Source organism: Pristiophorus japonicus, chromosome 11, assembly GCF_044704955.1.
Source record: "Pristiophorus japonicus isolate sPriJap1 chromosome 11, sPriJap1.hap1, whole genome shotgun sequence".
Taxonomy (NCBI): Eukaryota; Metazoa; Chordata; class Chondrichthyes; family Pristiophoridae; genus Pristiophorus; species Pristiophorus japonicus.
In genome coordinates, this window is record NC_091987.1 from 198633447 (window position 1) to 198705535 (window position 72089).

General features: G+C 44.7%; 2 long non-coding RNA genes across 3 annotated transcripts; one reads left to right on the forward strand and one right to left on the reverse strand.

The window, feature by feature from the left end:
* Window positions 1-15794: 15794 nt before the first annotated feature.
* On the reverse strand, window positions 15795-24625 carry LOC139276428 (uncharacterized). 2 transcript variants are annotated; one of them, XR_011595933.1, is made up of 3 exons: window positions 24553-24625; window positions 18817-19101; window positions 15795-15882 (listed from the first exon to the last, which is right to left on the reverse strand). It is a non-coding gene; the product is annotated as an uncharacterized lncRNA (long non-coding RNA). The 2 variants fall into 2 exon arrangements; XR_011595932.1 differs by lacking the exon at window positions 24553-24625 and having other exon boundaries at window positions 18817-22310.
* A 58-nt stretch (window positions 24626-24683) lies between these two features.
* LOC139275909 (uncharacterized) lies at window positions 24684-30004 on the forward strand. Its single transcript, XR_011595791.1, has 3 exons — window positions 24684-24734; window positions 28947-29176; window positions 29658-30004. It is a non-coding gene; the product is annotated as an uncharacterized lncRNA (long non-coding RNA).
* The last annotated feature ends 42085 nt before the right edge of the window (window positions 30005-72089 follow it).

Below are 72089 nucleotides of genomic sequence, written 5' to 3' on the forward strand. Positions count from 1 at the left end.
ATAACCAGTGTGGGGGTACCGTTATGTCTCACTGCATCTCACTAAGCCACTTCCAAAGCTGCACACAGATCTGTCCAAGATGCAAAGTGTTGAAAATCAAGATTTTAATGTTTCACACCACACTAACAGAAACTTTACATGAACATTGGATAAAACAACAAAGTGCACACCCTTGTGCATTGTTCATTGGTATAATTGGACTCGGATGAAGGTGAGTGTGAGGGGTGGCTACTGAGCTGCGCAAGTGATAATGTAAATAGAGAGGGATGGGTGGAGGTGCAAGATAAGTTGGTGTAAGGATGTGCAGGTGTAGGCAGAGTGATGGGGATCGAATGAGTGGCTTTATAGTAACGTTTCGTGATCTACTGAGATCATTGAAAGGTTTGTGCCACTGCAGCCTGGTTCTCCTGATGAAATCCCTGCTTGTATCCTCCTGTGCAATGTGCAACCAGGCTGCGTTGGTCTCTTGGGGAGGTTGCATCCGCCCATTGGAAGGGAAGAGAACCTCCCTGTGTGGTGCGACTTCCTACATAAACATATTGAGGGAGTCCTGGGAGAGCCTGTGTGCAGCCGTGCACCTCTGTGCAGCACTCGTCAGTGCTTGCAGCACCTCAATGCTGTAAAACACTGACAGCACAACTATCAAACTAAATTTGTGCATGGTCCCTTTAAGGAAACCGGCTGACGTGTCATCAAATGACATCGTCAGGCGCGCTTCTTTTAATTCGCTGACTAATACGCTGGGTGGGCTTAAAAAGCCCAATCAGGGGGAAATAATTTTGGACAGCAGGCTGGAGCCGCAGTGAGGCCTGGACCCGCCACCGACTTCGCCCGCCACGGATCCACCGAGGTAGGGGAAATCGCAGCCAAGAGATTTGAACTCACCAATTCTATTTGACAAGAGTTGATGGTATATGTTTCAGTGGCAGATTTAACCCTTTTGGCTAAGATCATGCGTAACTGACCTGACAGGGGAGTAGCCACCATGACCTCCGGGTGGTTCTCCCTGGATCAGGAAGGTATATGCTTGCTTTTTTGGAAACAGGAGGTGGGTGGGGTGGCTTGACCCATCCACCTCCACGGAGGTGTGTGGGGGACCTGACCCATCCACCTCCATGGCACGAACCTGGTATTGCAGTACTTCCAGGAACGGTGCAGTGGCTCTAGGCCTTTTGGCTAAGAGCATTGGCACAGAGTGATCCTTGGCGTGTGCAAGGTGACCTCTGGCGTTTGTGATTTGACAAAGAATTGGAACGATTGGCTACGAATTTCAAAAAAAAAAAAAAAAATTTTATCTATACCATATTGTTTCATGCCTCGTTTCATTTATATTAGGTTCTAATAATTAAAAACCAACAGCACAGCTAAAATAATAAAAGGGGTCAGCCTTGGCTCAGTGGGTAGCACTCTCGCCTCTCAGTCAGGAGGTTGAGAGTTTATGTCTCACTCCAGAGACCTGAGAACAAAATCTAGGCTGTCACTCCAGTGTAGTGCTGCACTGTCAGAGGTGCTGCCTTTCAGCTAAGACATTAAACTGAGGTCCTTTCTACCCCCTCACGTGGATGTAAAAGATCCCGTGGCACCAATGTTCCATTTAAGCTGCGCAGTCGCACATTGGAGTTCCCATGCAGCTGGCTCATTAGCTTTCGAATAGAAAAAAACGCGCATGTGCGTAATTTTGAATTAGAGGGAACATTGAATGGCACTATATCGAAGAAGAGCAGGGAAGTTATCCCTGCTGTCCTGGCCAATTTTTAGCCTGCAACCAACATCACTAAAGCAGATTATCTGTAATGTGTGCAAATTGGCTGCTGTGTTTCTTACAGTATAACAATGACTACACTTCAAAAGTACTTCATTGGCTATAAAGTGCTTTGGGATCATGAAGGCACAATATAAATGCAAGTTCTTTCTTTAAAATAGTTTAATGTATCTTGATGTAGTAATGCTGTTTTCTACATTACAACCCATTTTAAATGAAAATGAAAAAAGCAGAACTTTCCAAATACATTGTATTAGAATTATTTTATTCTCTCTCCTACTGTCACAGCTCATATATTGTCAGATGGACACTTTTTAAAAAATATTTAAAATATTTTGTTATTCTTTTTCTTTCTTTTCTAATTCTGATATTATTTGAACTTGCTGTTAAATTTCTACTCAACAAAGCTTATACTGAGGCACAAAATATAAATGAGTACTAAGTTCTTTATTTTCATTCCTAAACTGAAAGCCATCAACCTCAGGCCACTACTTAATGTACTTCAGTGTGTAGCAGATAGGCATTTTGGGAGGATTTTGTGAGCCACAGCTCTTAAGTTTTATTTCAGCATATCTAAAGTAGCAGATGAATTGTGAATGATTGTGGCTAAGGGGCTCATTTCCTTTCCCATTTATTGAAGTATGATAACAGTTGTGGTAAATAGTTATCTACATTATCTTGACACCTTGGAGAAAACTGTTTTGAATTTGAACCTCAATAGACGTAAGTGAAGTGGTACAATCAGATTCAGGAGAGCTGTTTTTGTCTTTAGAGTTTAATGTCCTTTCTGTAATGGGGCACCCAAAAACATATACAGTACTTTAACTGTGGCCTAACTGATGTTTTGTATAACTTCATCATTGGGCCATAATTTGCTGTAATTGGGCAACTAACGGCATTAATTAGACGTGTCCTTGCCCGTTTAATTGCAATGATATTTTCTGTCGAAAGTGCGAGCTGATAACGGCGCAGCAAGAGTAACCGAACATCTGGGACCTGAGTGAGCAGATAAAGCAACTGTGCATCTCCTTAACCAATCAGTTTGAAGGATTGTGAAATTAACAGCAAAGGGCTGAGAAGGAAGTGCAATTTAGAATGGGTGAATTCAATGCCAAATCTGGTACAAAAGGAAATAAAGAGAGGGAAAGAAAGATTGGATTAAGAGTGAGGGTAAACAATATACAAAAAGGAAAAGTAAAAACAAATAAAATTTTAAAAATATAAATCTCCGACAACAATTAAAACTTGAAGAAATGAGATGCCACATTTGTGTCAGCCGTGGCTCAGTTGGTAGTCACCAGAGTCAGAAGGTTTTGGGCTCAACTCCCACTCCAGAGACTTGAGCACAAAAATCTAGACTGGCACGCCCAGTGTAGTACTGAGAGAGTGCTGCACTGTTGTCTTTTGGATGTCATTAAATCGAGGCCCCATCTGCTCTCAGGTATACGTAAAAGATTCTATGGCACTATTTCAAAGAAGAGCAGGTGAGTTATCTCTGATGTCCCAGACAATATTTATACCTCAATCAATATCACTAAAACAGATGATATAATCATTATCACATTGCTGAGAAATTATGCGTAAAATGTGAAACTGTCAGCACTCGCCATCATTACTGTATAAAACTGACAGCAATTTCTGGTGTCCACACAACGCAGAAACCCCAAGTTGCTGTCAGTGATACACTCCACAGGGTGCGCTGTTGCAGTCTTCGCAGATGCAATTGACACAGAATCAATGATTTGACGTGAACTTCAACTTTTTACGTGCTATTCTGACTGCAAAAACAATTGAAAATGTTAAGTCTTGTGGAATGAGGTGTAACTGAGTTTTTAACGGTATACTAAGTCATAACTATTGCTGAAAAACCTTTCCGGCCTTGAAAAACTAATTTTAGATGTGTGCAATGTCATTCCCACCATTCCATGGTAAAAATTCCATGATTTTTAAAACAATAAAAACTTATTTTTATATTTTTTTTAAGTTTATGAAATGTCAGCTTCTACCTTAATCCCATGTGTGTGTCCAAATCTTAATTTCACTTTCTGTAAAATGATTAAAAAGTGAGTTATAATCCATGCTTTTTACTTCCCGGTATGTTGGCTGTGAGAATACTTCAATCTGATTGGCTGGCCAGCCTGCTTGATAACATCACTGTTTCGATGGCACAAGATTGAAAGTTACGTCAGAGTAGGGGAAAGTGACGCACAAGACCCTGCTAAATCTTTGTGGGCAGCTTTCTTTGAGGTCAGCAGCAAGCGGCATCCCTTTGCCGGGGTGACTGCAAAATCCGGACCAATGTTTTGCTGGGAGAATGTTAGCAGTTTCAGATACTACTGCAAAAATAATTATTCCAAATATGCTAGAGCTAATTATTTCACAGTTTTACAGGTGCCCCTGGCTTCTTCCATCTTCCCATGATCAAAACACCATGAAATTGGCCAAAATTGCGATAGCACCAATTTTTGGCGCTATTTGCGTTTAACGACTTTTTTTCCCGTTGAAATAACGTCAAAAAATAAACGTCAAAAAATTGGCCAAACATTTTGTAACGTTTGGTGAAGCGATAAAATTGTGCCATTTTTGTGTGACGAAACTGCATTTTTTGGCACTAAAAATAACACCTGTTCTGCGTATGCGCAGAAAAAAAATGTTTTTGCGGCGTTTTTTTCTTTCGATCTTCATGGTACCTTCCAGGTCATGTGGTGGGTGCACCCGTGCATGCGCTGTACAACCATGACTGAATCAGCCATTTTCAGAGTCCATTTAAACTTCAGCAGAGTTCACCATAGTTCAACATAGGTGTTCCAAAAACTAAAAATGCAGGTTGATTTAAATAGGAAGAAGACCAGGAAATTCACACAGGACGCAAATGAGGCCCTGGTCAGTGCTGTAGAGAGCAACTAGGAGGAGATTGCAAGGAAGGGTTATTGAAAATTGCACCCATCTGCTATGACAGAAGTGTGGAAACATGTGGCAGAACAGGTTTCCGCAGTAGACTCCATGAAGAGGACCTAGCTCCAGTGCAGGAAGAGGTGGCATGACAATTGCAGGCTAGTCATAAGTAATTTTTATTTATGCACTCCAAATACTTAAATTGTAAATGTGACACATGTTGGTAGTGCTAAGCTTCTGATCGTCACATATTATAAAGACTGCTTTTTGACATATTAAAAGATGTTTCTGCACATTGATGTTTTTGTGATGGATAATGTGCAAGTAAAGTACCAGGGTCATTACTAGAGCACTGTATTAAATGCACACAGCATGGTATAAGTGCTTTAATGACTATCTGTGTGTGGCACAAGAGCAGAAGGGCCCTCTTCAAAAATTTTATTGCCATCTTTGCAGGGAAAGTTGTCGCACAACCGCTGACAGCAGCGTAAAAAAGGTGGCGGTCCGGCAACACTGGTCCCACTGAGCCACCTTGAAAGTCGTGTGGCAGGTCCGATGGGTGCGTTGCAGAGATTGACTACCCGTGCGGATGCTGAGCCCATGTTGGCCACTGAGGGTAAGTCCTGCAAAATCAATGGTCTGTGTTGGCTCAATGTTAAATACTGTCTGTGAGCTAGGCTTTGGTTTATGCGATGTACTGTTCTGTGATTGGGCTACGGTTCAGTTAATGCAATGTGCTGTAGTCGTTGACATGTAATGCATTGGTGGTGATCCTTCAAATGAGCCTGCGCTATTGTGAGCCAATTCATGTCACCATGCCCCCTCCCTGCTGCTAACCAGTCATCTGTTCTTTTATATTTTGCAGATGTGGAATCAGACTCATCGGAAATGGCAGAGGACGCCTGCAGCTCGACAGATGCCGTAGTCGAAGACACCAACCTCAGCCCTGCTGAGGAACCTCGACAGGAGGAGGAGAAGAAATTCACATGGGGGAGGGGGTGGTGTTGGTGGGTGAGGGAGAGGCCACTTAGGCACAAAGGGCTTCTTCAACTGCAGCCGGCAGTCAGTCAGTCAGTCAGGAGGAAAACGGGACATTTCCTGGTTATCCAACATCCGAGGTCCCGGGTCCCAGTGGGTTGCAGCAAAGCACACCCAGGGCAGAAGCCCGTCTGCCGTCTGTGCGGAGGCTGAGTCGGCAAGGCCGCTCTGCTGAAATGCAGGCAAACAGGCAAAATTGATTTGGTGGGAATGTCTGGGGGAAGCATCCAGCTCAGCAAACAACTCCTCGAGGTCATGGGTGGGATCTCGGGAAACATTGCAGCACTATCTGCAGTCATTAGGGAGGGTTTTTCGCAGCTGGTAACTGCAACGCGCGAGAACACCGAGGCTGTCAAAGCGCAACGGCAATTGATGGTCTCGACTAATGGTACTCCAGTCCCCAGAGTCATGACACCCAGACCGACCAAACTAGTCAATGTTGAGGCTGAGCAACAGGCTCAACACTCAGAAGCCGGGCCTTCCGCAGCCTCAGCTTCTCCGGGACATTCATTGGCATCTCCTACGTCTGTCCCCCAACCAAAGCAGCGCCCTGGCCGTGCTGCTAAAAAAACATCTTGGGATCACCGGGGTTAGGAGTGGGGGTAGGGACAAGGGCAACAATGGACAGGGCAGGGGGGGGGGGGGGTGGGGGTTCAAATTAGGAGGGGAGGAAAGGTGGCTGCAACTGAAGGATGTTTGCTGCAGGAGTTGTTGTTTTATTGTTTTGTTCTTTTGTTGTTATTTAAGTAATGTTTACAATTGAAAAGTTTAATATTCAAAAATGTTATTAAAGTTACAAAATGAACATTTAGAAAGTTGCATTAAAATACAACTGTTCAAATGTTACATAAATTTCAAGTTATTTTTTCAACTAAACCAAACTTGTGCAGTGTCTGATTTGCAAAACAGGGGGAAATAGACAACATGGTGGGCTACAGTGGGCAGTCAATGATGAAACGTGCCGTTCAGCCTTCATCAATTACCAGCTGCTGATGCAAGGCTCTTGCAATGGTGAAAACTCCACGAGGCCTCCTCCCCTGTCGTCCTGGGGGTGGTCATGATGGTGGCATGGGTTCCTCGTCCTCGTCCTCCTACCCGCCTCTCTCCTGAGGTGGTTTTGCAATCACCAGTGGTAAATCCTATCCCCACATGATGGCTAAGTTGTGTAGCATGCAGCACACCACAGTGAACTCAGCGACCTGCTCAGGGGAGTATTGCAGGCATCGGAAGCGCTGCTTCAGCACTCAAATTGTCTTCTTGACGTTGTTGTATATGGCTGTTATTGTAGCGATGCTCGGCTTCTGTCTCAGGGTTCCGGAGGAGGGTCATGAGCCAGATTGCGAGCCCGTAACCTTTGTCCCCCAGCATCCAGCTCTGGCCTTCTGGCTGACACTCAACAGCTGTGAGACAGTGCTCTCACACAAGGTGAAAGCATCATTGCTCCCTGGAAATTTTGCATTTACTGCCATGATACGCTGAGTGTGGTCGCAGACAATCTGTATGTTCAGCGAGTGGAATCCCTTTCGGTTTCGGTAAACCTCCGGATCATCAAAACGTGCTCGCAGGGTGATGTTCATACAGTCAATGGCAGCCTGTACCTGAGGTAAGCCAATAATTCATGCAAAGCCTAAAGCCCTCTCATTCTGTGCCTCCCTGGTAAGCTGATGAAGTACTTCCTGCATACAAACAGTGTTCAGTCACCTGGCGAATACAGCGATGTGTAGCGTAATGCGAGATGGAGCATATGTCCCTTGCTCATGCCTGAAAGGAGCCGGAGGCATAGAAGGCAAGTGCCACAGTCACCTTCATCTTGATGGACAGTGCAGTCCTTATCACACTTGTAGGCTGTATGTCTGCCTTTATGAGCTGCACAAGATATATCTCTGTGACCACCTCTTTTCGAAAGCGCAGCCTTTTAATGCACTGTGCCTCAGACAGGTGTAGATATGAGCGCTGCTCCCTGAAAACTCGTATAAGTTTGCGACCTCTTTGATTATGCTGATAATGCTGTCGAATAAGCCTTCTTCCAGGTCTATGCTCGATAGCAAAAGCAGCCAGCTATAATGGCAGATAGCATAGGCTCCATTCTTTTCAATATCCTTAAATACGAAGTATAAACTCACAAAAACCTCAAAGTGTAAAACGCAGCCTTCACTCCAAATGATTTCATTCACTGAACTATAGCTCCGTTTTTCAAGATGGCGGCATTAGCGTCAGTTTCGTCGTGAATCTGACATGTTAAGACTTGCACTTCTGGGTGGTATTTTTCACGGTATTTAAGAATGGTGTAATTGGCATATTTGACGCTGAGTGACATCACAAAACGGTTTCGAAAAAAGGCAGTCGTTATTTTTTTTAACGCTGGCGTTATACCACTGACCAATATCGGAAAATGTTATTTTTTTTAATGACAAAAATCACTTTTGTCGCCAAATAATGATGTTAAAACGGCTGCAATCTTGGCCAATTTCTAGCCCCATTAGTCTAAAAGCATAGTTGAATAATTTTTAAAGCAAGATCATAAATAATTGTCCAAAACAGACTATATAGAGGAAGCATGTGTGTTCAATGTCTTGCTTCAGTTTTAATTAACTTTATGATAAATAGCTGATTAATGTAACGGCAATTAATTACATCAATTATTCATGCTCCAATTATCCAACCTCCTGATTATCAGCCAAAAAGTTTGAGAGACAAAGACTTATGTAAGATGTCACCTCGTGGAGAAATCTATAAACAGAACCTCATCTTACCTGACATAAACCAACATCATATTCAAAAAGTTTGTTTCTGATAGTTGTAAAAACTTGTGTTTCACGGGTAGTGGTAGTGTGGGAGCGGGCATTACATTTGTGGCTGATCTTGCCCTTACCTGACATTCACAAGCACATTTTCCCACAGAAGTCACTGAACAGCAATAAGGGAATTGACATCAAATGCAATTGCATCACCTTCAGCTTAGTTTAGTTGGTAGCATTCTCCTCTCACAATCCCACTCCACGACATGAGCACGTAATCTAGTCTGACACTTCAGTGCAATACTGAGGACCTGCTGCTCTGGCAGGTGTCTCTTTCATATGAGATGTTAATAGGGAGCCTTGGGTGCCTGTTTTCCTAGTTCACGTGGAGCATTATTTGAAGAACAGTAATTTCTTCTGGTTTCCTGGCCAACATTCCTCTGACAACTCAAAACCACCAAAATAGACCAGGCGCCATTCAACTTATTTGCTGTTTTTGAGACCTTGCTTACCTATATAACTGACTGTAATCCAAAACGAATTAATTGATTGTGAACAAATTTGAGCTGTGATCATCTAACAATACAAACTAGACATCAGACTTGATACATTCCAGGAAGTTTTGGGCACCACACAAGTCTGTATAATGACTTGCTGAGCTATCAATAGAACTGAAAAATATATATTTTAAAAGAATTAGTTATAAGTTGTTTATGTAAAAGTATGCATATTGTAATAAACACATAAAGAGACCATAATGACTTTGGACACACAAAATACACTGGAGTCCTGAAATTGCAGTTGAAAGAATGAATACTTAACACATTTGTCTGAATTTACCCTTCTTGCTATTTTAATGGTGACATTAACCTATTTAAAATAAACAGTGATAAATAAATTCCTCTGCTAAATTTGCAGAGAGAAGAAACTGTAACAAGCACAACTGTTCATAGGATAGTTGCACATGGCATAGTTTTAGGACCATTAAATTAAAAATAATATTAATTGTATGTGTGTGTGTGTGGGGGGGGGGGGGAGAGGGGAGGGGGGTGTTTGCAGTCACTGTTATTACTGTAGGCAAATGTAGCAGCTAATTTGGACATATCAGGGTGTCACAAACAGCAATGAGGTATATGGCCAGATCAGTGCTGGGCTTTTGGTAGGAGTCTTGTCACAGTTGATGGAGCGGGGAGGGGCAGGGAAGAGGGAAGGGGGAAATAACAATTTGGATTCCAGGAACTCACCAGTCCTCCTAGCATCCAGTGCTGCTATGATGTTACTGATGATGTATTCCCATCATTATCAGTCAACAGTCAACAAGCTCCTCGCTGAAGTGGAACTAAACTACAGAACCAGTGGGAAACTGGTCAACTTTCATCATCTCCAGGACCAACCCAACCTCTGTCATCGAGCTACAGTACGCGGACGACGCCTGCGTCTGCGCACTTACAGAGGCTGAACTTCAAGTCATAGTCAATGTATTTACTGAGGTGTACGAAAGCATAGGCCTTATGCTAAACATCTGTAAGACAAAGGTCCTCCACCAGCCTGTCCTCGCTGCACAGCACTGCCCCCCCCCCCCAATCATCAAGATCCACGGCGTGGCCCTGGACAACATGGACCATTTCCCATACCACGGGAATCTCTTATCAACAAGATCAAACATCGTCGACGAGATTCAACACCGCCTCCAGTGTGCCAGTGCAGCCTTTGGCCGCCTGAGGAAAAGCATGTTTAAAGACCAGGCCCTCAAATCTGCCACCAAGCTCATGGTCTACAGGGCTGTAGTAATTCCCACCCTCCTGTACGGCTCAGAGACATGGACCATGTACAGTAGACACCTCAAGTCGCTGGAGAAATACCACCAATTATATCTCTGCAACATCCTACAAATCCCCTGGGAGGACAGACGCACCACCATAAGCATCCTCGACCAGGCCAACATTCACAGCATTGAAGCACGAATCACACTTGATCAGCTCTGCTGGGCAGGCCACATTGTCCGCATGCCAGACACTAGACTCCCAAAGTAAGCGCTCTACTCAGAACTCCTTCATGGCAAACGAGCCAAAGGTGGGCAGAGGAAACATTACAAGGACACCCTCAAAGCCTCCGTGATAAAGTGCAACATCCCCACCAACACCTGGGAGTCTCTGGCCAAAGACCGCCCTAAGTGGAGGAAGTGCATCCGGGAGGGCGCTGAGCATCTCGAGTCTCATCGCTGAGATCATGCAGAAATCAAGCGCAGGCAGCTGAAAGAGCTTGCGGCAAACCTGTCCCACCCACCCTTTTCCTCAACGACTATCTGTCTCATCTGTGACAGGGACTGTGGCTCTCGTATTAGACTGTTCAGCCACCTAAGAACTCATTTTAAGAGTGGAAACAAGTCTTCCTCGATTCCGAGGGACTCCCTATGATTCCCATTATTATTTGAATATGCTTGCCATATTTGGGTGGATGCATTCAACGTCTGCCGTCACTTCTGGTGAGAAATCCCAAAATTGTGCTGGATCATTGGGATCTGATGAAAAAGCTTCCTGCATCAGTTCCTGCCCCACCAACCTTGCAACTGCCCAAAATTAGGTGGTAGAAGTGTAGAAACTCCACTCCTTAATGTGTCTTACAGCTGCTTTGCAAATGCTGACTTTGTTATATTTTGAAAATGATTCACAGCCAAAAAGGATGAGGGCCATTTCTTCAAACGCTGACAATGATCATGACTGGCTCACTGCCTGTCCTGGTTCCCTCTTGATGACTGTGAGTGACCTTGCTCTGCAAGCACAGCACTTTTATGAAGTTGTTATAAAGTGCCTTAGTACCTCAAGCAACAACGGTGCCCTGACAGCCTCCATCCCTGTGCCAGGTCTTAGCATATTATCTAGTATGGTATTTTTTCCTGTCAGTAGTCATTTGCATCTGACTTGTGAAGTGTGTACAGTATTATTGTCTCAAACTGCAAACGTGCCATGCAGCTTGTATTGAATAAACAGGTGTTGCAAAAAATTATCTGTGCGTGCTTTGCAGGTTATCTCTGTGACAATGCACTAGATGAATAGTGGAGCATTTAATTTGGGTTCATACCATCATGATAGGCAGTCCCTCAATATCGAGGGAGACTTGCTTCCATTCTAAAAGTGAATTCTCAGGTGACTGTACAGTCCAATACAGGAATTACAGTCTCTGTCACAGGTGGGACATACAGTGGTTGAAGGAAAAGGTGGGTGGGATAGTATGGTTTTCAGCACGCTCCTTCCGCTGTCTACGTTTGGTTTCTGCATGCTCTCGGCGACGAGACTCGAGGTGTTCAGTGCCCTCCCAGATACTCTTCCTCCACTTAGGGCAGTTTTGGGCCAGGAATTCCCAGGTGCTGATGGGGATGTTGCACTTTATCAAGGAGGCTTTGAAGGTGTCCTTGAAATGTTTCCTCTGCCCACCTGGGGCTCGCTTGTCATGTAGGAGTTCCGAGTAGAGTGCTTGCTTTGGGTAACTCGTGTCGGGCATGCGATGAGGCCCACCCAATGGAGCTGGTCAAGTGTGGTCAGTGTTTCAATGCTGGGGATGTTGGCCTGAGCGAGAACACTGACGTTGGTGCCTGTATCCTCCCAGTGGATTTGCAGGATCTTGCAGAGGCAGGGATGGTGGTATTTCTCCAGCACCTTGACTGTATATGGTGCACGTCTCTGAGCCATATAGGAGGGCGGGTATCACTACTGCCCTGTAGACCATAAGCTTGGTGGCAGATTTGAAGTCCTGGTCTTCAAACACTCTCTTCGCCAGGCGACCAAAGGCTACGCTGCCACACTGGAGGCGGTGTTGGACCTCGTCGTCGATGTCTGCCCTTGCTTGATGATAGGCTCCCGAGGTATGGAAAATGGTCCACGTTATCCAAGGCTGTGCTGTGGATTTTGATGACGGGGGGGGGGGGGGGGGGGGTCAGGTTGGTGGAGGACCTTTGTCTTACAGATATTTAGTGAAAGACCCATGCTTTCGTACGCCTCACTGAAGATGTTGACGATGGCTAGAAGTTTGACCTCTGAATATGCGCAGGTGCAAGCGGCAACCGCGTACTGTAGTTCGATGACAGATGATGGGACGACCTTGGTCTAGCCTGGAGGTGTACCATGTATGAAGGAAGAGTGTGCATGTGTAAAAACAAAGTTGGAATAAAGTATTTGAGATACAGAATACAATAGTTAATAATTCTATGCCAGTAAAACATACTGTTTCCCAAATAGTGAGTTGCTAATGTGAGCTATGCTATTAGAAGTGCAAAATGTAGCCTAAAAAGCATTCACAGGAAAGAAAAACCAGAGGATGAGTTGCTATGTACCTTATGGTGACTAGTTAACAAATGGCACTGATAGAGGCTTGGTGGCTACCAGCCTGTTTCTGAGTTGGGAGATTCAAAATAAGGAAGAGAAGAGGAAGAATCTTTTGGGACTGGGTGATACAGTTGATTAGACGCTGACCTTCGAGGAGCAGAAATGTTTTCTCATCCATTGACTACATGAATCCTTTGTGAAATGAGTTTGTGCCAGTTTCTGCATTGGCCCAGAAATTCCTCTCGAGGTCTTCCCGCGGGCAAAGCACTAAAGAATGGACAGAAAATGCGCACTTACCCGAAGCTGCTAGGCCCGAGATCACAGTCCGGAGGCTTCTCGTGACTGCGTGTCACAGCGCGTTAACTTTGGGACGTATGCAGGAGCCACGTGTGCCTGGACACCCAATTACAGGTAAGTATTTTCTCATTCATAGTAATAGGAGATTCGTAAGTCTGAATCTCCTATTATTGTGAATGAGAAACACCCCAAAACACACAAACACTACATAAAAGATTTTAAAAAAACACCTCACATAAATACACTAATAGAAATTGAAGTTGTTCTAAATGTTTTTTAAAGAAAAAAAATTTGCCGATTTTAAAAAAAAGTTTTAATTCTGGTTAAAAATAAATGTAATGTATTGGGCAGGGTTTTTAAAAATGTGCTTTTAAATTTTATTTTTTATGTTTTAAGTGCATTTTAAAACTCTTATGCCTGTAAAAGTAGGCTATGCGCCTGCTTTTATCAGGCGCAAGAGTTTTGAGGACATTTGCTAGGCAAGATATGCGTAAATCCCGCAAACTTGCCCGTGCAAATGTCCTCGCTCCCGGCTTTTCCGATGCCTTCCCGGTCCGTAGAAACTTCGTACAGGTCCGGGACGTTGGAATTTCTGGGCCAATTATATAACTGATACTAATAGGCACTGAATTAGGCATCTCACTCAGAGGACATTGAACAGCTGGTATGGGAAAATGTCATACTGTTGCAGAAAGGACTGCTATGGTGAGGTTGGGCAGAGTAGTCGGAGGAATGTCTAACCATCCTATACATGACCTGGGAGTGCTTGATGCGGACAATAAAAGCCTATAAAGGAAAGGCTTCCATTCACCGGCACTTAATTTCTTCATCTTGACGAACACAAAATTCGCAAAAGAAGTTCTGAAGAAACAAAGGTTGTACAGCCTTTTTATTAATCTATTTTAAACAAATATAATCTGCAAACTTTACAAATTGTAATCTGTCATATTTTATAGGACCGATGTGAGGAGAAGCTTTTTCACTCAGAGAATTGTGAACCTGTGGAATTCCCAACCACAGAAAGTTGTTGAGGCCAGTTCGTTAGATATATTCAAAAGAGAGTTAGATGTGGCCCTTATGGCTAAAGGGGTCAAGGGGTATGAAGAGAAAGCAGGAATGGGGTACTGAAGTTGCATGATCAGCCATGATCATATTGAGTGGTGCAGGCTCGAAGGGCTGAATGGCTTACTCCTGCACCTATTTTCTATGTTTGCATTTTTACCTTTGTCAAGACCATTACATTGGAAACAATGATTAACAGTGATTAAAGGCTGTAATTTAATGATTCAAACTACATCACAGAAACCATTACAGAAAGGTCATTAGAAAAAGTTACAATGTCGATTTATTAGGAGGATTTGGTAATGAAAGGATATAGTAATGGTGAGAGAACTGAAAAATTTGGGTTGTATTCCCTGCAGCACAGAGGATAAAGGGGACCAAATAGAAGTTTAAAATCATGAACGGGTTTAAGAGGAAAAACAGTAAGCCAATTCGTGAGTTGATAACAAGGGGACTTAAAGTCACGCTTATCACTAAAAGCATGAAAGGGTTATTAAAATGTAGAATGCTTTAACACAAGTAGCTAATGAAGTTAATCAGAACATTTAACAGAGAATTAAACAATTTTGGAAGAAACATACTATGGGGTACAAGAAAACAGCAGGAATTTAGGATTGCAGTTGGTAGCTCTGGTTCAGGAGCTAGCACTGTAGAAATTATCATCTGTACCAAAATTTCCATGAAATCACGACAGTATAGCTGTTAATAACTATCATCTGAGCCCTCGGAATCAAACACTGCTTTGATATCATTTCATATCATTCAGAAATTCAAATTGATATGGGTTTTATTTGCTTTTAGTCAGCTTTTGTACCAGTCGCAGTTGTGAGTTTGGATGCCAGCTGTCCTCTGTGTGTGATGATAATTCAAGAGGCTAAATCATTGTAAAGCGATTACTGCATTTTTATGAGATAAGGTGCAGTCGATCACCTAGCAATTTTGGCATATTAATTCAATGGCACCGCGCCAGTTTAACAGATGCAAAACGGGCATCAAAAATGGCCATAAATGCGCCATAAGGTAAAAGATAAAGAGACCTCAGAGCCCACAGCTTTGCATATGCAAATATGGGCGCCGAATGCCTGGTTGAGTGCCCTTTGTAAAATTGGATCAACTGCTGGCTGCGTTCAGGAAAACGTGGTTTAAATGTGGCCTAACCAATGATCCTTAAAGGGACTGATGCAGGCCGCCACCAAAAAGGTAAGTTTTTTCACAAAAATACTTGCCTGAATATGGAGGAGGGAACTGCAGGAATACCTCTCTCTGCTCCACATTAAAACCACAGGCTTTTGCCAGCCACTGCTCGGCACCCTCCTGAATGCCGGTCTACCACTCCCGATTGCTGCCTCCCTCCTTCTCCCAAGCACTGCCTCCCCCGCTCTCCCGACTGCTGCCCCCTCTCCCAGGACCTACCTGTGGACCGCTGCTAGTGATGCAGCTGTCCAAAATTCAAACTCTGTTCGCCAGCTGAATGCCTGGGGATTCCCAGCAGGCATCTGCAGCTTACCGGCTTCATGCAAATGAGGCCCGAGGTCCAATACCGGGTGCATCTTGGGTCTACCAGGTTCCTGTGCAGGGAATGTTCCTTGCGCTCAGTTCGCATCAGCGTGAACCAATTTCTAGGCCTTTATGACCAGAATACTTGAGCAGCTATTACTACAATGATGATTGTAATTCCAGTTAATGTTGATATTAGGTTTAATAATCTGGCAATGCGAGATGAACGATTTGCACTCTCTAGGTCGTCGTTTCTAGAAGCATAGTCAACCTGAAAATATAAAGGAGCCATTCATATAACCAATACAGAACCAAGGGTATAGAAGTCAAATTTGCAAGTTATTCCCCTATTTCTTGTCCCATGTTTTTCAATTAAAGTCATTGTATTAAAAACTATTCATCTTTATTTGTTGAACTTTTGAGAAATATTCAGTTTCCAAATAACTGAGTAAGGGCCCCATGTGAAATAAGTTTAGTAAGTCTCAATCCAGTTCAGAATAGAAATAGGTCCATAGCAAAAAAGGTCCATTAATTCAGCACTAATTGGCATTAAAGTAAGGCCACAGGTTGTCAGGTGGGTCAAAATGGAAAAGTCACACTGGTAAAGGAGGAGGTGCTCTTCTGAGAGTATGGTACTTTCTTAGGTGAGAGTAGAGGGGCTTTACATTGCATCTAACTGTGCTATACCTGACTTACAAGACCACTGTGGTGGCGGTATAGCTCTCATCACTAAATCATACCTTGATCTGTCCCCTTACTCCTCCGGCACTTTCTCATATTTTGAACATCTCGCTTTATTCCACCTCCCTCATCTCTCATTCAAAATTCTCATTCTCTCCCGTCCACCCAGATATGGTAAAAACGTTATCACGGATATATCCTCACTGCTTTCCTCCCTCAGCCTATGCACTTCTCATCCTTGGTGACTTCAACCTCCATCTCAATTCATCATGCTCTCTCTCCTCTGAGTTCACTACCCTTCTGTCCTCACTTAATATCTCCCACCATATTCACCCCCTTGACCTTGCGATCTCTCATGGCCTTGCTATTCCAACTGTATCAATTAAAGATAAAGCCATCTCTTACCATTTCCTTGTATCGCTCTTGACCCACATCTCCCTTCCCCAATCCAAACCTACTTCCTTCTGCATCCGGCTCTGCAAAAGAACTCTCTTACAACTGCACTTATCAACTCAAAACTATCCAATAAAGGCCTTCTTTTAATAATGACATTTCTGCAGCCACCAATCTGCTCAGCCACCTTTGATGACCTAGTCCCTATTAAAAAGATTACCCTCTCCCACGCTGGCTGTTCCCCCGGTACAGCCCACATCTTCATTCCCTCAAGTCAAAAGGGCACAGACTTGAACGGATGTGGCGGACAATTGGTTTAGCCAGATTTGGCTCGAACACAAAAAACATTATCGGTTCCTACTCTTGTGTACAAAAACTGCTCACTATTCCAGGATCATTCTGGATTTCAAAAGTAACCTCCGGCTACTATTCTCTACTGCTAACCGTCTCCTTAAAGCCCTCTCCCCTGTCTCCACCACACTCACCTCCAACAAGTGTGAGGAGCTCATGGACTTTTTTGTCTCAAAGCTTGAGACCATCTGATCAGCTGCCTCTGCGAGTTCCCTTCCTTCACCTAGCCCATCGGGCCAAACTTCATCGGAAACTCCCACCTGCCCTAGCCCTAAACTCATATAGTTTTCTAGTTTCTCTTTGATCTCTCCAAACTCATCTTGTCCATGAGACCCACTTCCTGCTCTCTCGACCCTATTCCCACTAAACTGCTAAACTGTTTACTCCCTCCAGCAAAGACATACATTTCAGCGCTGGCGCATAACATACTAAAATGTCTTTCACCTTATAAGCTGCGGGGTGTCTTACTGCCAGTTTTTTCATCTTGTACTCCCCTAAATACCCAAGAATCATCGAACTTATAGCACAGGAGGAGGACATTCAGCGCATCATTTGTGCTAGCTTTTCAACTGGAGCTCTCTCTGCTCTAATTCTACTTCTTTGCTCTTTGACTGTAAGAAGTGATGGCAAAGCTGAATGTCTGGTGAGCACTTTATAGTACTCTGTGTCACCCACTCTTAAAATACCAAGCACCAGCACAGATATATTTACTCTGGGAGAGAAGGAACAAGTGAATGTGGCAGTGGAAAATGTAGAACCTGCTGGCCAGAGAGCCTTCTCAAGGCTTCCTTCGGCTGCTGACCAGGGCTTTGGCCCCATCAGGATCTGCCTACAAATGCAGCTTGATAGGTCGTCATCAGAATTTGATGTACTCATTTGAGTATGTCAAGCAGCCTGATAAATCTGGAAGGGTCTAGGCAATAGTCAACAATCCACATCTGTGCAGTGCTGCATATGACAGATCCAGCTGCAGATCATCACAGGGAACGTGGCCACTCAGGGTTGTCTGCAGCAGAGCCCCATTGCCTAAGGTTCTAAGCTCAGACAAAGTTTTGGATCGGCTGATCTAACTGGGACCAAATCAAAAGCAGTATATTTTCTCCGGATTCACCAAATTAGGGAAGCAAATTGTGACAGCCAGTAACCACAATGCTGTCCAACGATCTTCTCCCATACAGATTTCTGAGAAGCAGTAGGGGAATGCTAGTTTTTACAAAAACTCCCGTCCTCTTTATTTTGTTTCTTTTTCCCATGGCTGCTGGTAATTATCCTGCCATTCACATCCTATCTAGACTCATCTTTTGTTTCTTAACTTGTGCTATTACCTTCTCAATTTGGCCCATCATCCCCTTTGTCTCTCAAAACTCTTCTGCCTTCCACCCTATCACAGACCTTCCCTTTTGTTCTTTCTAGCCCCGCCACCGTCCCCCTTTCAGGGCACTTCCTTAAGAATCTGTTCCATTTCGAACTATTGCCAGTTCTGACGAAGGGTCATCGACCTGAAACGTTAACTGTTTCTCTCTCCACAGATGCTGCCTGACCCGCTTTCCAGGATTATGTTTTTATTTCAGATTCCAGCATCAGCAGTATTTTGCTTTTGTGCAGGGGAATGCCAGGGCCTGGCATGAATGATTGCGATGTCTCACAGGGTAACTCCAACTTACTATAAATTGTACGTGTACTTCAATCGCAGTACACAGGAACCTACAGATGCTCTCTATATAAATATCATAGCCTTTATAAATACTTGTTCAAAATGTAATCATGGAATTCAACTAACCTTGCAGGAGAAAATCAGTGCCACTAACCCAAGTGGAAAAAAGCAACATAGCAGATTGAAAACAGACCAGCCCATGTAAGTGTGCACCCGTTCAGTTTGGGGTAATTGTATAACTTGCATCTTCAAGTGATTTTTCCCAGTGTTATTTTGCCTTCTCTTCAGTGCTGCTCCACATAGTTTACCACACAATGTCAATTGTAAGCTAATGATTCTCCAGTCAGCTTTTGTAATGTTCTAACATTCCCTGTTTCCCGAAATGAATTGGTAAAGTATGAAAAGCAAAACCTGCACAAAAAAATATATAGTAAAATTACTGTATAAGTCATACCTTTGAGCTCCTGGTAAGTTACGCACCAATATTTTAAAGTGCTATTTTCATTGGACTGTGTGTTCTGCACTACATGCTATAATTTTATTGTGGTATTGTAAATGACAGCCAAAACGTAAATCAGGTTAATTAAATGAAACCAGTTTAGATTCTTGCTCTTTTAGATGACTTTACCCAAAGATTTATTTTGCTTTCCTGCAATACTATAAAACCAGCAATTCCAGAGACACATAAACCCCTGATAATAGCACTCCAAATTGTTATTAACCACAGTAACCCCCTGCCATGTGGCGTGTATTCGGCTCACTTCCCAGTAACAATCATGCAAAATTCCACATCAAGGCAAAATCTCCAAATCATAGAGCTGAGTCCTTCCACTTCTAAAATCATAGAATAGAATGGTTACAGCACAGAAGGACATTCAGCCCGTCGAGCCCATGCTGGCTCTCTGCAAGAGTGCTTCAGCTAGTCACAAGGAAGGAAAGGACTGAACAGCCAGGGGCATTACAGACTTTTGTGTAACCTCATCTAACTCTTTAGTTGACCTCTAACAGGCTACATGGCATTTTATCATTTCATCTTAGTAATTTGTGTCATGTGGTTAACTGTGTCAGTCATCAGCTCTGATTCAACATGAAGGTCAGAATCAACAATGTCAATCCAAATACAAGTACCATCCTTTTTTCCAAGTCAAATTCAGTGTCCTGCCAGGTTTCAGTGATTCCAGACAATTTTTGATTCTCTGTTTTTTTTTGATTGCGCTGGTGGAAAAAATGAATATTCGCAAATTCGATTACATTTTGAACACGATAACTGATTTACTTGTGAGGGTAGAGTCTGGCAGGAGATGCAGTGGTGCACAGAACTACTGGAATTTACCAGGTTAATCATCATACAGCGGCTAATGTTTCTCTCCAATGAGCCTGAGGAACATTCAGTTCCCATACACAGAGGAAGAAAGGAAACAATGGGTTGTCCTGCGATTTCTCAGAGGGGAGGTGATGCTTGCACAAGCATGAGATGCAAGCAAAGAGCATACGTAATTCATTTGGTTTTTAAATTCATTTTTCGGATGTGAGCATTGCCGGCAAGGCCTGCACTTATGGCCCATCCCTGAATGCCCTTGAGATGGTGGTTGTGACACTTCTTCTTGAACTGCTGAAGTCCATGGTGAAGATGCTCCCATAATGCTGTTAGGTGGGGGTGTTCCAAGATTTTGACCCACCGAAGTGCTCTGGCCCTACTGCCTCATTTCCCCCAAAATGAGAGAGAACGATCACATTGGAGGGGTAAGAGGAGAACCTGCCTACTCCGCTCTCTTTCTTCAGCCTCCCCAGAGACCTTTAGGCCTAGCGACCTTCTGGCTATTGTTTTTGGACAAACATTTGTAAGCAGCTATTCTTCATCATAGGGAGTCCCTTAAAATCGAGAAAGACTTGCTTCCACTCTAAAAGTTGAGTTCTTAGGTGGCTGTATGGTTCAATGTGGGAATTACAGTCTCTGTCACAGGTGGGGCAGACAGTGGTTGAAGGAAAGGGTAGGTGGGGAGCCTGGTTTGCCGCACGCTCCTTTCGCTGTCTGCGCTTGATTTCTGCATGCTCTCAGCGACATGACTCGAGGTGCTCAACGCCCTCCCTGATGCTCTTCCTCCACTTTGGGTGGACTTGGGCCAGGGATTCCCAGGTGTCAAAGGGGATGTTACACTTTATCAAGGGGGCTTTGAGGGTGTTCTTGAAGTGTTTTCTCTGCTCACCTGGGGCTCACTTGCCATGTAGGAGTTCCGAGTACAGCACTTACTTAGGGAGTCTCATGTCGGGCATGCAGACAATGTGGCCTGCCCAACGGAGCTGGTCGAGTGTGGTCAGTGCTTCGAGGCTGGGGATGTTGGCCTGAGCGAGAACACTGATGTTGGTGCGTTTATCTGCCCACTGGATTTGCAGGATCTGGTGGAGGCAGCGTTGGCGGTATTTCTCCAGTGCTTTGAGGTGTATGCTGTGTATAGTCCACATCTCTGAGTCATATAGGAGGGCAGGTATCACTACTGCCCTGTAGATCATAAGCTTGGTGCCAGATTTGAGGTCCTGTGTTCAAACACTCTTCCTCAGAGCAGAGTTTTCTACCCATATTACACTACGTTTTACTCAAGATTAATTCATTGAACCATACAATTTCAGGTTTTCTTAGAATTATCTCTCAATCCTTCTACAACAGTTCCCATATCTGGCCCTTGTTCATAAGAACTGCAAGCTGTACCTTTTCAGTATTCTGCCTTTTCAGATTTGTGCATCTAAAGGATTAGCAATTAGCTAATCGGTTTACTGCATTAAATAGTCTCACACTGTGCTACCTTCTTTTGGTAGATATTAATCATCATAGGCAGTCCTTTGGAATCGAGGGAGACTTGCTTCCACTCTTAAAATGAGTCCTTAGATGGCTGAACAGTCCAATACGAGAGTCACAGTCCCTGTCACAGCTGAGACAGATAGTCGTTGAGGGTAAGGGAGAGTAGGACCAGGTTTGCCGCACGCTCTTTCTGCTGCCTGTGCTCGGTTTCTGCATGCTCCCGGCGATGAGATTCGAGGTGCTCAGCGCCCTCCCGGATGCACTTCCTCCACTTAGGGCGGTCTTTGGCCAGGGACTCCCAGGTGTTGGTGGGGATGTTGCACTTTACCAGGGAGGCTTTGAGGGTGTCTTTGTAACGTTTCGCTGCCCACCTTTGCCTCATTTGCCATGAAGAAGTTCCAAGTAGAGCGCTTGCTTTGGGAGTCTCGTGTCTGGCATGCGGACAATGTGGCCTGCCCAGCGGAGCTGATCAAGTGTGGTCAGTGCTTCAATGCTGGGGATGTTGGCCTGGTCGAGGATGCTTATGGTGGTGCGTCTGTCCTCCCAGGGGATTTGTAGGATCTTGCGGAGACATCGTATTTCTCCAGCGACTTGTACATGGTCCATGTCTCTGAGTCATACAGGAGGGCGGGTATTACTGCAGCCCTGTAGACCATGAGCTTGGTGGCAGATTTGAGGGCCTGGTCTTCAAACACGCTTTTCCTCAGGCGGCCGAAAGCTGCACTGGCGCATGGGAGGCGGTTTTGAATCTTGTCATCAATGTCTGCACTTATTGATAAGAGGCTCCCGAGGTATGGGAAATGGTCCATGTTGTCCAGGGCACGCCATGGATCTTGATGACTGGGGGGCAGTGCTGTGCGGCGAGGTCAGGCTGGTGGAGAACCTCTGTCTTACAAATGTTTAGCATAAGGCCCATGCTTTCGTACGCCTCAGTAAATACGTCGACTATGTCCTAGAGTTCAGCCTCTGTATGTGCGCAGACGCAGGCGACAGAGATTGGGGTGGTCTTGTACCTGGCCTGGAGACGTCGAAGGTTGAACAGGTTCCCACTGGTTCTGTAGTTTAGTTCCACTCCAAGGGGAGCTTATTGACTGTGAGGTGGAGCATGGCAGCGAGGAAGATTGAGAAGAGGGTTGGGGCGATGACGCAGACCTGTTTGACCCCGGTACGGATGTAGATTGGGTCTGTAATGGATCCATTGGTAAGGATTACGACCTGCATGTCGTCATGGAGCAGGCGGAGGATGTTGACGAACTTTTGGGGACATCTGAAACGGAGGAGGATGCTCCATAGACCCTCGCGGTTGAGTGTCAAAGGCCTTTGTAAGGTCAAAGAAGGCCATGTATAACGGCTGGCGCTGTTCCTTGCATTTTTCCCACAGCTGTCGCGCTGCAAAAATCATGTCCATGTGCCCCGTAGGGGACGAAATCCGCAATGTGACTCCGGGGGGAGCTCCTCAGCCATAGGGAGAAGACGGTTGAGGAGGACTCTAGCGACAACTTTCCCAGTGGCTGATAGCAGGAAGATTCCTATGTAGTTGCCGTAGTCGGACTTGTCCCCTTTTTTAAAGATGGCCAAGATCACTGCATTTGTGAGATCTCCCGGCATGCTCTCCTCCCTCCAGATGAGAAAGAGGAGGTCATGTATTCGTGCCAACAACAGCTCTCCGCCATACTTCAGTGCCTCAGCAGGGATTCCATCCCGTGGGGTAGATATTAAAATATATATTTACAATTCGATAGAAATACAAAGCACTGGTTTGACACTATACATAAATATGAGCAAAGTCTACAATCGATCAATCATCCTTTAAAAGAACATTTCTGATACTTGTTGCAAAACCATCATCATAGGTAGCCCCTCGAGCGAGGATGACTTGCTTCCACATGAGTTCACAGATGTTTGTTGAGTCCAGTTCGTTGGATATATTCAAAAGGGAGTTAGATGTGGCCCTTATGGCAAAAAGGATCAGAGGGTGTGGAGAGAAGGCAGGAGTGGGGTACTGAAGTTGCATGATCAGCCATGATCATAGTGAATGGTGGTGCAGGCTCAAAGGGCCGAATGGCCTACTCCTGCACCTATTTTCTATGTTTCTATGTTTCAATGAAGGACCCGATGTTCCAGTCCTGAACTCCAATTGAAGGGGTGGAAGATGCCGGTGCGTGGATTTTTTTAATGTGTGGTGACCGTTGCACAGCCACCACACGGGCTTGACAGAACTAGGCCTTTATCCAGTGGCAAGGGTTAACTAGGTCTGCTGCACGGACCTAGTACGCACACAAATCGCAGTGTGGGCAGGTCCATGCTGCCCCTGGGCCCTCGGCTCTTCTGGGCCCCGTACCCTCATTCGCCGCACCTCCGCCACAAACTCTCGCCGCTCCTCTGCCACAAACTCTCGCCGCAGTTCCGCCACGATCTCTCTCCGCTCCTCCGCCACGATCTCTCGCCGCAGTTCCGCCACGATCTCTCGTCGCACCTCCGCCACGATCTATCGCCGCACCTCCGCCACAAACATTCGCCGCACCTCCGCCACAAACTTTCGCCGCACCTCCGCCACAAACTCTCGCCGCTCCTCCGCCATGATCTCTCGCCGCACCTCCGCCAAGAACTCTCGTTGCTCCTCCGCCACGATCACCCACCAAATCTCAGCCACGATCCCTCATCACGTTCGCCATGACCTTCCCACTGTTGGAAAACTATCTGCTTCTGAATGGCAAATTCCATCTTCTTTTATCCTTTTGTATTAGTTTTGGTATTAGTGAAACTGCTCATCTTGAAAACATCTATTTAACTGAGGGGTTGCACATAGCCGCGCAGTGAAGCACTTATTAAGTCTGTCAGGACGGTAGGTTAAAAGGCCTGGCGATGTGAAAGACCCTCCCCGTGCCCGTTAGCAGAGGGAAGGGGCCCGGTGTAGGAGTGTCCATGGTGGCAGAGCTCAGCCTGGGCTGAGGGGCTCCACAAAAGGGGCGCCAAGCGCGCTGGCACAACACAAAGCCCACAAACACGCTGCCCGCCATTTTGCGCAGCGTTTTACTGACGCGCCCTCGGCGGCGCGCACTCACCGCTCGGCCGTCGCTCGGCAACTCCCGCGTCCGTGCTCGCCCCACAGCGCACGCGCAGCGCGCCAGGCAGCCCTCCCGGGCCCGGCCCTCGTCCCAGGGCGCACGCGCAGCGCGCCAGACCGGCTCCAGGAGGGAACTCTGCACGTTGGAGGTTGAGCATGGAACATGCAATGATGCAAAATGTACATGTTTTCCACTGTGTCCAAAATTGTCCTATTTTTAGGTAGTTTCAATGCACAAAAATAATGCTGTGAATGTGAAATAAAAACAGAAATTGCAACAAAGGGCGCAGGTCAGTCAGAATTGAATAAATACTTGAAGGAGAAAAAAATGCAGGGATATGGGGAAAAAGCGGGGGAATGGGACTATCAGGATTGCTCTTCGAAAGACCCTGCATAGACTCGATGGGCAGAATGGCTTCCTTCTGTGCTATTCTATTTTATGATTCTATCTGTTATAAAAAAAGGTTATAATATTTCTGGTGAACACCCGTCATCAGAATAAGGGTATTATCCAAAACTATAACCCGTCCATTCTCTTCACCGATGCTGACTGACCTCCTGTGTATTTCCAGCATTTTCTGTTCTCATTTCAAGTAATTTCACCATTGGAATTTTGTGTGACGACATTGCTATCTGTTACTGGTTGTCTGTTTAGGATAAGACACTGCATTTGGATTGTTTCTGCCAAGTTAGGTCAGCACTCAACTCTTTTATAACAATTACCAATAAGGAACAGCACTAGTGACTAAACCATAACATTGTGAGATTCATAATTCAGATCCCCTTTTTTGTAAAGCAGAAAAAAAAGTGTGACCTGAAAAATAATCTTGACAACTTGTTGGCTACTGCCACAGAAGTGATTGAAGAGAAACAATAGTGAGAAAGCAGATCTGTTTTTATCATTTATCAGAATATTTATCAGTACAGGGTTTCATCTGAATAGGTTAAAGTATAAATATGTTTTCTGGAAGCTAGATTTCAGGCATTTTTTAAGGTTATCTTGTCAGTGGCGCCAGCACTCTTCATTCGGATTAAACTTTTGAAAAATAGTTATTAAGACAATAATTCTGTTTGCTGTATCAGTACAACGCCGAGAGAATAAATCACTGAAGTACCGGGGCTTAGGTCAAAATATTTAACAATGGGAATTTCCATTTACCCGAGAGGTTTCATTTTCATATATATTGAAAAGTATATTTCTAGGATTTTTAAGCCACACGGAATGCTTTCAATATGTAACAGCCACAAGATTTTTCTCCCTATCATTTCTATATTTTTATACATAACTACATTAAAACTTGGCCTTCAGTTACAAATACATGGCAAGTCATTTTGCTGCACCTTTTCTTCCAATTTTGATATTTCAAGTGAGTAATATGCCAGAGATTTATTTAAACAATGACTTGCTTTTAATGTGGTAAAACATCCCAAGGTGCTTCAAGTTTGCCGTTTTAAGGAACTTTGAAAGGAAAAGAAAATTGTGTTTTTAAAAAAAACAAAAGTGGGGCAAACACTACAGAGAGGTCACGCAGAGCTGTGTTAAGCCACCAAAGGACAAATATTAGAAAGATATTACAGGGAACCTTTTTGCCGCTAGACAGCACCTGGAGAAGTTCTGTTGTTCTCTGAAGTATAATTATTCAAGGTGCTCTGATGAAAGTGCTGTGGTATGATTGTGCAAAATGGTTCCTGTGTCTGTCCCATAAATATGCATGTAACTAACTTAGAAATCAGACAGTGTAGATTAAACAAAGTTGAGTATCATTTTAATAACATTGCTGGTAATTATGAATATATTCAATAAATTCCATTCTATCACAACAATAATTGTAGATATTATAAAAGCCAAATAGGGGTACATAGGATATACGACACAGAAACAGGCCATTCGGCCCAAAGGGTCCATAAGAACATAAGAAATAGGAGCAGGAGTAGGTTATTTAAACCCTCGAGCCTGCTCCACCATTTAATAAGATCATGGCTGATCTGATCATGGACTCAGTTGCACTTCCCTGCCCGCTCCCCATAACCCTTTATTCATTCCCTTATCACTCAAAAATCTGTCTATCTCCACCTTAACTATATTCAATGACCCAGCCTCCACGGCTCTCTAGGGCTGAGAATTCCACAGATTTACAACCGTCTGAAGAGAGAAGAAATTCCTCCTCATCTCAGTTTTAAATGGGCGGCCCCTTATTCTGATACTATGCCCCCTAGTTTTAGTTTCACCTCTGAGTGAAAATATCTTCTCTGCATCCAACTTGTCAAGATCTCTCAATATCTTATGTGCATGCCGGCATATAGGCTCCACTCGAGCCTCCTCCTGTCCTCATCTAAATGTATCCACATAACAACCTATTCCCTTCTTCCTCATATGCTTGTCTAGCCTCCCCTTAAATGCATCTATACTATTCGCTTCTACCACTCCCTGTGGTAGCGAGTTCCACATTCTCACCACTCTTTGGGTAAAGATGATTCTTCTGAATTCCCTATTGGATTTCTTGGTGACTATGTTATATTGATGGCCTTTAGTTATGCTCTTCCCCACAAGTGGAAACATTCTCTCTGACATCATCATAGGCAGTCCCTCAAAATTGAGGAAGACTTGCTTCCACTCCAAAAGTGAGTTCCCAGGTGACTGTACAGTCCAATACAGGAATTACAGTCTCTGTCACAGGTGGGACAGCCAGTGGTTGAAAGAAAGGGTGGGTGGGGTATCTGGTTTGCCGTACGCTCCTTCTGCTGTCTGCGCTTGATTCTGTATCCACTGTATCAAAACCTTTCATCATTTTAAAGACCTCTATTGGGTCACTCCTCAACCTTTTTTCAAGAGAAAAGAGACCCAGTCTGTTCATCCTTTCCTGATATGCATTGTCTCGCATTTCTGTAATTATCCTTGTAAATCTTTTGTGCACTCGCTCCAGTGCCGATATATCCTCTTTATAATATGGTGACCAGAACTGTACACAGTACTCTACGTGTGGTCTAACCAAGGTTCAATAAAGATTAAGCATAATTTCAATTCTATATCTCGAGAAGTAAACCCGAGTGCTTGTTTTTTTTATGGCCTCACTAACTTGTGTCACAATCTTTAGTGATTTGTGTGTTTGTACTTCGAGATCTCTTTGTTCCTCTACCCCACCTAGACTCGCACCCTCCAAATACAGGACTATGATTAATTTATAAGCACTTAGTAACATTCTGTAACATATAAACATGTTACAAAACATTTTTGAAAGTGTTGCTAGTATATTGCATTGTTTCCACCCTATCAGTTTTATCTCTTGAGGATTTGCGGCTGGAAACTCATACAACCTCAGCTAGTGTAGAGCACTGGTAATTTTTTCTGGTAGTGCATAGGGGATTTGATGGCAGGGAGAGAGGGAGGGTTGTGCAAAGGAACAGTGGTCTACTTACACAATGGGAGTCCTCCCTAATATAATGTAAGGTTCGTGTAGCCTTAATGAGGCTCTGCGCAGGCTCTCAGTACTCCAGTTGCTTCCTGACCACATTGGCGCACATTACGTGAATCAGACACCTGGGTAGGCCTGAGGATTCTGTGCCCAATAGTACGGGTGCCTGCCATAGTATTTTGGATCTCTCTATTTAATGATACATTGAGCGCAGAGTGCTTGTGCTGATAATTTTCCAGGTATTTCATTCAGATGGAGAAATTCACTGAAGTCACATTAGACCTTTAGAATCCCTATTAATAGCATTTTAATTTTATGGAGATTTTAACCCATACTAGGCAAGTTTTTATATATCCAATGCTTTTGTTGTGAATGCAGGCTATCAATATGCCCCAAATCCTTGATGCATGATTACAGTGTCTTACCAAAAGGATGGAGAAAGGTAATGAGAACCACTGCCAGAATCTGTAGTGTTGCTTTTTTGTTGCTGGGTGAAGATGGAAATGATGGCACCGTTTCCAATTTGGTGCTATGTGCCATGTTGGGCCAGTTACCCCTATAGTGATGCACTGAAGGCCACGGCTGTGGTTAATCGGAGGAGGCAGTGGGGAATTGTCACTCCATTTTTCCCTTCCAATGGCAGACATTTTTCTGTGTCACATTGAACATCTCTTTAAAAGTGACAGCACAAGATGTTCCCATTCCTGCTGCAAGAGTTTGAAAGAAATTATTGAAAATGCATTACAGAAATTGGATTACTAAAGAGAATGTGAAATATGTATATTTAATGATTATATAATACATTTTGTCTGCTCCATTAATAAGAGCAGCATTCCTACAAAAAGATGATGTCATATTTTTGGATTGGGAATACAGGTACTCTCTGTTGTTGTTGCAATTTATGATGATCCTTTTACCTCTTTCATAAAAATTGTTGCTCATTTTCTCTGCCAATTTTGCTCCCCTTCCTCTCCTGCAGGCATTGATTCCTTGTGCTCTATGGTTTGTTATATTCTGTCAATCCCTTCTCCAAGTGACCATTATTAATTTGTGAGCTGGAACAATGAGTGCTGACAGACTATTCAAACATGAAGGGTTCGATAGGCCTGCTGAGATCACTTATTTCAGCACAATTTAGGGATCAAACTTCGGACCTTGCTGTTTCGTGTGGCTCAAGTATTCACTGGATGAGCTTACTGAGAATCGGAGGTACGAATCAGTTCTTTTCACTATTTAAAATATCACTGGCAGCAGAATAGACTGCTATAAGCATGCTTTTTAAAAAACTATTCAGAGCATAGTACTTTTTAGGATGGGTGCCAATTATATTTATATTGCAGCCAACGTGTATCCTCACAAGTGTGAAATCACCTTTAACGGGTGCTTTTGTTACAACCGCAATGATACCTCATTCACCAATCTGCACAATATTTACCATAATGAGTCAGTGTCCCAGATAAAATTGCACTGATGCTGTACAACATAAAGGCCTATTAAACTTGAAGATTCCAGTGTAGTGTTCACAGGAGGTGGCAGCTACAGGCCTTGTAAAATGTTATATAAAAGAATGCCTATCACATTTCAGATATCAAGTTTTGTTCAGTTGTGATGTGTTGGTTTTATATACAATCTTTAAGCAGTGCAGAAAAGAGAAAGTTAATTATTTCCTGCTGCTGTTTATGACCTTCAGATAACATGGCTCTTCAGAGAAACGAAAAGCTGAGCAGCTGCCAATGTAGAGCGACACCAACAATAGCGACAATGAGCTTACAATTGACCTTCGGCCTTTTCAGACCACTTCTCCCAAGGGTTACTTAAGCAGTTGCTTTAAAGGCCCAGGCCAGGCTGAACACAGCTCTACCTCAGCACCTAAACATCACAATCGAGATGACCCATGGACAATGCCAGTGGAAATGAGCTAGTATTTAACAAAAATAAAGACATAAGTATAAAATAAGATTCAGTACTCTAAGTGCTGATCGACAAATTGTCTGCCTTCAATTCTGTCCTGGGTCTGTCGAATTCTACTTTATTCGAATTGAGCTTGACAACTCTTAAGAAATAAGAACGCATAAAGTACAGCATCGCTAAATGAATTTGTCAGATACCTTCTCTCGCTGTCTGTTCTGCAGAACCCCATTAATATGCTTGTACACTGAGGAATAGCTTTTACGTGACAAGTGCTAAAATGCTTGAATTCAAGGCTGCCACTGTATTCCAGGGTGACATCTAGTGATTGTAACCTGTATGACTGAATATGAAGAACAAACACAACTGTTTGTCACGCATTTCTGTCCTCTTATACAGCCAGCTATGGTAGATTTGATCAACTCAGGATTGTATAATGGAAGCATGACCTTTCCACTTCTCACATCTGTCAGTCAAGCGGTTGGTTTGAGTGAAAATTGTCCAATTAGAGCTGAATAATGATGTTTTATTCTGTGGCACGAATCAAGATGAGGGATGAGAGTCTTCATTTGAATGAAAAGCTAAGAAATAAGCAAACTCGGATTAATTAATACATGGCCAGATTTTGCCACAGTTTAAACCATTCACCCCTTCAAGTTTATTTTTATCCTCTCTTAAATAAAGGCGTGACTGGCACAATGTCTTTTTAACCAAAATAGCAAACATGAAAACAAGAGAGCAATTTATTACAAAGAAAGCAATAAGAAAATAGGCCTTCCCATTTGAAAGTTCTGTTTGATTTGAAAACTTTATGAATGCAATTTAAAATGATAATTGCATTTTAAAAATGGTCCTTGTTCTTCTCTGACGTCATAAAATCTAGGAGCTGAGACCAGCTGAGTAAGTTTTGTAATGATTACCACAATTTCAAAATGCTGTTCGCAAATTGTATGGCATGGTGACTAGCGGTGAGAACCAGTTGCAGAATTCTGATGTGAGATTGCCATCATGTTAGTGGCAAATTCTTGGCCAGAACAATTGAGAGCAGTTTCTGTCCAGTACTGAGACTATTTAAGCAATTAAATGTAAGTCAATTGCCAATCTGAAATACATATTGCATATTAAAGTGAACATCAATTTAAGTGGGCAACCAAGTAAAACAGGATTTATGAAAGCACAACGGGAGACTTCAACTGATGAAATGAAAGTCTCTGTTGACTGTAAAATCCCACATTAAAGCCTGGGCAGTCTTAAGCTAGTTCTCAGTAGGCATGGTCTCGCAGCTCGAAACTGCCACTAAATTTAGCACTAATTCCACTAAAATTGGGAATATCACCGGGACCCCAATGGATAGCTGGTGTGGGAAACGGGAAAATATCTTGCAGCTTTTCTGATGTTGGGAAAAGAGGCACATGTGAGACTGGAGAACAGGAAGATTTGCTCTAGCATTTTATATTTGACCTGGTGTTTAAAATAATGAAATAATTTGATAACGTAGATACAGAGAAATTATTTCTTCTGGTGGGGGATTCCAGAACAAGGGGATACAATCTTAAAATTGGAGTTAGGCCATTTAGGAGTGAAATCAGGAAGTACTTTTTCACACAAATGGTAGAAAGAAAGACATGCATTTATATAGCGCCTTTCACAACCACTGGTCATCTCAAAGTGCTTTACAGCTGTTAGATCTCTTAATTTTCAATGAGATGCAAACTCCGGTGATAGTTTAACATAACTTTATTCTGGCAGCTGCAACAAACTACTGACTTTATGCCAGGTCCTTTGTCCTTCTAAAACACATGGCAAAAATGGCTGTACTTATCCTGGATCAATTTACAATCGTGACCTCGCCCCCTTTGACCTTATTGGCTCAATTGATATGTTGTTAGCCCATAATTGGCTCGCTGCCAAAAGTCCTGAAATGTCAAGTTGATTGATGTCTTAATACAATGTGCTCGCTCTCACATAGGCAAGGGTCTGTGTTTTCTCAACTTTGCAGCCCGTTTGAATTCTCTATCAATCCCCCCTTTGATTCTTTCACAAACTGAATCATAAAACATCAGGTATCACTGGTTAAACATTCTACAAAATAATTTCATACATGTTAATAGAGTTTCCTTTGAAAATTTGTGGATGTGTTTCGCCACATGTCCGGACTAGTAGCTGCTACACAAATTTACATCAACTCGAATTCCATCGTGGCCACAATGGAAGTCTGGTTTTAGTAGGTTAATTAACCTCATTCCAATTTAATCCAAATCAATATCTTAATTCAACTAGTAAACAACCTTCCCTTAAGCATAACATACCCCTGTGCCATGTACAGATGGTCTGCTGGGACCTGCAAGGTGTCTCACCTGCGGGACAGCAGTTACAGCCGCCTGGTTGCAACAACATTTAATCAACATAAACAAACAATATAAAAGTAAAATAATTACAATGAATAGAATTAAGTCTCCCACCAATGAAGTTCCTATTGAACCTAGCCATTCAGTGGTTCCACTCCACAAAGTGAATGATGGAGGTTGCTTAAGTTTTTCTACCTCCTTCTGGATATGCTCCGCTAAGTGGGTAAATTCTTCGGAGCTATCTGGGATATATGTGCAACACTCAGGGCGCGAGTACCTCCCTTCTCAGCCAGGATGTAGCCAAGGGCTAGTCTATTCTGTAGGGCTACTGTGCGGATTGCTACCATTTCTGCATTGATTTTAACTAGGGCCTCTGAGGTATCATTGGCTACCCGTTCCACAACGGATGCCATGTTAATGGATTTCCTTGCCAGTTTGGCGGTCCCATACCCAGGAATCAGACTGGCAAAGAACCTCTCTGTTTCTGTGATAGCTCTCTTAGGACGGTGTAGATGTTCCGACAATGACTTTATATGATACATATATGGCACAATGTCGGCTAAGTAGCAGGATCCCGTCCAATTCTGGGGCAGCCAAGGGTAGGCCTTATGGCCACACACCCAATAGGTGCCATTATAGGCAATGAATGTTTGCTATTTCTTTGTCAGCAACACTCTGGGGCCTGTCCAGGCTTTTCCATCTGTTTTATTCAGGATCCCCGTTACGTTAAGAACTCCCACATCGGCCCAGTTTGGACGGTTCCGTGGCTTGATTATATTATAATTCCGGGAGCAGTTACTATACCCCATATTTTGGCATCCTTTGATGTTTCTAATCAGACCGACCGATTCCCCTGGTCTTCCTACCCACGTTGTATTAGTGATAACAAAAAATAGGGGCCGTTTGGAATTATTGTAGCACGGTTGGTATCCCCCTTCAAAGGTAGTCAGATTGTAACCTGCCGACTTCCATTTACATGCCCAGTCTTCTGTATCCTGAAACGCATTGCCTGTTTTGTTTTGATTAATTATCCACTCAGCCATTTCTGAGATATTCAAGGGAATTGGGCTCAAGGTAATCCCTCCCTTTGAGTGAATAGGAATATGCGCACACACCCAACAACTAGAAATGTTATTTTGTTTGGCATAAATGTATGACATATGTAAAAAAGTATTTACATGTAATTCCCTGGGTACTCTACTATTTCCCTTTGGTGCAGAGCTAGTAAGAAGTAGGCAAATGCCTAGAATACCTGCAGTTAATAGTACAGTAAATGTATACATTTTGGCAAAAAGTCATTGTCCTTATCAAATTTCAGCTTCAGTTACGGGTGCTCATTTAACGTGTGAGGCGTGGATCCAGGCTTTCTTTCCTTGGACTTTTAACAGCTGCCTGGGTGGTCAATAACACTTGGTAAGGTCCCTCTCACTTGGCACCCAAAGATTCTTTATGCAACTTTTTCACATACACCCAGACTCCCGGGATGATGTCGTGTCCTCCTTCGGGTGGATTACCCCAAGCTGCCGATACCTGTCGGGAAACAGAACTAATAGCATTATGATAACAAAGTGAGACTCATTAAGTGAACATCAGCTTTCCGTAAATCAATAGTTCCTGGCAGTGACATGGGTCTTCCTGTTATAATTTCAAATGGGCTTAGACCTGTAGTTCTGTTTGAGGTTGCCCTAATGCTACATAGCATTATTGGTAGTGCCTGGGGCCATGGTATTCCTTCTTGGTGATATTTGGCAAGCCGTTGTTTCAGAGTTCGATTCATTTGCTCTACTTGTCCTGATGATTGTGGGTGATAAGGACAGTGTAAATCCCACGGAATGTTCAGTAACCTACAGACTTCTTGGCAGACAGCACCTGTGAAGTGTGTTCCCTGATCTGAGTCAATGCTACTCGGGACTCCCCATCGGGGAATGTAATCCTTACACAAGACCTTTGCAGTGTGATTGGCTGTGGCTCTTTTAGTTGGGACAGCTTCTACCCATCTAGAGAATCTGTCGACCATGACAAGAATGTTAGTGTATCCTTGGCATGGAGGGAGAGATATGTAATTGACCTGCATATGCTGGAATGGTCCGACAGGGGCAGGGGGCCTCAGTTGGGGCATTACCATGATGGGTCCAGAATTATTTTTCTGGCAGACCACACAACGGTCTGCTACCAACTGGGCATGTTTTTTAAATCCTCGACCCCACCTGCTTTTCTGGAACCGTACCATTATCTGTTGTGAGGCCAAGTGTCCCCACGAGTGGATCTGTTGGGCTAAAAAAGGCATAAGCGCTTGTGGCGCGACTGGCTTGTCGGTAACTCTTTGTCTCCAGACACCATCTTCGCATAGCTTAATTCCTGCCTCAATCCATGTCCATTTTTCCTCTCGGGAGCACTCGCCTTGCATTGTTTGAAGGTCTCGTGTCAGAGTCCTGAGCGCTTTCAATCTGCACATTTGTGTTGGTTCTTCTGGGGGAGCGCCCTGTGAGGCGACATCTTTAGCTGCCTGGTCGGCTAGGGTATTTCCCTGTGCTTCCGTGGTATTTGTCTTGGTATGCCTTACACTTCAGGATGGACACTTCCTGAGGTAATTGTATGGCCTCTAGTAAGTCTCGGACTTCTTTTCCATTTTGGATAGGTGTAGCAGCAGCAGTGAGGAATCCTCTTTTCTGCCATAACAGACCAAAGTCGTGAGTGACTCCAAAAGCATAACGCGAATCTGTGTAGACATTAGCTGTCTGTCCTTCTGCTATTCGACAAGCTTCTGACAGGGCCCGTAATTCGGCCTGTTGTGCTGATGTTCCTGACAGTAAACATCCTTTTGCCACTACCTCATATAAGGTTGTAACTGCCCATCCTGCTTTTCTGATACCATTGTCCACAAAGGAGGAACCATCTGTAAACAGGATGAGGTCTGGGTTGTGCAGAGGCTCCTCTGCTGCTAAGGCTGCTTCTTCTGTTGCTTTTAAAATCTCCATGCAGTCATGCTCTTCACATTCTCCCCCCTCTTGCTCCCTCGATTCTGACATCGGGAGCATAGTTGCGGGATTAACCGGGCTGGCCCGGACGATATGGAGATTAGGAGCTTCCAAAACAGCTGTCCAGCGGGTCCATCTAGCTGCTGTCACCTGAAACTTTCTATTCATAGACAGCAAAGCGCGTATGGTGTGGGGCACTTGACAATCAGCTTTTGGTCGAGGACTTGACCCGCAGTGGTCATTACCGCTCGACATGTAGCTTCCATGGCCCTTAGGCAACTTCCCCATCCGAGAGCTACCGCATCCAGTTTTGCCAAATAATAGCCAATAGGTCTTTGTCGATCCCCATGTTCTTGTGTCAGTATAGCCATCATGTATCCTTCTTTCTCATGGACAAACAGGGTAAATGGCTTACCACTGTCGGGGAGTCCCAGAGCCGGTGCCGAACACAAAGTCTTTTTCAAACTCAGGAAGGCCTCTTGCTGTTCCTTAGTGAGGGTGATGGCTTCTTTAAAGGCACATTTTCCCTTTAAGACATCATTCAATGGCTGAGCAAGCTGTGTGAAGGAGTCAATCCAATTTCTGTTAAAGTTACACAATCCCAAAAAATACCTTAGTTCCTGAATAGTGGTGGGTTTTTTAGCAGCCCGAATGGCTGCAGTTCTATCCTGGGTAAGTTCTCTCTTTCTTTGTGAAATCTTTTGTCCCAGGTATACAACCTCTTCTTGGGATATTTGTGCTTTGTCGATGCTGGCTTTATGTCCTTTCAGCCAAAGGTGGTCCAGCAGAGCTCGTAAATCTTGTTCATGCTGTTCTTCTGTGTTTGAAGCTAGCAGGATATCGTCTACATGTTGGATGACTGTGGATGACAGGGGAGGTAATTCTCGCAAATGGCTTTGTAAAGCCATGTGGAATACCGTAGGGCTGTTGTGGAAACCCTGTGGTAACCGGGTCCAAGTATACTGTTGTCCTTGGACAGTGAAAGCAAACCACTGTCGAACCTCCAGTGCCAGAGGCACCGACCAAAATCTATAACCGAGAAATATTTATGTTCTGGTTTGAGGACATTAAAAATGGTGGAGGGATCTGCGACCAAAGGAGCTTTTTGATCAATACACTAGTTAGCTTTCCTATAATCGACGGTCAAACAGCAAGTCTCATTTGATTTCTGTACCGGCCACATGGGGCTATTGGAGGAGCTATGCGTTTTAATAAGCACCCCTTGTTTCTCCAATTGCTGAATAACCGGTAAGATTCCCGCGATGGCAGTTGGACTGATGGGATACTGTTTAGTGCATGGAGGCTTGGTCCCAGTAAATGACGTGGCTCCATCTGGAGTCGGCCACAATCATTCTTATCTTTAGCCCATATCGCGTGTTCCTTCAATTCTTCTTCAAAGTTCTAATTGACCATGTCACTCGACCATCCTCGAAATGCAACGATGAATCTACTTGGATTAGGACGTCCATTCCTAAAAGGGGTTGATCCAGACTGGCGTGGTTAGTCATGTAGACCCAGCCCTATAAGTACCGGTGTTGTCCTTTTAATTTCCAGTTTATGGCCCCCAACTCCAGAGGTTGTACGTGCCATACCATCCAACGGCAAAGAGTCTCCACATTGTAGGGGTAACCATGTAAATTCTGCCCCTGTGTCTAAAAGACAGTCCACATCCTTATCGCCCACCCTCACAGTTATATATATCCCATCTCCCCTCTGTTGTATTAGTGCGAGGAGGGGGGCCAGGGCGGGCTCTAATCGTTTTTTGCTATCCCAAGTAACTCTTTCTGTTTTTGTATTGTCAGTCGCTTAAACGGTTCTATGAGGTCATTATCTTGTGGCAAGCCTGGTTTGTTGGCTGAATCGTATCCCTGGCTGCGTCCTCTTCCCCGGCCATGACCTTGCTGTTTCGCCCTGCACATCTTGGCCCAGTGACCTTTCCCATAATAATGACATTTTCTGGGTAATTTTCCTAATGACTGTTTATCGGAATCCTGGGATTTCCATCCCATAGCCTGCACAGATCGGACTTTAGCTCCCATATCCCTGTCTAATTGGTTACATCGCTCCACCAACGCTGCAAAGGTAGTTCCTCTACCTTCCCAGTCCGGTAACACTACCTTAAGCATTTTGGACAGTTCTGGCTTTAGACCTGCTGCTTGCAATATTACTGTTGGAAGTTGTAAAATGATCCTAATAGACTTGACAGCAGAATATTCCAGATTCCTCATCCGTATTATTCATACCCGAATGTTCTAGCCACCTGCACCTAAACCGCTCGTCATACTCCAGGACCTCCTCTGTTCCTTTCTGTTGGCAGGCTGCAATTTTTCCCCAGTCTGTCTCAGCTGGACTGAAGGCTTGCAGCCAGTGTTTAATCGCATCCCACCCTGTGTCTAATTCTTGCTCATCCCGCCCCAAAGCTCCTTCTACCTTGTCGTACAATTTTCTTCCCTGTGTTTTTGGCACTATTATGGTCAAAATTTGCACTCTGTCCCAGGGATGAAGTTGATATATATTTCTTTAGCGGTCCAATTGATCCCACATTTTCACTCCCCCTTTCTTTGGATTGGGCAACTCCTTGGACCATTTATCAATTTTCTCTAGGTCTGCCGGATCATGAACTAAATATTTTTCATACAACCTTTTCTTCATTTTTTTGGTTCCGCCCTCATCCACAGTCTCTTCTGATTTGACTACAACTCGTCTTTTTTTAACACAGGGCAAAGCGCACCCCTAATTCTTCATCCTCCGACCCTGTATCATCGGAGGACTCAGAACCCGTATTTATTCCTTGGTCGTGTCTTCGGGTTTGCACTTTTAATTTATCCAAACATGGGTACCCTGGGAATTGACCGATACATTTTCCTTTTCTTATTACTGTCTCTTGACCTAATGATTTTTTCCATTCTTTAATTTCACCTTTAAGATCTTTAACTTCCGCTTCCGACTTTTCAAGTTCAAGTTTTTTCTGTCGCAGCTGTTCACAAACCGCTTGCAATTGGTCCTTTGTACTGGTCAGGTCCCTATTAAGTTGGGAACGTGTTATAATTTCATTCCGCTGTCAGACCTGTCCCATAACAGCTAAGGACCATCTGGTTCGCTCTTGATTTTTCACATGGGTCATTTTTCCCCAGACCCTTTTGATCTCGTCCAAGGACCATTGTCCTTTGGAGGTTCCATACTTTTGTTCAGTCTTAATACAGGTTTCAGAAAGTCGAATTGTTGCTCTATGTATTCTTTCAACTGTTTGAGGATTTCATCTATCGAAACCTCAGGTGGTGCCCACCCGCCTTTAACAGTTGTAGGCAATTCTTTGCTCTTATTTTCTGCTGCCATAGTACTAATTTCCTTACTGGGGTCTCGAGTCGTAGGCTTTCCAGCTGATCAGTGAGTCGGTGATGAAGTAACTAACACACCGCCGAAGTTTAGACGTCTATGGGTCCTTGAGCGATTACCAACCGGAGGGTTCACAAACCGGAGGCTTTCAGAATCACGTCGAAGGGGAGATGATTTTAGACAATTGACCGAGGACTTTTATGAAGAGGAGTCCTTACCTCAGTATGTGGGTCCGATGTCCAAAATTCAGTTTCTTCCCTCAGTGATCCTGTTCGTGATGCCAAAATTGTTAGATCTCTTCATTTTCAATGAGATGCGAACTCCGGTGATAGTTTAACATAACTTTATTCTGGCAGCTGCAACAAACTGCTGGCTTTATGCCAGGTCCTTTGTCCTTCTAAAACACATGGCAAAAAATGGCTGTACTTATCCTGGATCAATTTACAATCATGACCTCGCCTCCTTTGACCTTATTGGTTCAATTGATATGTTGTTAGCCCATAATTGGCTCGCTGCCAAAAGTCCTGAAATGTCAAGTTGATTGATGTCTTAATGCAAAGTGCTCGCTCTCACATAGGCAAGGGTTTGTGTTTTCTCAACTTTGCAGCCTGTTTGAATTCTCTATCAACAGCCAATGAAGTACTTTTGGAGTGTAGTCACTGTTGTACTGTGGGAAACGCGACAGCCAACTTGCACACATAAAACTCCCACAAACAGCAATGTGATGATGACCAGATAATCTGCTTTTGTTATGTTGATTGAAGGATAAATATTGGCCAGGACACCAGGGATAACTCCCTGCTCTTCTTTGAAATAGTGCCATGGGAACTTTTACGTCCACCTGAGAGAGCAGATGGGGCCTCGGTTTAACGTCTCATCCAAAAGACGGCAGGGAAAATAAGTACTCCTTCCACCTAAAGGCTATGGATGCTGGGTAAATTGAAATTTCCAAGACTATTAGGCAACAGTATTAAGGGACATGGATCAAAGATAGGTAAATAGAGTTGAGGTGCAGATCAGCTATGATCTAATTACATGGCAGAACAGGCTTGAGGGTCTGAATGGCCGACTCTCTGATGTTCCGAGAAAATCTAGCATCTGTTGTGGGGAAGTTACTAGAATGTGTTATTAGGGACAGGGTGACTGAATAAAAGCAAAATACTGCGGATGCTGGAACCTGAAATAAAAACAGAAAATGCTGGAATTCCCAGTGGGTCAGGCAGCATCTGTGGAGAGAAAAACAGAGTTAACGTTTCAGTTCGATTTGCACACAGCAAGCTCCCACAAACATCAATGTGAAAATGACCAGATAATCTGTTTTTGTTATGTTGATTGAGAGATAAATATTAGCCAGGAACCAGGGATAACTCCCCTGCTCTTCAAAATAGTACCATGGGATCTTTTACATCCTCCTGAGACAGCAGATGGGGCCTCGGTTTAATGTCTCATCCAGCATCTTTGACACTGCAGCACTCCCCTGGAGTGTCAGCCTAGATATTTGTGCTGGAGTGGGACTTGAACCCACAACTTTCTGAGCCAGAGGCAAGACTGCTACCCACTGAGTCACAGCTGACACTAGATAAGACTATAATTAAACAGTATAGTGCTACTTGAGCTCAAAGCACTCGCATTAAGCTGAAGCTTCATCGGTGGACCATGAATTTACTGGATGGTAGTGCGGGTGAGGAGCCGCTGCTCAGGAATCCGTACCTCCACGACCGCGGTTTTAGGTGGCAGGCAGACGAGAGGGCTGTGGCTGGCGAGGTGACCAGGATCAGGGACCTGCTCAATGGCGGAGGAGCGGGCTGGATGGCGACAAACGTGCTGGCACAGCGCCTGAACTGGGCCGATGTCCACCGCGCGGCCGATGCCATCGAGTCGCTAAAAACAGCGCTGGGCCCTGACTCCGTTAGGTGTGTCGAGAAGGCTCAAGCAAGTGGGGAGGTCCCGTCTGAACTGACCCCCGTCTGGACGGAATTCCACATCGGCACCAAGCCCAGAAACCTCCCTTGGGAGCCGGCGCCTCACAACTTGAGCCGACTCGGGGAAATCCCCTCCGTGCCTTTCAGTTATGCGCGGAGGTGTTTCCTGTATGGGCTGCTCCTGCACACTCTCAATCTTGCCATCCTCGTCTGCCACCCGGACATGTCATGGCGCAACACCTTGCCGTCCGGAGGAGGCGGGGGTCCCCGATGGAGTGCACTCTAAGTGGGAGTCCTCCCATTATTTATCGGGGACTTGGCCTGGAGGGTGGTGCACGGAGCAGTCCCATGCAATCAATTTTTAAGCCGGTTCATGGGCTCCCAGGCCGCCTGCAATTCCTGCGGTCTGGAAGAGTCCGTGTTCCATGTTTTTATAGAATGTGCGAGGTTGCAGCCCCTGTTCCATTATTTAAAGGGGCTGCTCCTCAAATTCTGGTTAAACTTCAGTCCCACACTCCTGATCTTTGGGCACCCTGTGCGGAGGGGAGCGGGTAGGGCCGAGGGCCTCCTCGTAGGACTGCTCCTGGGCATGGCCAAGGGCGCCATCAGCCGGTCCAGGCAGCGGGCAGTCGAGGGGGTCGTTCAGCCCGACTGCCTGCCTCTCTTCTGTGCTTACATCCGAGCCAGGGTATCCCTGGAGATGGAGCACGCGGTATCCACCGGTACGCTCGCGGCCTTCCGCGAGAGGTGGGTGCCGGAGGGACTGGAGTGCATCAGTAACCCCGGCAATCAAATTTTAATTTGACTTTATATGTTTTAAAGTTTAATTTGTTTTTATTGCCAGTTTTAGTGTCCCCTGAGTCAGGGGGCACTTATATAATTTGCCCCTCAATGCCCAAAAAAACCCTACAAGAAAAACACAAAAAAAACCACAAAAAAGGGCACTTGAAAAGTATTTGGAGTGTTCCCTTCCGTTAATCAGGGGGCACTTGAGTTAATGTTTATTTTTTGTTCTCAACAAAAAGAGTGGTTGTGCGGGTGACTTTATTGGATTATGTTAACAAGGTGCTAATGAACATTACTATTTTCAGCTGAAACGTGTAGGGCAATTAATCATAAAGCAAGTTAACTCTCTAAGTGCTTGAGTGGGCCCTGTGGTGTCCCTGGAGATGAAGCATGCGGTGTCCACCGGTATGCTCGCGGCCTTCCGCGAAAGGTGGGCGCCGGGGGAACTGGAGTGCATCGTCATCCCTGGCAACCAAATTTTACTTTGATCATGTAAGTTTAAAGTTTAATTTGTTTAATTTTCCGGTTTTGGTGCCCCCCCCCCTGCCTTTTAGCTAGGGGGCACTTGTATAATTTCTGTTTTGAGTGCTCTAAAACCGCACTCCCCCCAAAAAAAGGGGCACAAAAAAAAAATTTGGAGTGTGACCCCTCCTTTGCAGGGGGCATTTATTTAAAGTGCACAACTAAAATAGTTGAATTGGCAATGTGTAGTGTGATTGGTAAACCGTTGCTAATAAACCAACATACAAGCTGATGCTTCCCCCAATATCACAGCTGGAGGAGCCGCTCTGCAATTGAGCCATACAGCCCAGAAAGTCCCAGGTTTTATACTTGGCTTGTTATGAGGCAGCTGCTCTATGTCATGATATTGGTGGGAGTCCTACAAATAGTCTTGGTGTCCCTTAGCTAGAAAGGGGAACATCACCAGGGTGCTGGTCTTGACCCTACTTGAACAACAAGTAACAGAACAAATAAGGAATGAAGAAGGATTTGTTTGGCAGAGAGAATGGTGAGAATGTCGAAATCGCTGCCAAATGGACTGACTGAAGCAGTTAGCATTGATGCATTTAAGGGGAGTCATGATGCATACAGCAACAACTTGTATTTATATAACGTCTTTAAAGTAGTAAAACATCCCAAGGCGCTTCACAGGAGTATTATAAGACAAAACATTTTGTTTGACACCGAGCCACATAAGGAGAAATTAGGGTAGATGACAAAAAGCTTGGTCAAAGAGGTAGGTTTTAAGGAGCGTATTAAAGGAGAAAAGAGAGTTGGAGAGGTTTCCAGAGCTTAGAGCCTAGACAACCGAAGGCACAGCCACCAATGGTTGAGCGATTATAATCAGGGATGCTCAAGAGAGAAGATTTAGAGGAGTGCAGACATCTCGGGGGGGGGGGGGGATTGTGGGGCTGGAGGAGATTACAGAGATAGGGAGGGGCGAGGCCATTGAGCAATTTGAAAATAAGGATGAGAATTTTGAAATCAAGGTGTTGCTTAACCGGGAGCCAATATCGGTCAGCGAGCACAGGGGTGATGGGTGAATGGGACTTAGTGTGAGGTTTTTGGTGAGGGGTAAAGGAATAAAGGGATAAGAAGGTAGTGTGGCAAAAGTTAATTAGAGTGGGAGGAGGCTCATGTTTAGTATAAACACTGACATTGACCAGTTGGGCTGAATGGCCTGATTCTGTATTGTAGATTCTGTGACATTCTACACAACAATAAAAATCAGTGATATACAAACTTTTCTTTCTTGGGGCTAGAACCTCCACTTTTGTGCTTATCGCCCAAAAATGGGCATTAAAAAAGGGTTTTCTGATCGTCGGCTTCTCGCCCATTCTCAAAACACCTAGTTTCCATTTTTGAAAATGTGCGTTACCGCGAGCGATATCAAAAGTGTGGCCGTCCTTAGCAATGGCATGGCCGCGATTCAGGAGGTCAAGGGTCATCATGACATGCGCAGAAGAGGAGAAAGGGAGGGAGCTCAGATGCACTGAAAGCATATGTGGCTGTGGTGTGTGCTTGTCTGGCTGTTGTGGGAGGAACGACGGAGATTCACCAGCAGCAAAATTCCTACTGAGCACCAAGAACATAGTTGGCACCGAGTTTTTGTCCAACAAATAAGATATACCATGGAAAGGATGGAGGAGGCCCTGAGCTGGCAGCCATGAACACTGGTGGCAGAGGGCTCCCAGTGGTCCCAGAGCGCCGCCATTGCCAATGAGAGCCAGCAGCAACATCTTGCTTAAGGCTCGGAGACATTCCCAACTCGGGACTGCCCTCTCCCGTAGCTGTCCAAGCAGCGCTTCGGCCATCACCCCACCAACCGCGCCCCCCCCCCGCCCCCCCCCCAATGAAGCAATGAAGCATCACCTGAGGACCTCCTCGGCCAGGCGGCTTGAAGTCAGGAGGGGAAGGGGAAGGAGTAGAGGTGGGGAGGAGAAGTGGGGGGTGGGGGTGGGCATGGAGGGAGGGGTGGAAAGAGTTAGTTTGTACAGATGATATCAGACTAATGTTCGGTTTAAATGTTTTTTATTTAACAAAACCTTGTAGCACAAATAGCTGCACCATTACACACTGGTGATTCCTTAACATCAAAGGGTATAATCACACTTAACTTCAATCAACTTAAACTTTAACTGTCAGCAAGGTGATGCCCACCATTGATGTATGACCTGCATACCCAGCAGTGTGTCAACCTTGTAAATAACACCAATGTTCTTTCAGGCAAAGCGATCATTGATGAACTCCTGATGTAAGGCTCTTGCAGCTATCATGCCACCATGGGCCCTTTCATGCAGTCTACAGGGGGCGGGGGCATGGCCTCAGTATCAGCCTGATTGTCTGGGCCGATGTTAGCATCTGCCTCCTCGTCATCCTCTTCCTCTCTCTGGTGAGGTGGACTGTCAGACTCATCAGGCAATTCTTGTCCCCTCCTGGAGCACACCACCACGAATTGAGCTACCTGCTCAGGGTGGTATTGGTGCTCGCCTCCTGAGTGGTCCACGCATCTAAAGCGCTGCTTCAGTGCTCCAATGGTTTTCTCCATGAGATTGCGAGTTGCTCTGTGGCTCTCGTTGTATCGCCTTTTGGCCTCGGCGTGGTGTCTTGCAGGGGGGGTCATCAGCCAGGTGGCGAGGCCATATCCTTTGTTCCCAAGCATCCAGCATTGACCTTGTGGCTCATTGTTAAACAAGTCAGATACAGTGCTCTCACGCAGGATGTGAGCGTCCATAATGCTGTGATTCATTCCGGTTAGTTCCACTTTTTGTGGGCGATTTTTTTGGTTGAGCGATATTGTGGGCGATATGTGTGCAAGGTGGTGAAATTGACGATGGGCAATCTCCATGGCCGCTAGTTTGGGTAAATATGCTCTTTATGACAAAAAACAGTGGGCGGGCATTAATATTGAATCTCGGCGTTAATTCCATGCGTAAAGTAAGTAAAGTAACGCTGGGTGATATTATGGATGTTGAATTCGCCCATTCTGCTGATTCTGCCAAAAAAAAGTGGCCGGGCAGTAATATTTTTTCTCGCCATTAAGCACATGGGGAAAGTAATGCTCAACGATAAATTTCCTAAAAATGCCTGCCAGTTTCCATTTTGTGCCCGGAAATTCAGCATTCACTGCCAGTATAATTTGCTGGTGGTCAACAACCAGTTGGACATTCAGGGAGTGGAATCCCTTGTAGTTCCTGAAAACCTCTGCATCCTGAAAAGTTGCCTGCATCGCAATGTGTGTACAGTCTATTGCTCCCTGCACCTTGGGGATGTTTGCGATTCTGGAGACTCCTAGAACCCTCTCACTCAGCGCCTCCCTGGTCATAGGGAAGCTGATCAAGTCCCTCCTGCGTGCGTACAGGGTTTCAGTGACCTGTCTAATGCAGCGATGTGTGGCATGCTGAGAAAGTCCGCAATGTCGCCAGTTGTGGCCTGAAAAGAACCCGAGGCGTAGAACGACAGTGCAGCAGTGACTTTGACCTCGACGGAAAGTGCAGTACTGATGGTGCTGGCAGGCTGCAGATCTGTCCTTATCAGCTGGCATACCTCAGTGATAACCTCTTTGTGGAAGCGCAATCTCCAAAGGCAGGTGGTGTCGGTCAAGTCGAGGTAAGAATGCTTCTCCTTGTACTTGCTTGGGGTATAATATCTATCGCTTGTTACATTGGGCACATAATGCAGTGCAGCGTTCCTTTGGCGATGTCGAGTCTGCTGCATGTATTTGGTCACCAAGAGAGGGTGAGAAAGGACTGGCCTCATTGCAGTAGCTCTCTGTTTTCCACCGATTGCTCACAAACAAGGAATGTCCTGACGAACACACCTCTTCAATTCCGATCGGTCACAGTATGGTCAAGATGTTTTTAGAGATGTTCACATCAACTCCAACGACCTGCAGAGTACATCCGAACTCCGCCGAGGTTGAAGCACAGCAGCCTTTAAAAGGATGAGACATGTGATCGAGAACGTGGCGTCCATAACGCTGTGATTCATTCCGGTTAGTTCCACTTTTTGTGAGCGGTTTTTTGGTCGAGCGATATTGTGGGCGATATGTGTGCGAGGTGGTGAAATTGACGATGGGCGATCTCCATGGCCACTAGTTTGGGTAAATATGCTCTTTATGACAAAAAACAGTGGGCGGGCATTAATATTGAATCTTGGCGTTAATTCCATGCGTAAAGTAACGCTGGGTGATATTATGGATGTTAAATTCGCCCATTCTGCTGATTCCGGCAAAAAAAAGTGGGCAGGCGGTAATATTTTTTCTCGGCGTTTAGCACATGGGGAACGTAATGCTCAACGATAAGATTCCTAAAAATGCCCGCCAGTTTCCATTTTGTGCCAAAATGGGTGATATATGGGTGTGCAATGTAATTTCAGCGGTAAAATGGGCATTAAGTGGGCGTTAAGCATGCAAAAAATGTGGAGATTCTAGCCCTTAGTGTGGGTTTCCTATCCAGTTTGACTCCTAACAGAAATGGTGTTAAAGTAGAATACAATGGATAAGATTAGCGAAGTATTCAAGTTTAGAAAAGGGAATTTTTTCAGGAGATTCTCCCAATGGGCTGTCATATATTCGGTGGAAGATAGGCCGAAACTCCATTTATGCCAAATAAAAGAGGTTTCTGCCGATCTTGCGCTGAAATTATCCCGGCTGATTGGGAGAACGCCCAAGGAAATTCCCAGCATTGATATTGATGAGGTTGAAGCCAAATAACTCTGCATGTTACTAGATACTGGCAATGTCATCTTTTTTGGATCTCCCTTTGTTTTCTTAGCTCTATCCAAAGACTATCATTCACCACTCCTCACTATGGAATTATTTGGCAAACAATGAACAAAGCAATTCATAGGTTTAGATGAATGTATTCTACCTGTGTACATCTTTCTCAGTAAACTGAAGTGGTCTGAATCTAGACAATTATAGGACTCTTGCACATAGCAAAAACTTCAAACAGAGCACCAGCACCTCATCTTTCGATTAAGCACTTTAGAACCTTCTGGGCTCAACATTGATTTCAATAACTTTAGATCATAACCACTACTCCCATTTCTTTCAGACAGCAGGTGCTGCTAATGATTCTGCTGTTGCCATGTACAGCTCCTCTAGATCTATCTTTAATTGGCCAATTACAATTCTCTCCTGCCTTGAACCATCATCCCTGTTGTCATTTAATCTCTCCAGACTTCCGTCCTATCACAGATGACTCACTCTGTTACTCCCTCCACTCACCGTCCCCTTTCGCAGGCTCTGCATTTGCTTAAAAACTGTTAAATCTCTGACTTCTTCCAATTCTGACGAAAGGTTATCGACCTGAAACGTTAACTCTGTTTCTTTCTCCACAGATGTTGCCTGACCTGCTGACTAGTTCCAGCATTTTCTGTTTTTATTTCAGATTTCCAGCACCCGCAATATTTTGTTTTTGTGTCTAGGTCAGTTCATTTTATTTCCTAAATTAAGTTTGGCAATGTGACTTATTTTAAGGATGAGCTCTGAGCTGAACTGAACATTCAAATGTGAATGAGGTCAATTGTGATTCCCAATTACAGATTATTTAAATAGTCTGTTCTTTTAAAACTAACAATATATATTCACAATGGACCATTTTGCCACTTTCTATCTATTTGCACATCTGCAATACATTGTCAACAGCTACACAACAATAGTTTTGAATGAACTTTATGAATATGGGGCTCGAAATTGATCACCTTGCCGCCCACTGCCACTGACATTCCTCGTGAAGATCCGCCCAGTGACACTTTCGATGTGGGCTGGAGTAGGCGGGAGGAGAGAGCCGCTGGGAACTGCCCGCTGACGTCAGCGGACGGCTGAGTGGAATAAGTGTTCTCCCGCCCGCCGAGATGCCAGATTCATGCGACCGGGAGTTGGTGGGAGTCGGCGCCAGAACGAGGGTGGACCGCTGCGAGGAGACCGGTCTGTCCCCGACGGTAGGTATGAAGATTCTGAAAAAAAGGTTAGTAAACTTTTTTTTAAAATTTCACAGCGACTTATTTCAACGCTATCCCCTAGAGGTCTTCCGGTGGATTTTTTTTCTGATGATTGAAATTTTCAGCTCTTCGACCCTCCGTGGGCCCGACTCCATCCTCAGCGGCACTTGGGCGGCAAACGCCTTTGCCGCCGAGATTGAGAGCTCCCGCCAGCTGCCACACAGATTGACGGCGAACGTAACAGATTTGCTGCCCACCGACCTTCAAGGGACCTGGGTGATGAAAACCCCGCCCAAAGAACCATCAGGGACCTCGGCGGTCATCGATGGTCCTTTGGGCGACACTTGGGCGGGCGGGGGCCTTCATCAAATTCAGGCCCCAGATCTTAAGAGATAACCCTTTCTTGGTTGATCTCACAATGTTCTTCAATGCTCTTTCCTCCTTAAATACATCTAGCTGTCTCTTTTCTATTTACCTGTTTTTGATACCAGCAGCTGGAAAGGACTAGTAAGCATTTAAAGAAAATGTTGATTGCACCTGATCTGTTCATCTGCACATTTTCCTTGATGGTCGATTTATATATTTGAGATAGCAGTCTTCTTGGGAGCAAGAAGGATAATTCTCTGAGGCCATTTCTTTGTTGATTTAAAAGGGCTCTCTGTCTAAAGCCCTTATCTTCATCGAGGGGATATAATTTCTCTTGTACTCTATCCAGGGGTCAACATTATTTTCCTGCAAATTTAGAAATTTGCACATTTATTATGCCAGATATGGAGCTATCTCCTGTAAACAACAAGATGTCCCCAACATAATCATCTTATGTCTCCCATGTATCGGACTTCTATCAGTGATGCCAGCTTGTTGAGAAAATTAAGGCATGTGGTATTAGAGGTATCCTGTATAGGAAGTTAGATAAAGGAGAGATGCTTTTTTTTCAGATTGATGGAAAGTAAAGAGTGGTCTCCACCAGGGTCAGTGTTGGGACCATTCTTCTCAGAAGAAATAAATGATCCTGATTCGGATATAGGAGGCACAATATCAACATCTGCAGATGGTGGAAAAAATAGGAAGTATGTTTTTAACTGTGAAGAGGGCTGTCCGTGACTTTGGGTGGATATAGACAGGTTGGTATGTTGGGCAACTAGATGTCATATGAAATTTAGTGTGGAGAAATATGAGGTGATACATTTTGGGGGGGAGGGATAAGGAGAGAAAATATATACCAAATTGTAAAACCAACAGTAGAGCAGCAGAGAGATTTGGAGGTTCAGAAACATAAATATTTTCATTAAAAGGTGAAGAGGAGATCAAAAAGAGGTGTTCAAAATTATAACCGGTTTCTCTAAGGCAAATAAAGAATAACTATTTGTTGGTGAGTCAGTTACTAGGGATTACATTCAAGATCATCAGCAAAAACAAAGTGGGAGTTTAGGAGATTTTTTTTTTTAAGGCAGATGTTTATTAGAACTATGAAATTATCCGAGAAACAATAGTGGAAGGAGAATCCATACGATAGTTTTTTTTAAAAAGGAAGTGGATAACTACTTCCAGTAGTTATGGGGAAAGGGTAGGAAAATGGGATTCAGTAGGCATCTTTCTGAGAGAGCTGGCACATGTCAAATGGGCCAAATGGCCACCTCCTGTGACGTAGAATTCTTTGACTTTATTGGGAACATATTTATCTTGCGTGCATTTTTATTTTAACTTATCCCTCTAAGGGTTCACTAAAGAAGTCGAGGTGAAATGCTGGAGTAGAATCTACATCTTCCAATTTGACATCATTGGTTTGACAGTAGGACATCTTTCGTGTGCTGATGAAGATCCCTAGTGGCAACTAAATTTAGCTTCTTGTAGACCCAACTAATTAGTCTCTTTCCATTAAACCTAGAAATGATTTCTGATGTGGGATGAGATTAGAAATGACAGCATTGACTGCTTTCATTTTTCAAAGTGTTGTGAGCTATGTCACCAGGAATGATAATACCATATCGTAAGCTCCAACGTAAAGGGATATATTTTTGCCAGTCTGCATTCCATGATGATTTTATTTAGTAAATGATATTAAAGTTTGTATCTTTTCTGGGGGTCCGTTCTATTGCTAATTCTATTAGTTTGTAATGTAGGAATTCTTATAAAACCTTAAAGTTCCGTACAATGTGAAATAACTGAAAGTGCTGGAAATATTTTGCTGGTTAGTCAGCAGTCGTAAAGAAAAGGGGCAGGTTAACATTTCAGATTTAGACCTTTCATCAGAACTGAAGACTAAAAGAGCCGTAAATATTTAAGTGATGGAGTTTCCCATTGAATGGACAGATGGGTCTCAGTTGTTGTGGGTGTGCTGATGGGCGAAGGGCCCAATCGTGGCTGCACACATACGTCCCCACATCATCATCATCATTGGCAGTCCCTTGGAATCGAGGAAGACTTGCTTCCACTCCTGAAGTGAGTTCTTTGGTGTCTGGACAGTCCAATACGAGAGCCACAGACTATGTCACAGGTAGGACAGATAATCGTTGAGGGAAGGGGTGAGTGGGATTGGTTTGCCGCACGCTATTTCCACTGTCTGCACTTGATTTCTGCATGCTCTCGGCATTGAGACTCGAGGTGCTCAGTGCCCTCCTGGATACACTTCCTACACTTAGGGCGGTCTTGGGCCAGGAACTCCCAAGTGTCAGTGGGAATGTCGCACTTTATCAGGGAGGCTTTGAGGGTGTCCTTGTAGCGTTTCTGTTGCCCACCTTTGGCTCGTTTGCTGTGAGGAAGCTCTGAGTAGAGCACTTGCTTTGGGAGTCTCATGTCTGGCATGCAGACTATGTAGCCTGCCCAGCGGAGCTGATCGAGTGTGGTCAGTGCTTCAATGCTGGGGATGTTAGCCTGAATGAGGATGCTGATGTTGGTGTGCCTGTCCTCCCAGGGGATTTGTAGGATCTTGTGGAGACATCGTTGGTGATATTTCCCCAGCAACTTGAGGTGTCTACTGTACATGGCCCATATCTCTGAGCCATACAGGAGGGCAGGTATTACTAAAGTCCCACATATCACAGTGAAAGCCAGATGAGATGGACAGATGAGTTCCGTGGTGGCTATCGCAGCATGAGCCAAGTTCCACTGAGAGAAGTTGTGTCGATGTATCTGGCAAGCTCTGGCAAATATAGGTCTATATCTGCTGAGGCCATTGACATTGTCAAATAGAGTATGAACAATCCAGGAGGCAAGGTTTATAATACATTTTGGTAAGCACCTTCGATGTTTTGTTTTTTGACCGCATGGTTTGGTGGCAAATTGGCCATGGCAGGCAACTGGCACAAACAATTTTTCGGGACCCTATTTTCCTCCTCCCACAGGTCTGATGGCGCCTTATGATGTCCAGGTTGCATGACAACTGAAAAACCTGCACAGAGAGTGGATTATAGTGAGAGAGGCTCTGTGCGGAAGACTATTGGAGCGAAAGCCCGTATTTCTGCAATACCTCGCTTTCGGCGCAGTCTGAGATGACACATGCTGGGTTAAAGTTTAAGCAGCTTTCTGATGAGCGTGGATTGTAAATTGAAGTTTAGATCAAAGCAGAAAATGTCTCAATAGAAACAGATGCTAGAAGGTGTGAGAGTCATTCAGCCATTCGAATGTGTCAATTTGGTCACTTGTGTATTTATAGTTATATAATTCATGGCAAGGGTCAAATGCGGCAATAAGATCTAATTTCAGGACGTTGGGTAGCTGGTCTTTTAGTTTACATCATCAGTCTGTTAGTATTTGTTTGTACTTTTGATGTTACATGATTTATTGATAGTATGTATGGAATATAGAGTTTGAAGAATTGATTTTGTATAAGAGTTATGAACGAACACTGTTTTAGCAGGCAGAAACACTAGAATTGGAGTGTGTTTCTCAAGAGGAGACACTAGAATTGGAGTGTGTATCTCACAAGCAGGGAGCATGCACTGGTTTTGTGAAGTGTATTTTGTGCAGTATGAAATTCTAATAAAGACCTGATCCTGCCATTACTACAACTGAGTGTGTGTGTAATCTGACATTTAAAGTAACAAAATGAAAAAGCAAGAAAGCAGACCGAAAAAGAAATGTTTGATGGTAGGCTCATGTTAGGTGACAGAAATAACAAAAGATGACCGAGCAAATTCAGAGTCTGGTGCGGTGGAAGGTGGGGAGAAGAAGGACCCTTTTGTGAGAGCAAGTGGAAGGGCAGTGAAATCAGGGGCCCAGGAAATGGGGTGGCCAAGCCAACGGTACCGTCAACTATTCTAACCTTCTATCTGTGTTGTGTTCTCAATGATTACTTGTGGCTATGCAACTGATTTCTGTGGCAGTCTGTGGTCCTATGCATCTGGTTGTCTTTTGGTGTTTGTATTTTGTTTAATGTCTCAGCAGTTTAATAGTGGTCTGTATGCAGTGCTTTAATTGTTCATTGGTGGTCAGTATATAACACGGCAGCCTAGAGGGGGTGTATATTCAGTTCTCTAGCAGCGATTTTTATTTGGTTCACTGACAGTGGTCGTCTGTATTTAATTATATAGCAGTCAAGTGATAGAAACATAGAAAATAGGTGCAGGAGCAGGCCATTCGGCCCTTGGAGCCTGCACCACCATTCAATATGATCATGGCTGATCATGCAATTTCAGTACTCCACTCCTGCCTTCTCTCCATACCCCCTGATCCCTTTAGCGGAAGGGCCACATCTAACTCCATTTTGAATATATCCAATGAACTGGACTCAACAACTTTCTGTGGTAGAGAATTCCACAGGTTCACAATTCTCTGGGTGAAAAAGTTTCTCCTCATCTCTGTCCTAAATGGCTTACCCCTCATCCTTAGACTTTGACCCCTGGTTCTGGACTTCCCCAACATCAGGAACATTCGACCTGCATCTAACCTGCCCAATCCTGTCAGAATGTTATATGTTTCTATGAGATCTCCTCTCATTTTTCTAAATTCCAGTGAATATAAGCTTAGTCGATCCAGTATTTCTTCATATGTCAGTTCTCCCATCCTGGGAATCAGTCTGGTCAACCTTCGCTGCGCTCCCTCAATAGCAAGAACATCCTTCCTCAGATTAGGAGACCAAAACTGCACACAGTACTCAAGATGCCCAAGTTTGCCCCCAGGGTTAGAACAGCGCATCACCATGTGGTGCGCCGACATTTTAGAACAGAAACGGTGCCTATTATTTACCTTGGTATTCAACCCCTACGTCCGGTCGATCCAGGCCCTTGGCACAGCGCAGCAGAACGCATGGAGGGCGGAGCCAGGTCCCGGCGCTGAAAACAGTGCCGGGATCTCTGCACATGTGTGCTAGAGCCTGTGCGCATGTGCAGTAGCTCCAGGCCCCCGAGGCTGTGTGGGAGGGGCCCGAAGTACGCCGCCCCTTGCCCTGACCGAATGGGCTGCCAGGGCGAAGATCGGACTCGGACCTCCTTTCCTCCCTCCCATTTAGCTCCCGTTCCCCCCCCCTCCCCTCCTTCCCTCCCTCCCATTTAGCTCCCATTCCGCCCCTCCCCTCCTTCCCTCCCTTTCCTCTTCCCCTCCCTCCCCCTCCTTTTCCCCTCCTCTCCCCCTCCCTCCTCCTCCCCTTTCTATCCCTCCCTCCTCTCCCCCTCCTCCTCGCTCCCCTCCTCCTCTCCCCCTCCTCCTCTAACCCTCCCCCTCCTCTCCCCTCCTCTCCCCCAGCCCCTCTCCCCTCCCCCCTCCCCCTCGCTGTCAGAAACACAGAGAGACACTGACAGAGAGAGAGAGAGAGAGAGACTGACACAGAGAGAGAGACACTGGGGGGGCCCCATCCCAGAACGCTGTTGGAGGGTTCCCGGTGCTGCAGTTGGTGAGTAGAAACGTAATTTTTTACTATTGATTTTTTTATTATTTTTATTTTTTTTTAAATTTTATTGGTTGATTTATTTATAATTTATTATTGATGATGGCTCTTTATTTGTAAAAGTGAGGTGTTTAATGTTTGTAAACCTTCCTTCCCCACTCCCCCGCCCGCAACCCCCCCCCTGCCCTGCATCTCTCATTCTCTATGCCTGATAAGTGTAGGCAAGATTTTTCTGAGCATACAAAAATCTACACTTACTCCATTCTAAGTTAGTTTGGAGTAAGGTTTCGCTGCCTAAACTTGCAAAACAGGCGTAAGTGGCTGGATATTTTGAAAAAAAAAATCTGTTCTACAATGAAACTATTCTAACTCACTAGAACTGGAGCAAACTAAATGCTGAGAATTGGAATTTCTAAGATGCTCCATTCTAAACTAGTTGCTCCAAAAAAATAGGAGCGACTCAGGCCGAAACTTGAGCCCAATGTGTAGTCTCACCAAGGCCCTGTACAACTGCAGTAAGACCTCCCTGCTCCTGTACTCAAATCCTCTCGCTATGAAGCCAATATACCATTTGCTTTCTTTACTGCCTGCTGTACCTGCATGCCTACTTTCAATGACTGATGTACCATGACACCCATGACTCGTTGCACCACCCTTTTACTAATCTGTCACCATTCAGATAATATTCTGCCTTCCTGTTTTTGCCAGCAAAATGGATAACCTCACATTTATCCACATTATACTGCATTGCATCCATTTGCCCACTCACCTAACCTGTCCAAGTCACCCTGCAGCCTCTTAGCATCCTCCTCACAGCTCACACTACCACCCAGCTTAGTGTCATCTGCAAATTTGGAGATATTACATTCAATTCCTTCGTCTAAATCATTAATATATATTGTAAATAGCTGGGGTCCCAGCACTGAACCTTGCGGTACCCCACTAGTCACTTCCTGCCATTCTGAAAAGGACCCATTTATTCCCACTCTTTGCTTCCTGTCTGCCAACCAGTTCTCTATCCATGTCAATACATTACCCCCTATACCATGTGCCTTAATTTTGCACACTAATCTCTTGTGTGGGGCCTTAGCAAAAGCCTTTTGAAAGTCCAAATACACCACATCCACTGGTTCTCCCTTATCCACTCTGCTAGTTACATCCTCTAAAAATTCTAGAAGATTTGTAAAGCATGATTTCCCTTTCATAAATCCATGCTGACTTGGACCGATCCTGTCACTGCTTTCCAAATGCGCTGCTATTACATCTTTAATAATTGATTCCAGCATTTTCCCCACTACCGATGTCAGGCTAACCGGTCTATAATTCCCTGTTTTCTCTCTCCCACCTTTTTTTAAAAGTGGGATTATATTAGCTACCCTCCAATCCTAGGAACTGATCCAGAGTGCATGGAATGTTGGAAAATGACCACCAATGCATCTACTATTTCTAGGACCACTTTCTTAAGTACTCTGGGATGCAGATTATCAGGCCTGGTGATTTATCGGCCTTCAATCCCATCAATTTCCTTAACACCATTTCCTGACTAATAAAGATTTCCCTCAGTTCCCTCAGTTCCTCCTCTCTAGACCTTCGGTCCCCTAGTATTTTCAGACGATTATTCGTGTCTTCCTTAGTGAAGACAAAACCAAAGTATTTGTTCATTTGGTCTGCCATTTCCTTGTTCCCTGTTATGAATTCACCTGATTCTGACTGCAAGAGACCTACGTTAGTCTTCACTAATCATTTTCTCTTCACATATCTATAGAAGCTTTTGCAGTCAGTTTTTATGTTCTCTGCAAGCTTACTCTCATACTCTTTGTCCCCCTCCTAATTCCCCCTCTTAATTAAACCTTTTGTCCTCTTCTGCTGAATTCTAAATTTCTCCCAGACCTTGCATCCAATTCTAACATTGGGGTTGACATGAAACTGAACAAGTTATTATAATCCAAATATTCCTCCATACATATGATGCAGAATGTTGAGAAGGTTAGAAAGAGTTCAGTTTCAACTCTGCTTTCTGCTTTTTTTGTCACAGAACCAGGAGCATTTTACATTTGGATTTTTACCAATTATTCAGAGTGTGAGTTTGAGTAGTGATAAGGGGTCTAGAAATTTAGTATTGCCCCAGTTGGAGCGTTAACTTTTGAGAAATTGCAAGTTTAGCGCCAGGTGCTAATCAATCTCGCTGCCTGCTAAATTCAATCTCAGTGCTCAAAGAATGCAGGAGAGTGCTAAGTCAGGTGCTAATGGTGTAGGTGAGTGGCATTAGGCTCCAAGTGATAACGAATATGAGGTGTTGTTTAATCAAGAGTGAGTATTAACGAAGGTGCCTTCCAGCCATTAAAGGGGAGGGTCACTGGAGACTGCACACCAGCCCCTAGTGATTCTGGGAGTGCAGAATGGCAATATGCTGTGAGATGAAATGCAAAGTCCTTTGATGGCCCGCAACACTCCGGGGACTAAGCAGCCCTTTATTTGGCTGCAGATACATCCTGCGCTCTCTGCCACTCATAACTGACCTTTGCAGTGGACGTTCCTTGACAGCTGGGGTGCATCCCTTTAAGTAGCGTTCCGCCAGCCGCCAGCTGGCTGGTTCATGTCTCCGCTCCCTGGCGCTGTCGGTGCGAGACACTAAGGCGGGGGAGCTACTGAAGTTTGCAGATCGGGTGCCCAGTGAGCATTGCACGCTCCCTGACGCCACGATCTGCATCGTGAAAGGTGCCGAGGTGGTAGCTGTTATCGTCAGAGCTACTGAGCCGGCAAATTTGCCGTGCAGCGTGGGATTCGCCCCGCTGAGGCGTTACTGCCTGAGCGCCCCATTAGCGACCCTGCCAGGCACTAACATGCTGAATTTTCCCCCAATGTTTATGAAAATCTACAGTAAATATTGAAATGAATAGTTCAAGTTGTGATTTGTTTTAGAGAGACTACTATAGCCAGTTCTTTTCTGTTAAGTTTTTTTTCAAGCCTCTTTTAAGTTTCAAGATTATTTCATAACTTTTCATGGTCAACTGGTGAGAGAAATCCTAAGCCAGTTTTTCTCATCTTTTAAATGTAATTCCCAAATACCAGTACTATCTGATGGCCCAGCTGACAGAAACATCACAACTGAACAGCCTTGTACTTTATGTATACATTACACCCAAACGGTAGATCAATAGGCTTAATTTTCTCCTTTGTAAATGCTAATCTGTCGATAGTCTCTTCATATGTTTCAATTTATGAACTAGCCAAGACAAAACAGTAAAAGTCAATTTTAACTTGGCAAAATCGGTGTTAATGGAGTGGTAACAGCCTCAAAATGAGGTTGGTAGACCTACCATTGACGCTCTGCCATTTTGTAAGAGGTCGACCCTTGGACGACCGGAATGCTTGCCACTTTCATGTGGTAGGTCATTTAATTATGCAGATAGGGTCCTATAATCTAGTTAGTATACCAATTATAATTTTAAGGGACACTTGGGCATAGTGTGTGCACACACTCTGCCATATATCATTTTGACATTGAGCAGCTTAAACAGTGGTCCTTAAAGGGATCGCTGGTGACCACTTTAAAAATGGTCCCCCAAATTTTTTAACATTGTATTTTTGCGTGGCCAGAAAAAGCATGATTTCTCCTCTTGGCTCCATAAAAATAGTATGGGCCACTGCCGGCCTGGGCTCGCGCCCCCAACCCCCCGCGCTTCGCTTCCCTTTTTCTTCCCCTTCCCCGAGGACCTACCAGTGGGCCTGCTCGGCCTAAGAGCCGACCAAAATTCCTCAGGCCTCCCCAGTTCCATTTAAATGATGCTCGGGCCTCAAAATGGCTCCAGACCCTTCGTAGCCGGAATGGGCGAACAGCTGGCACTCTTTGCCCATTAGCCACTCGCAAGTTAAAATTTGCCTGATATACTTATGTGGCTCCTTTAATTCTATAAATACAAATATATAAATATAAATTGGATAAATATATAAAAATTATGGGAAATCTACCATATATGTATGAGCAATATGCTATTCAGGCACATCATTTTGAACCCTAACAATAGACTTCTGAAGTGATTTTCTTTGCTCGGCCACTGTTAAGAGATTGATGTAGATGCGGCTGAGCATTTTATTCATGGATAGCTCAAAGTTTTGATTCCGATTGTCTCATGCTTCACTGCCTTAGTTGGCTGAGGTTTTTTTTAATGATCAATTTTCAGCCTCACGTTCTTGCTGCTGCTGAAGGTATTGACTGCTTGCTCATGTTCAGTTCCAAGGGGCCAAGGACCTTCCAGATCATCAATGAACAGGCCATTATTTAGGTATGATCCTTGATTGTGAGCGTCCGATACTTGACTGCAAGGGCATTGACCCAAGAATGATCCTCTCTGTAAAGTCCTGTCCCCTCAGTACAGATTCATACGAGGCATGTAGTGAAGTCAAGGTCACTCTGGACCTGCACCTTTATTTCACAGCTCTGGAATGCTGCACTTGCCTGAGACCTGTCCTTATATACCTGTCTCTTGCAAGTGCACCCCTGGTGGTAAGGTATGCTGGTGGTTACAGGTCATATCTTATTACAGTCATGTATAGCATGTTAGGATACAGTTATATATAATAATGTAAGATACATGACATCACCCTCCCCCAAGGTCTTATTGTCTTTATAGGTTCAGTTTCTCAGGTGGTCTACGCTCTCGCGTGGAGCGTCTGAGTTGTGGTTCAATTGTTTGCCTTGGTGTCTGTTTTTCTTTGGGTGTGGTTGCTGGTATCTCGCCTGGGCTGTCTGTTTTGATTGGTGTGATTGTTGTTGACTCGCCTGGGGCTGTATGTTGGGATTGCCCTTTCCTCAGGTTGTTCCCTCTGTCTGTCCACCAGGTGTGGTGCGAGTTCCACATTGTAGTCTGCCTCTGGTTCCGCAGTGTTGTTGGTAAATCTGCTTTTGACTTGGTCGACATGCCTCCGGCAGGTTTTGCCATTGTCCATTTGTACTACCAGTAGCCTGTTTCCTTCCTTGCTCGTTACTGTCCCTGCAAGCCATTTGGGACCCCTGCCATAGTTTAGTACAAACACTTTGTCCCCTATCTCATTCCATCTTCCCCTCGAATTTCTGTCATGGTACTCAGTCAGCTTACGGCGCTTTGCCTCAATGATTTCGTGCATGTCTGGGAGGATTAATGAGAGCCTTGTTTTTAAAATCCTTTTCATCAACAGTTGCGCGGGGGGGATCCCAGTCAGTGAGTGCGGACGAGATCTGTATGCCAGCAGCAGTCGCGACAGACGACCCTGCAGTCTGGAACCTTGGATTTTAAGCATGCCTTGTTCAATGATTTGCACTGCTCTCTCCGCCTGGCCATTGGAGGCCGGCTTGAACAGTGCCGTCTTGACGTGATTTATGCCGTGGTCAATTATAAAGTCTTGGAATTCTGCGTTGGTGAAGCACGGACCATTGTCACTGACCAATATGTCAGGGATTCCGTGCGTTGCAAACATGGTTGCGAGGCTCTCCACAATGGTGGAGGTTGTGCTCGAGTTTAAAATGGTGCATTCGATCCACTTTGAAAATGCATCTACAACTACGAGGAACATTTTGCCCATGAATGGGCCCGCATAGTCTACGTGCACCCACGACCACGGTTTGGTAGGCCAGGGCCAGGGGCTCAGTGGAGCCTCCCTGGGGGCATTGCTGAGTTGGGCACAAATGCTGCACCTTCGGACGCGGAGCTCCAAGTCCGCGTCAATACCAGGCCACCAGACGTGGGATCTGGCTATGGCCTTCATGAGAACGATCCCCGGGTGCTCGCGGTGGAGCTCCCGGACAAATGCCTCTCTGCCTCGCAGAGGCATGACTACTCGGCTGCCCCACATCAGGCAGTCTGCTTGTTGTGATAGCTCATGCATGCGCCTGCGAAAGGGTTTTAATTCCTCAGGGCAGGCATCGCGAGCCTCTGCCCAGTCACCGGGTAGGACACATCATTTTAATAAGGATAACGTGGTCGTCCAGGCTCTGATTTGGTGAGCCGTCATGGGCGAACCTGTGGACTCAAAGGCATTGATTGCCATGACTATCTCACAGTCCTGTTCGTCAGACCCTTCCGTGGTCGCCAGGGTAGCCTGCTGAGCGCGTCGGCACAGTTGTCTATGCCTGGTCTGTGCCTTATGGTATAGTCTTAGGACGCTAGCATGAGTGCCCACCGTTGAATTTGTGCCGAGGAGTTGCCGTTTATTGCCTTGCTCTCGGATAGGAGGGACGTGAGGGGCTTGTGGTCAGTTTCTAACGCGAACTTGGTCCCGAAAAGGTATTGGTGCACCTTTTTGACACCGTACACGCACACGAGCGCCTCCTTCTCTACCATTCCGTACCCGCGCTCCGCCCGCGAAAGTGACCTGGAGGCATAAGCTATGGATTGTAATTTGCCCGCACTATTGACATGTTGCAAAACGCACCCGACCCCATATGCTGACGCATCGCATGTGAGAACTAGCTTTTTACCTGGGCCAAAGAAAGTCAAAACACTGTTGGAACACAGAAGGTTGCGTGCCTTATTGAAGGCGCGTTCCTGGGCGTCCCCTCAAAACCAATCGCACCCCTTCCTGAGTAGCACGTGGAGAGGCTCCAGCAGCGTGCTTAAGTTCTGCATAAAGTTCCCAAAGTAATTGAGTAGCCCGAGAAAGGCGCGCAGTTCTGAGACATTCCGGGGCCTGGGTGCCAGGCAAATTGCTTCTGTTTTGGACTCTGTTGGGCGGATTCCATCAGCGGCAATCCTTCTGCCCAAAAATTCAACCTCGGGTGCAAGAAACAGGCACTTGGATTTCTTGACTCGTAGGCCTACCCGATCCAACTGCTTCAGTACTTCCTCCAAATTACGGAGATGGGAGTCGGTGTCCCTGCCCGTGATAAGTATGTCGTCTTGAAATACAACCGTCCCCGGGATGGACTTGAGCAGACTCTCCATGTTGCGCTGGAATATGGCAGCTACCGACCTGATGCCGAATGGGCGTCGATTGTACATGAAAAGGCCTCGATGTGTGTTGATAGTGGTGAGTAGCTTGGATTCCTCGCTCAATTCTTGCGTCATATACGGAGATGTGAGGTCTAATTTTGAGAAATGTGGCAAATAAGTCCTCCGCCCTGGGCAGCGGGTACTGGTCCTGTAGGGAGACTCTGTTTATGGTAGATTTGTAGTCCCCACAGATTCATATGGATCCATCAGGCTTCATGACTGGGACGATGGGACTTGTCCAGTCACTAAATTCCACAGGTGATATAATGCCTTCCCACAGAAGCCTGTCTAGTTCGTGTTCAATCTTTTCCCTCATCACATAGGGTACAGCTCTGGCTTTGTGATGGACCGGTCTAGCATCCTGTGTGATGTAGATTTTGACTTTGGCCCCTTTGAAAGTGCCCACACCTGGCTGAAAGAGATGTTCAAATCGCTTTATAACTGTTGAGCAGGAGATCCGTTCCTCTAATGACATGGCATGGACATCATCCCATTTCCAGTTTAGTTTTGCCAGCCAGCTTCTCCCCAGCAGTGCTGGGGGGGTCTCCGGGGACAATCCACAGGGGAAGTCGGTTCACTGTCCCTTTGTGTGTGACAGAGAGCATGGCGCTGCCGAGGACTGGAACGATTTCTTTGGTATAGGTCCTTAGTTTGGTGTCGACTCTTGTGAGTTTTGGTCTGTCTCTTTTATGAGGCCACAGTTGTTCAAATTGTTGAGCGCCCATAAGAGATTGACTCGCTCCCGTATCCAGCTCCATGTTGACAGATATCCCGTTGAGTAGGACCCTCATCATTATAGGAGGCGTCCTGTTGTAGGAGCAGCGGCCATTGATCATGTTGACCCGCTGTACATCAGTGTCCCGGTTACTGTCCCCACCATCTTCTGGTCCGCTTTCTGACCCATCTGATTCGTATACCAGCCAAGCTGCCGTTCTTTTTGCACATGCGGGCCAAATGCCCTGTATTTTCACAATTTCTGCAAACAGCCTGCTGAAATCGACATCCCCTCGATGAGTGCCCACCCCCACACCTCCAGCACAGACCTGTTCCATTGTTCAAAGTATTCCCAAAGAATGAGCTGCGTCTGGCTGATCTCTCTTGAGCTTCTCTCAGTTTGTAGTTGATTGCTCGCATTGTGGGTTGATGAGGTGTGAACGGCCATTCCTGTGGCCCTTGATGACTTCTGCCTGCTGTCGAGAGCCTGTTTTCCCGGTTTTGTCTGTGTGTGGAGGTAGCAGTTTTTTTCTCTCTTTTTTTTTTTCTCAGTTTTTCTTAGTTTTTTTTCTCAGTTTTTTTTCAGTTTATATCAGCTATCGAGAGCCTGTTCTCCCGGTTTTGTCTGTGGTGTGGGGGTAGCAGCTTGTTTAGTGCTGTGAACTTCTTGTTCCGATATTTTGTTAGTTTTCGTACCTGCATTGTAAATCAACCTCGTTTCTTCTTCCCCTACGAAGAATGTCTGTGCAACCAGTGCTGCTGCCTCTAAGGTCAGGTTCTTGGTCTCTATGAGCTTTTGGAATATGCCTGCATGGCCTATTCCTTCAATGAAAAATTCTCTCAGCATTTCTCTCCTCAGTTCATCGGAGAACTCACATAAACTAGCCAACCTCCGAAGTTCCACCACGAAGTCGGATATGCTCTGGCCCACACAGCGTCTGTAGTTGTAGAACCTGTGTCTGGCCATGTGTCGGCTGCTCGCTGGCTTCAGGTGGTCTCTTATCAGTGTGCTCAATTCTTCAAACGACTTGCTTGCTGGTTTCTTGGGCGCTTTCATTAAAGCGTATGTTTTTGAGCCACAGCTGGTCAAGAGATGGGCTCTTCTCTTGTCTGCCTTATCGTCGCCTAGCCAGTCTTTGGTTACAAAGCTTTGCTGGAGCCTTTCTATAAAGCCCTCCCAATTGTCTCCCGCATTGTACTTTTCATCTGATCCGTTGTTCGCCATTCTGTGGATTCTGTAATCCCGTAACTCGTCGCCACTGTAATGTCCTGTCCCCTCAGTACAGATTCACATGAGGCATGTAGTGAAGTCAAGGTCACTCTGGACCTGCACCTTTATTTCACAGCTCTGGAATGCTGCACTTGCCCAAGACCTGTCCTTATATACCGTCTTTTGCAAGTGCACCCCTGGTGGTAAGGTATGCTGGCGGTTACAGGTCATATCTTATTACAGTCATGTATAGCATGTTAGGATACAGTTATATATAATAATGTAAGATACATGACACTCTCCACACTCTCACTTTCAGCAGTGGTTGCTGCATATTGATTATCAAGTGGCAGACCCAGTCACATTTATCTGACCTAAAATGGGTCTGAGGTCAATTGTAACAAAGTGCTTTTGTGACTACCTGAAATGCAAGTATATTCTCCATTTTGGTGATGTGCGATGATCCATTAACTCAAGGCCCGATTTTAACACCCTCGCCCTCCCCGTCCGACCAGAATGAGGCGTGCGAGGTGGAGGAGTGGGTTAAAATTGGTGCAGCGCCCTACTCACTCAACCACAGCCACTTTATGCCACACAGGCACGTTTTGGCCAATGTAAGTTTTGCCATCACGCAGGCCAAGAAGAGGGCCGAGCAGGTACGTAAATTAACATTTTTAGGATTTTCTTGTGGGACCAGGATTGATAACATTGATCCTCCGGGATCCACAAGTCCTTCCCTGCCCCAGTGCTTCCCTCCCCTCTGCTGAGCGCGACTGCCTGACAAACCCCTCCCCCACCTCAATGCACTTACCTGTCTGGGACCGTTTCCTCGTGTCCCTGGCAGCGGTCTGCAGCCATGCGATTTTCCACTCCCGTCTGCTGGCCTCCACGTCATTCCCGGTGGGTTTGGGCGGGACTCAGTCCTGAGAGATTATAATGAGGCCTGGAGGTTAAAATGGCGTGGGCCTCATGCCAGCGTGGCAGTACGGGTTTGTTGCATTGCTCTGCGCCCCCTCCAACTCCACACACAACTCTTGACATCGGGTTTTAAGCTTCAGACTTAGTTAAAGTCAAGATAACATATAATCCCATTATGATTCTCATTGTAAATCTGCTTAAAAGTAATGTTTGGGTATTGTGAAATAATATTGTCATTGTGCATTGTGAGAGAATTTTTTTTAATGTTAAACCAGAAGATCAAAAGGACCAAGAAGTGACAAATTTTCACAGACAGAACTATGGGGCCGAAATTGATGGACCACCCAATTCTCGGCGGTCTTGCGGTAGTCGGTCAATCTTCACCACCCGGTACCGCTGGGGTGGAGTGCTGGCAACATTGGTCCGGGCAGTCCTGAGCAGTGCGTCAGTGGAGTGCAACGGATGGTCTGCTCCGGCAGTGCAGGGTAAGTTATCTGGGACTCGGGACTCTTTGGGTCCCGAGTTCTGTGCATGTGCACTCTTTCGTCAATCTCCGTTTCCCCCCCCCACTCTCCGAGAACGGCAGTCGGGAGGCCAGAGACTGCTGACGTCAGATCACAGGTAAGTGTAGATTTGTAATTGTTTTGTGAATGTTTTTGATGTATTTACATTACTTATATTGTTATTTAATGATTCATTTTTGCATTTTTCTGGGGGGAGATGGTGAAATAGTTCTCTTGGGGGGGGGGATTAGATCTCTGGGTGGAGTAGATCTCCAGGGGAGGCATTAGATCTCTCGGGGGGGGGGGGGGGGGGGGGAAATTATATCTCTCTGGGGGGGGGGGGCATTAGAACTCCGGAGGGGATTAAATCTCTTTGGGGGGGTTCGATCTCTGGGGGGGGAGGACTAGATGTCTGGGGGTTGCGGCAGGGGGAGACTAGATCTCTGGGGGGGATTAGATCGATTTAATCTCTAGGAGGTGTATTAGATCTCTGGGGGGATGTGATCTCTGGGGATAGAGGACTCGATCTCTGGGGGGGGAGGACTATATCTCTGGTTGGAGAGGAGAGAAATAGATTATTGGAGGGAGGAATAGATCTCTGGGGAGATTAGATCTCTCGTTGGGGGGACTAGATCTCTGGGGGGAGGACTAAATCGCTGGGGGAGGGGGAGGGAGAGAAATAGTTCGTTGGGTGGGGGGTGGGGGGTGGGGGGGAAGGAACATTGTAGTTTACATACTGCCGACATACCATTGGCATAAACCACCTTTTTTCAGATGGTGTGCAGCTCCGGTGGTGTGTCGGCGGTTTACAACCAATGTTGGACTTTTGGGTGGTGTGTCAGGTGCTCCGTGTGGGTGGATGGTATGCATACCACCTGGCGGTATGTCGCTGATGAATTTCCCGCCGGGCGGTATGTAGGAATCTTTTTAATAACTTGCCGATTTTGGGTGGTATGTCGGTGGTCTTCGGGCGGTATGTCCACCAATTTCGGCCCCCATGAGTTTGTTAATTGGATTAGGATTTTGAAGTCCAAAATCAAAGTGAGATAGTGACAAAAATGGTACAATTGAAGGGAAATGGTAGCATCCCTTTAAAAACTCGGTCCATGTAAAATGTTATTTGCAGGAGTACAGGCGTGAAGAACATTATAGTTTTGATTAAAGCTGTTAAATTTAATGTGCTGAACCTGCAGTTCATTCTGCTCTGCAAACAACTGAATTGAATTTCCAATTGCCATTTATATGTTGCAATAAGAATTGAACCCCAAATCGTCTCAGAATGGCACTTCAGTTCCTGGTTCCTACAGATACTGCGAGAGGTTTAAAATGAATCAGTTCAGTTCCAACATTCCATGTAGCTTGATATGACCATAACCATGCCTTGCAGGTACAACTGAATAATTTGCTGTGTAGTTCTTATGTTCTTATATAAATCCATTTATTTTAAAGTTGTCGAAAGGAATAATCAAATCCCTTGGAGATTCTAATCGAGGAACATTACTGCTACAGTGCTAGCTACCACAGAACTAACTGTTTTGACTTCTTACATAAAATATTTGCTAAGGCTAGGTTACTGTTGATACCAATGTCTGAAGATTGCAAATGCTTATTTTCTGCATTTGTCATCCCTCAGTACATAATTTGCACCTTTAACCACCTATATCCTACTTTATGGAACTTCATCTCCAAATCACTCCAGCTTGCCATTTCTGTGTCCTTCTTTAAGGCCCTCTTTAAAACTCGAATCTTTGAACATGCTTTTTGTCACGCCCTCCGAATCTCTCTCTTTGCTTTGGTATCCATTTAGCTCATGCCATTGCAAAGCATCGTGGAACGTTTTCCGATATTAAAGGCACTGTTTCAAAAGCAAGTTGTTGTTATAAGAAAGGCTCGCATTTATATAGCGCCTTTCACGACCACCAGTCGTCTCAAAGCGCTTTACAGCCAATGAAGTACTTTTGGAGTGTAGTCACTGTTGTATATGATAAACATCTTAATAATTGCCAGCTAATACTATTGAAAGATATTAGCCATGGTTGAAGCCCATTCGAACAGTTGCATCTGAAAGTATCCTCCTGTTTGATTGAATGTCATTTAAATTTTTGTCACAGAAATTGCGCTCGAGCTCAGCATGGAACGATTTCTGCCATTGTGCCACTGAAATCTACTTTTCATCCCTGACTGTGTGATTGGCAGGGACTTGGGGAAGAGAAGCTAAATTCCATCATGTAAACATGCAATCTGTGCTATTCTGAAATTGATTTTTGCAGCAAAAACTTAAATAACTTTAAAAAAAAACAGCTGTTAAAACAGTGGATGGGTTTTCAGAGGTAGCTATCCTTATCTATTAACTTGCACGTAAGGTTTAGTTTAATTACGGGCAACTGTGAGGCACCAGAATTTAAATTGGGTTTCCTTTCGGTGAAAATGAAAATGCTTCTGTTTTTAAGACTTTCTATTTTGTGATGCTTATCACCATAGATTTAAATATTTTAGTCAGCAATTGAGTTGCTGAACTGTCAGACGGGAATTCAATAGTATTAGCTGGCAATTATTGAGATGGTTATCATATACAACACTGACTACACTCCAAAAGTACTTCATTGGCTGTAAAGCGCTTTGAGACGACCGGTGGTCGTGAAAGGCGCTATATAAATGCGAGTCTTTCTTATAACAACAACTTGCTTTTAAAACAGTGCCTTTAATAGAAATATAGAAAAATAGGTGCAGGAGTAGGCCATTCGGCCCTTCAAGCCTGCACCACCATTCAATAAGATCATGGCTGATCATTCCTTCAGTACCCCTTTCCTGCTTTCTCTCCATACCCCTTGATCTCCTTCACCATAAGAGCCATATCTAACTCCCTCTTAAATATATCCAGTGAACTGGCATCAACAACTCTCTGCGGCAGGGAATTCCACAGGTTAACAACTCTCTGAGTGAAGAAATGTTTCCTCATCTCAGTCCTAAATGGCCTACCCCTTATCCTAAGACTATGTCCCCTGTTTCTGGACTTCCCCAACATCGGGAACATTCTTCCTGCATCTAACCTGTCCCGTCCCATCAGAATCTTATATATTTCTATGAGATCCCCTCTCATCCTTCTAAACTCCAGTGAATAAAGGCCCAGTTGATCCAGTCTCTCCTCATATGACAGCCCAGCCATCCCTGGAATCAGTCTGGTGAACCTTCGCTGCACTCCCACAATAGCAAGAACGTCCTTCCTCAGACTAGGAGACCAAAACTGAACACAATATTCCAGGTGAGGCCTCACCAAGGCCCTGCACAACTGCAGTAAGACCTCCCTGCTTCTATATTCAAATCCCCTAGCTATGAAGGCCAACATACCATTTGCCTTCTTCACCACCTGCTGTACCTGCGTGCCCACTTTCAGTGACTGATGAACCATGACACCCAGGTCTCGTTGCACTTCCCCTTTTCCTAGTCTGCCGCATTCAGATAATATTCTGCCTTCGTGTTTTTGCCCCCAAAATGGATAACCTCACATTTATCCACATTATACTGCATCTGCCATGCATTTGCCCACTCACCTAACCTGTCCAAGTCACCCTGCAGTCTCTTAGCATCCTCCTCACAGCTCACAACCCCACCCAGTTTAGTGTCATCTGCAAACTTGGAGATATTACACTCTATTCCTTCATCTAAATCGTTAATATATATTGTAAAGAGCTGGGATCCCAGCACTGAGCCCTGCGGCACTCCAGTAGTCACTGCCTGCCATTCTGAAAAGGACCCGTTTATCCCGACTCTCTGCTTCCTGTCTGCCAACCAGTTCCCTATCCACGTCAGTACATTACCCCCAATACCATGTGCTTTGACTTTGCACAACAATCTCTTGTGCGGTACCTTGTCAAAACCCTTCTGAAAGTCCAAATACACATACATCCACTGGTTCTTCCTTGTCCACTCTGCTAGTTACATCCTCAAAAAATTCCAGAAGATTCGTCAAGCATGATTTCCCTTTCATAAATCCATGCTGACTTGATCCGATCCTGTCACCGCTTTCCAAATGTGCTGCTATTTCGTCCTTCATGATTGATTCCAACACCTTCCCCACCAACGATGTCAATAATTACCCGTTTTCTCTCTCCCTCCTTTTTTAAAAAATGGTGTTACATTAGCTACCCTCCAGTCCATGGGAACTGATCCAAAGTCGATAGAATGTCGGAAAACATTCCACGATGTTTTGCAATGTGGCATGAGCTAAATGGATACCAAAGCAAAGAGAGAGATTCGGAGGGCGTGACAAAAAGCATATTCAAAGATTCGAGTTTTAAAGAGAGCCTTAAAGAAGGACACAGAAATGACAAGCTGGAGTGATTTAGAGATGAAGTTCCATAAAGTAGGATATAGGTGGTTAAAGGTGCAAATGGTGTACTGAGGGATGACAAATGCATAATATAAGCATTCGCAATCTTCAGACATTGGTATCAACAGTAACCGAGCCTGAGCAAATATTTTATGTAAGAAGTCAAAACACAGTTAGTTCTGTGGTAGCTAGCACTGTAGCTGTAATGATCCTTGATTAGAATCTCCAAGGTATTTGATTATTCCTTTCGACAAGTTTAAAATAAGTGGATTTATATAAGAACATAAGAAATAGGAGCAGGCCCTTCGACCCTGCTCCGCCAATCAATAAGATCATGGCTGATCTGATCATGGACTCAGCTCCACTTCCCCGCCCACTCCCCATAACCCTTTACTCTCTTATCGCTCATAAATCTGTCTATCTCCGCCTTAAATATATTCAATGAGCCAGCCTCCACAGCGCTCTCGGGTAGAGAACTCCAAAGATTTACGATGCTCTGAGAGAAGAAATTCCTCCTCATTTCCATTTTAAATGGGCGACCTCTTAATTATTTATGGTGTATTACAATGGCAGAGAGAAGAATTTAACACAAGCTCATCAACCACTACTCTATAAATAGCGAACAAAGGAAATTAAACTCCCAGGTATCAAACTTTACTGGCCTAGATATATGTAAGGCCTTTCATGCACGTTTTGTGCCAAATTGAGAACAAGTCATTTTGACTGTTGCATTAAATATTATTCCAGATGGCCAAAAGATTGTATGATCCAGGTTTGTACCAAATAATCACAGACTTTAAATTAATTGTTGGAGAGAGATCATTGTTGTGGTCCTTTTTTGATCCTTACAGGAAAAGATAATCCTTTCTCTCTTCAATATAAGCTAGCCTGTACATTTCCAACCTCATTCATAAACAATGTTCAGTAGTCAACTTACATCAATTTCCTTTCCAAATTTTAAAATGACTTGTATGGTGAGTGTTTATCAACTTTATACAGTATAGCTTATTAAGTGAGACAACTAGAAGTTTTACATCATTGATGTTGGCAGTGATATGGATCTGTACTGAACTCAGTTTATATTTTGTAAACCAAGGAAATCAATGCTGAGTAAGAAGAGATTTGTTATCTCTCGATTTGACCCTCCAGTTTCAGTGAATCAGGATGTGACCTTTCAATTTATTTCAGCTGAAGCATTTTCACTGCTTTTCAGTGTTAAGGACGAATGAACTGTTAAATTGTGATTTTCTCATTCAGGTGGATTTTCTTTGTATTGTGTTCCTAACATAGATGAGGCTGCACACAAGGAGGTTAAAATAACAGTGACCTCAGTTTTTAATAAGACACCCCAGAGTGAGGAACAGGCCTTAGGGGCCGGCTTATATACAGTGCTCCCAAGGGATGCTGCGGTCCTATGGGACTTCAGGGGAAGAGCTCCCTGGTGGCGGAACTTGGGAGTGCATGCTTTACAGATACACAACACTTTGGTGATTTGTGTACTGCTTTAAAGACTATAGTGAAAAGTGTACTTTTGAATTCTAGGATTTGAGAACCGAGGGCTGAATTTTCGCCACCATTCTGCACTTTTTTTTGGCCTACGCTGTTTTTTGTTCAGCAGACTAAATTCCGCAAGTTTCACCAAAGTTTCTGCGCCATTCTAAAGTACTTGCGTCCGATTTTTTTTAGTTCCAGATTTTTTTGACGTCACTGGGAGTGGAATCTGATAGGAGCGATATTTCTGGCCATTTGAACGAGTTTGGCCAAGTAGGATTTTTTTAAAAACGGCGCAGTGCACTTTTCTGAAAAACCTTACCTACACTTATGAAAATCGGCGCAGAGAAGACGCCATTGTTTTAGTGGAGCTGAAGACACATTACCGGGGGTGGGGTGGGGGGTGGGGGGGTGGCATTCGGCCTGGGATAGGAGCAGCACTGGGGGTGGTGGGGAGGGAGGGGGGCATTCAGCCCATGATCGCAGCAGCACTGGGGGACCGGGGGGTTGGGGGGGGGGGGGGCATTCGGCCTGGCATAGCAGCAGCACTGGGGGTGGTGGGGAGGGAGGAGGCCATTCGGGCCGGGCTCTAATTTGCTTATGTCTTGTGTATGTTTCACTTTCCAGCCTCAGCCCTTCAGTGCGTCCCTCGTTACCCTGGCAACCTCAGAACTTAAGCTCCACCCACAGAGCTTTAAGGACAATCTGCGCTGCTCCAAATTCAAAGTTTATTCCGGCGAAACTCGGAACTTTTGTTTGCCGCAGTCGGCCACTAAATAATCGGACGTACCTTGACAACTGCGCCAAAAAAAGTCCACGTGGAATTTTGGGCCCCTGATCGTGCTGACACTTCAGTGCAGTCCTGTCACAGGAGCTGGTCTTCAGATGAGATGTTAATGTAATGCATCCTAGATTATATAAATAGCGATATAGAGTACAAAAACAATGTAATTCTAAACATATAAATTATTAGTTAGGCTTCAATTAAGGTATTTTATCCAGTTTTGAGCACCCTACTTCAGGAAGGAAGTCCGGGATTTTAGTAACAATGAACGTCTAGAGATATTAAAGCTCTTTTTTTCCCCAGAACAGAAAAGGCTGAGAGATTTGCTCGAGGTACTCGAATTTGGAGGAGTTTTGATAAAATAAATAGGCGAAAACTGTTTTTACTTACCACATCCTCATGTTGTCCAAATGTGCTTTAAAGCCAAATAATTACTATCTGAATCACTGTGGTGCAGTTGGTTTAGAGATGTAAGAGATAGTTATTCAACCCAAAAGTAGGGTTTTAATTCGTAAGAAACAGAGGGGGATCATAAATTAAAAAAATGCAGTTGGGAGCTGACTGCAGGAATGTCAGTGAGGTCAAATAACACATACAGAGGGCAGATGGCTGACACAAGGACATTAAAGTGATAAGAGAAGACAGCACAGGATGATAGAATAAACAAGACACTCCAAAGAAAAACTTAAAAGTTAGTCAACACGGAGCCAGGGAGTCATAAAATGCCCTTAAAGAAATATAACAAGACATTCCTCAGGAAGATAAGAGAAAGGCCTTGTTAACCAGGCGGGAAGGAACAGGGAGCGATGCTTTCTCTCTTCACAATTGGATTATAGATGGGAGACAAATGATTGACACCAGGTAATCACCAGCCCATCGAAATAAAGTATAAAAATCTGGGACCGAGAAAGAGAAGTCAGACAGTTAGGGATGAAGGCTGCCTCGAGTTGGAAATCAATGCTGGCTTAAGGCCTAACACCTTGATTATGTTTAGCCTCTGATGTGGATCGATGCTGGCTAATAACCTAACACCTCCAACAGCTCGAGGGACGAACCAACAGAAATGACTGCTGCCGCAGACTGCAGAGATCCACTGACCCGAGACCTTCGCGCTGCCTCGATGAGCATCTAACTGTTCATCCGGTCATTCTGTTGTGCTTCGAGGCTCATAGATCGCTTTCTACTTTCATGGGTTGTGTGTCTATTATACTTATCTTAACCACATGTAGTGTCTGATTATGCTTTAAACTGTAGCTCGTTAATAAGATACCGTAAAACTCCTAAGACCCTTTGGGTATTTGTTTGTGACCTGTGATCCGAATCTTACAGAGAGGAATGTTGTCCAAGTTGGGAGAACTTTGTCCTCTTCTTTGATTAGCCCACTTAGGTAGGCAGACAAAACTTTGATTTACTACTTCATCCAATCAATAGCACTCAGTATTGCACTGAAGTGTCAGCATAGATTATGTGTTTCATACTGTATTGAAACTTGAACCCACAATCATCTGATTCAGTAGTAAGAGTGCTATCAACTGATGGAAGCTGACACATATAATTAAGACCTTCACTGTATGCTCTGTATAACTTTAATGTTATTTTATAATGGTGATGGTGTGTGGGGGAGGGAACACAACTGCAGACAGTACTGTAACTGT